This window comes from Loxodonta africana, chromosome 2 (genome assembly GCF_030014295.1).
Source record: "Loxodonta africana isolate mLoxAfr1 chromosome 2, mLoxAfr1.hap2, whole genome shotgun sequence".
NCBI classification, from domain to species: Eukaryota; Metazoa; Chordata; class Mammalia; order Proboscidea; family Elephantidae; genus Loxodonta; species Loxodonta africana.
Window position 1 is genome coordinate 167452571 of NC_087343.1, and position 72089 is coordinate 167524659.

Consider the following 72089-nt stretch of genomic DNA (forward strand, 5'->3'; position numbering starts at 1 on the left):
CATAATTGGGTTGCTATAGTTTTCCATTGACTTTAATCACAGTACATGGCAGTACTAAGAGACACCCTACGAGATCATCTGTATTCCAGACATACTGTTCTTTATCTCTTTTCAGTCCTGTAAAAGTTTGATTTATGTATTTTGGAGCTCTCTTGTTGGGTGCATAGATATTTATTAGGGTTATATCTTCTTGGTGGGTTATCCTTTTAATTATTATATAATGTCTTTCCTTGTCTCTTATGGAGCCCTGCTGGCACAGTGATTAAGAGCTCGGTTGCTAACCAAAAAGGTCAATAGTTCAAATCCACCAGCCATTCCTTAGAAGCCCTATGGGGCAGTTCTACCCTGTCCTATAGGGTTGCTATGAGTTGGAATCAACTTAACGACAATTTTTTTTTTTTTTTAGCACACAAATATTTTACCAATAAGCCCAGAGTCATTGATACTTCTTCCTTACTAGGTCTAATCAGCATAATGTCATCAATGTAATAGTGTGATGTCTTGTGGAAAGGAAAGGTGATCAAGGCTGCTGTGAACTAAATTATGACATAAGACTGGAGAGTTGATATATCTGTGAGGTAGGACAGTGAAGGTGTATTGTTGGCCTTGGCAGCTGAAGGCAAACTCCTTCTGGCAGTCCTTTGAAACAGGTGTGGAGAAAAAGGCATTACCCAGATCAACAGCTGCATACCAAGTACCAGGATATGTATTAATTTGCTCAAGCAATGAAACTGCATCTGGAACAGCAACTGCAATTGGAGTCACCACCTGATTAAGTTTTTGATAATCCAGTGTCACTATCCAAGATACATCTGTTTTTTGCACAGGCCAAATAGGTGAGTTAAATGGGGGTGTGGTGGAAATCACCACTTCTGCATCCTTCATGCCCTTGATGGTGGTAGTAATCTCTGTAATCTCTCCAGGAATGCAGTATTGCTTTTAGTTTACTATTTTTGTACGTAGAGACTATTCTAAAGGATTTTATTTGGCTTTTCCTACCATAATAACCCTTACTGGGAAATCACTACAGGATGGGTTTGGGGACCTACCGGACCCACTGTGGGCCTAAACTGAGCTAAGACTGTGTTAATAACATGACCTTCATTAGCCTCACCTCTGACTGGTGGGCCACAGTGACATTTAGGGTCTTCTGGAATTAGTGCCAGTTCAGATTCTGTATCCAGTAATCTCCCCAAAATCTGATTATTTCCTTTTTCCCAATGAAAAATCACTCTCGTAAAAGGTTGTAGGTTCCTTTAGGGAAGGCTGGGAGCAAGATTAACAGTAAAAATTTTTGGCAGTGCAGCGAGGTCCTTCCTCAAGGGAACCCTGACTCCCTTTCATTCAAGAGGTTGTGGGTCTGTAAACTAGCTCAAGTCTAGGATTGATTGAGGGGCTGTGACACTCTATTCTTGTGATTCAAGTTACAGTGCCATTCACATGACCTAGAATTCTTCTGCTTGTACAAAAAAAAAAAAAAAAAACCAAACCCACTGCCATTGAGTGGATTCCAACTCATAGCAACTCTACAGGATAGAGTAGAACTCCCCCGCAGAGTTCCCAAGGAGCACCTGGAGGATTCGAACTGCTGACCTTTTGGTTAGCAGCCATAGCACTTAACCACTACGCCACCAGGGTTTCCTCTGCTTGTACAGATCAAGTAAATATTTAATAGATTTCCCATCTAATTCACTTCTAGGGACACCATGACTAAATAGCCAATGCCATAACTCCACACAAGTCAGACTATTCTGATTACTGCTTTGCCTCCACTGTCCTTTACTGTAACAACACCTGTCTGGTCTTTGTCAGTTGAATGCCACCACTTGTCCCCTACCACCATGGTGTCCAATTGGCCCCATTATAGTTACGTATCTTAATTCAGCTAGGGCAGTTCTCAGTCTCACAGAAAGTAGTAGTCACAGCAGTTTTCAAGGATTCTGGAGCTCCCTTCACAAATTCATTCCTTACTGTTCTGGTAAAAGCTGTGTCCTCTGGGCACTCCATGTGTGGGTCTGTGAGTCTAACCTGCTTGGTCTGCTCTAACTTGGCAATTTCCCTAAGCCTTTTGGTTCCTTCTTCTACAGTATACCAAGGCAGGTCTTGCACTTCAGTTTGATTTAGCGTAGGCCACTGTATAATCCATGCTTCAGCAAACCAACCAAATAAATTTTTAGATTCTTTCCTAACCTCTATAGCTGAAACATTGAATGAAGAAACTGTGCTTAGTGGGCCCATGTCAGTAAACTCAGGCTGATCCAACTTTATGTTCCTTGCACCATTATTCCACACCCTTAATAGCCATTCCTACATATATTCCTCAGGTTTCTGTTTGTACACATTAGCAAAGTCAAGCAGTTCTTTTGGAGATAGCATACCTCCTCCTCAGTCACGTTTTGTACTTCACCTTTTGGGGCTAGCTGGGACAGTGTAGCTATTAGGTCTAGAAGCAAAATGGGTGATGAGGATGTGTTCTGAGAACATTCCACAACATCTTATAAGGCAACTGCCTCGGGCGGTTCCCCAGGCAATAACTCATGTATACCTCCCCAGGGGATGACCCCCAAAAAGGCTGTTTAGACACAGCTGGATTAATCTCATTAGATGTGGGGTGGAGGGGGTAATGGTTTTACTGGGGAAGATAACTCAGCAGACGAACATGGAGTAAGCTCTTCAGAGGGGAGTGAGAGGGCTGGTTCTTTTGGCAGGGGTGATTCAATGGAATTTAGGGACTCAGTGGCCCAGTTTCCTGATTATCTGCCCATATGTCCTCATACCAAGTTTCAGGATTCCTTTTCTTCACAATCCATGCCCTCACTTTAACTTCAGATACCTTTTGAGATTGGGGATTCAATTGGTGTTGTAATTCATCCACTCTTACAATAAGACTCTGGGTTTGGTTTTCAGCAATATTGGCTCTGTTACTACAAGGACTAAGGCATTCTTTGAGGGCACAAGTGGCAACTTCGAGGTCATTTATGCAGCACTTGGGCTGTGCTTCTGAAGCTCTGAGATCATCTCTTTCACCACTTTGTCTAGCAAAAGTAGAACCAATCAACAAGCTTCCTTATACTTCTCATTCTGACAAAATTGTAGAAAAGTATGAAACGTGATCATCCAGAGCCTTGCCTCTCACCAATACCAGATCTATGGGTGGTGATATTTTGCTTATTCCCATTGCCACCTCAAGCCATGGATTAGTAGTGCCCTCTTTATAACTGGAAGCAGAGTCATCAACATCTTTAAGACTAACCAGGCTTGAGAACCAATTTAGAAAACTCATCCTTATAGTTTCATTTCTCTATAACCACTCTCAGTACCAAATGTCTTAGGCTGGGCTCTCTAGAGAAGCAAAACTAGTGAATATATATATATATACACACACACACACACGTGGGTAGATAGATGATAGATAGATATATAGATCGATCGATCCATCGATCAATAGATAGATAGATGATAGCCCGACAGATGGAGAGAGGCAGATATTTATGTCAAGGAAATGGCTCATGTGGTTGTAGAGGCTGGAAAGTCCCAAATCTGCAAGCCAGGCTGGGGGCTTCCCCTGACTCACGTAGGTGCAGGGGCTGACAAACCCAAGTCAGCAGGTAAGACAGCAGGCCTCTGGCCCACAAGCTGGGGAGACTAACGAAACCCAAGATCAGCAAGTAAGGTGCTAGCGCAAGTCCCAAGAACCAGAGGTCAGATGATGATGAGCCAGATGCAGGATCCAGAGCAAGAGCCTGGCTGGAACATCCAATTACATATTACAGGCAGGTCACACTCCCAGGAAACTCCCTTTCAACTGATTAGCTGCTCATAGCAGGTCTTATCATGTAGTGGATCAGATCATTATGTCACCATCAAATCACATCATTACATATCTCCAAGCTACATCACATATCTCCAAGCTACATCATAACTGCCAAACCACAAAGAATCATGGCCCAGCCAAGTTGACACACAAACTTAACTATCACAGGGGGGGTAGACATTAAAGAGGCAGTTGTTAATTTAAATATGTTGGTGAAGGAAAGCTTTTCAGAGAGATGATACTGGAATGCTACTCTACATGAAGTGAAGATTCAAGCCATCAAAACACCTGGGAGGAATATGTCACAGGCAGTCCAGACAAGCACAAAGCCCATGAGACAGGAATGAGCTAAAAGGCTAGGGTAACTGTTGTGGGGTGTGGGTGGCATTAGGAGGATATCAGAGAGTCGGTAGGCCCACATTTTATCATGGGCCTTTGTAGGCAAAGTGGTTAGTTTGGGTTTTGTTCTAAGTGTGTTGACATGCCATTAGTGGTTTTGAACAGATTCAACATTTTTACGAAGCATCAAATCAACTATCACTCCGTTTCCTCTATGGAGAATAGCCTATTGGGGCAAAAGTGGAATCAAGAAAAGTAATTAAAGCTATTTGGTAGCAGAAGAGAGAGGGTTGTGGTAGGTCGAATTAGAGAGGTAGTGGCAGAAACATTTGAGAAGTGGTTAGAAGGTGAATGAACGTGAAGTAATTTTATGTGTCAACTTGACTAGGCTATAGTATCCAGTTGTTTAATCAAACACTAGTGTATAGGTTGCTGTGAAGGTATATTCCTATAATTAATATTTAAATTAGTTGACCTTAAGTAAAGCAGATTGCACTCAACAGTGTTGGCAGGCCTCATCCAATCAATGGAAAGGCTTAGGAGTAAAAACCAAGGTTTCCGAAGTGAGAAGAATTCTGGCTCAAGAGTATATCGTTGACAAGACTGCCAGAGTTTCCATCTTTCTGCCTGATCTATGACTTTTGAACTTTCCAGCCACCAGAATCGTGTAAGCCAATTCCTTAAAATCAATCACTCATTCATATATATTTATATGAATTTAATATATATACATATATTAACACATTTAATACATATACATATATATTAAAAACCAAAACCAAACTCATTGCCATTGAGTCAAGTACGACTCACAGCAACTCTATAGGACAGAGTAGAACTGCCCATAGGGTTTCCAAGGAGCTGCTGGTGGATTTCAACTGCTAACCTTTTGATTAGCAGCCAAGCTTTTAACCACTGTGCTATCAGTGCTCCACACACATATTATATACAGATAAGTTTACCTGTGTTTTATTGACTATGCAAAGGCATTTGACTGTGTGGATCATAACAAATTATGGATAACATTGTAAAGAATGGGAATTCCAGAACACTTAATTGTGCTCATGAGGGACCTTTACATAGATCAAGAGGCAGTTGTTTGGACAGAACAAGGGGATACTGATTGGTTTAAAGTCAGGAAAGGTGTGCGCCAGGGTTGTATTCTTTCACCATACCTATTCAATCTGTATGCTGAGCAAATAATCCGAGAAGCTGGACTATATGAAGAAGAATGGGGCATCAGGATTGGAGGAAGTCTCATTAACAACCTGTGTTATGCAGATGACACAACCTTGCTTGTTGAAAATGAAGAGGACTTGAAGCACTTACTGATGAAGATCAAAGACCGCAGTCTTCAGTATGGATTGCACCTCAACACGAAGAAAACAAAAATCCTCACAACTGGACCAATGAGCAACATCATGATAAATGGAGAAAAGATTGAAGTTGTCAAGGATTTCATTTTACTTGGATCCACAATCAACAGCCATGGAAGCAGCAGTCAGGAAATCAAAAGACGCGTTGCACTGGATAAATCTGCTGCAAAGGACCTCTTTAAAGGGTTGAAGAACAAAGATGTCACCTTGAAGACGAAGGTGCGCCTGACCCAAGCCATGGTATTTTCAATCCCATCATATGCATGTGAAAGCTGGACAATGAATAAGGAAGACTGAAGAAGAACTGACGCCTTTGAATTGTGGTGTTGGCGAAGAATATTGAATATACCATGGACTGCCAGAAGAACGAATAAATCTGTCTTGGAAGAAGTACAACCAGAATGCTCCTTAGAAGCAAGGATGGATGGCAAGACTGTGTCCTATATACTTTGGACATGTTATCAGGAGGGATCAGTCTCTGGAGAAGGACATCATCCTTGGCAAAGTACAGGATCAGCGGAAAAGAGGAAGACCCTCAACCAGGTGGATTGACACAGTGACTGCAACAGTGGGGTCAAGCATAACGAGGATCATAAGGATGGCACAGGACCAGGCAGTGTTTCATTCTGTTGTGCCTAGGGTCGCTGTGAGTCAGAACCGACTAGACGGCACCTAACAACAACAACTACAACATTTCATATATACATGCGTATATACATATACATGTCTGGAGCCCTGGTGGCACAGTGCTTAAGAGCTACGGCATACTATGGCTGCTAACCAAAAGGTCAGCAGTTTGAATATCCCAGCCTACAGAGCAGTTCTGCTCTGGGATATAGGGTCGCTATGAGTTGGAACTGACTCAATGGCAACAGATATATTTATATACATATGTATGTGCCGTTGAGTCGATTCCGACTCATAGCAGCCCTATAGGACAGAGTAGAACCGCCCCATAGAGTTTCCAAGAAGCGCCTGGTGGATTCGAACTGCCGACCTTTTGGTTAGCAGCCGTAGAACTTAACCACTATGCCACCAAGGTTTCCATGTATGTATATATTAAATGTATGTATATAAAATATATTATATATGTATGTATATATTTGTATATATGTATATATATTAAATGTATGTATTATATATGTGTGTGTGTATATATATATATATATATACATATACCACTTGTCTTCAAGTTGGCGCCAACTCATGGTGACCCCATGTATGTCAGAGAAGAACTGTGCTCCATAGGGTTTTCGATGGCTTGTTTTTTGGAAGCAGATCACCAGGTCTTTCTTCCAAGTCACCTCTGAGTGAATTCAAACACCCAGCCTTTCAGTTACAGCTGAGCTTGTTAACCATTTGCACCAATCAGGAACGGATATATATATATATATATATATGGAAACCCTGGTGGCTTAGTGGTTAAGAGCTATGGCTGTTAATCAAAAGGTTGTTGGAAGTTCAGATCCACCAGGTGCTCCTTGGAAACACTATGGGGCAGTTCTACTTTATCTTTAGGTCGCTATGAATTGGAATCGACTCAATGGTAATGGGTTTTTGGTTATACATATATATTCTGTTTTTTGGAGAACCTTGACTAATGCAGTGTGGTATCCAGGGAGTGAAATAAAGGGAGTGTTTCAATAAGAAGGAGCGTCACATAAATCAATGCTGCCGAGAGACTGAGCTAGAAGAGGATTTATAATTGACAACTGGAGGTTATTAGTGAGCTTGATAGGTATCATTTCCCTGGAGCAGTGGAGAGAAAAGCCTGGCAAGAGTGGTTCTAAGGGAAGGTAGAAGTTGAGGAAATAGAGTTAGAGAATATGTAGCTATAAAAAGACCCAGATAAATTATTATTGAATGGATCAGAATTTTCAAAAACAACACTCAGAAGGCAAGGTAAAAAGGAATGGACTTATTTAGGATTATAGACCACTCACTCTAATCCTACATGGAAGTTTGAGGCTGCCTTCTCTCTCTACTCCCTTAATTTTTCCCCACCTGTAGGGAGGAGAAAGTCCTTTTCTATGGATGAAGGGCAAAATGGACTCTGAGGACCAGCCAGGCGACTTCATGAAGGGTAAAAGGTTCTGGAGGGAAGCATAAAGAAAAAAAAGTAGAAATGCACTGTGGCAAAGGCCTCTTTTTCTTTGTAGAGTTTCTCCCTCTTGTTCCTGTCCTTTCTTGGCTATGGTAGGCTTTTCCCTCATTTTGGGTTTCGGCCCAGTACTTTCAATTTCTATTTCTAGAAAACCAATGTTTCTGCTCAGAACTCTTCATTGCAGGTGGAAAAAAAAAAAACAAAAAAACACTAAAAAGAAAAGCAGAAACTACCTCTAATGAGCTTAGATCAAAAAGAAGAATTTCTTCTCTCTGGTTTTTACCTCCAATATTTTTCTTCATCAAAGATATAAGACTTTGAAAAACAGGATCAAATTCTGGACCTAGGAGAGAAATACCAAGAAAATCACTTGACTGTTTGAAGTCTAGAAAACTCTAGCCTTCTCTTTATGTAAATTGTGTAACGTGATTGGAACACAGCCATGCTCATTTGTTCACATATTTTCTGTGGATTCTTTTGTGCTACAATGTGGACTGAGGAGTTGTGACAGAAACTATATGGCTGGAAAAGCCTAAAACACTTACTATCTGGACTTCAGTAGAAAAAGTTTGCTGACTTCTAGTCTATACTAACATTTCCCAAAACGTGACCTCAGTGACATTACTTCAGTGAGATAGTGTGAACATACAGGGTTGGAAAAGTCTAAATTAAATAAAGTTAAGCATAATTTTTCACTGCAGTACTTCACAGAACCTGTAATATACCACTGTGAAGTGCGAGTCTCTAAAAAGGGGACAAAATATGCTCTGACGTTTTAAGGATGAGATCTTAAGGGAATTAGGATGTGTTATGGTTTTGAATCCCAAATGGCCAAATCCTGGCCTGAAAGATTCTTCTGTACATTGCTTTCCCGGACAAGTAATACCTGTAAGAAAAATGGAGTGATAATCAAAATACCAGTTTCTTAATAGCTGCTCAAGTGTCTGATACCCCGGGGCATGTTTCTCGTGTAAAAGGCCATGCTGAAGCACACAATTTATGACTTAAGGCATACAAGGGGCTTTCTGTCCTCTCCCAGATTTAAATTTTGGAATATAACCATGTTGGACCAGAGTCATGAATAAAGGAAGTTGAAGGGAATGGATGGGAACCAATATGGCAGGTCTGCTGCGCAGGCCTCAGCCTAGAGGACATGCATAGAAGAGGCAGAAAAAAAAGAGAACCATCATGGCCACCCTTGCACAGAAAAAAACCCCCAAAAAACAAACAAAAAAAACTGTACCCATTGCTATTGAGTTGATTCCAACTCATTGTGACCCTATAGGACAGAGTAGAGCTGCCCCACAAGATTTCCAGGGAGCAGCTGGTGGATTCAAACTACTGACCTTCTGGTTAGCAGCCAAACTCTTAACCACTGCACCACCAGCACTCCTTGCACAAATAAGCAATCTCTAAATGGAAGTGTGGGAGAAGGAGTTGAGCTTGTTCTTGCTTTTAAGGCACAGTGATTGTACCAGGTCATCATTATAGCCCAAGCAATATTCCAGAACTCAGATAAATCCAGTATGTAATTCCTTCTGATATGGAACTTCTCCTTCTTTGCTGGAGGTGGGGACAATTAAAAATGGTGGGCAAAAATGGCCTGGCATGGTGAGAAGATGCTGTAGTGTATCTTTTCCCTTTACTTTGCTGATTTTCCGTAATTTTTCCAAGTTCAATATTCTTTGTTTTTCACAGAACTTATGATGAGACCGGTCTTCTGGGTAACACCTTTTGAAGAATATTGGCCTAAGCCAGTAGTTCTGAAACTTTAGTGGGCATAAGAATTGCCTGGAGAGTTGTTAATAATTCATATTCCTGCACTCCCCCTCAGGTTCATTTCGATAGGCCTGGGCTGGGACTTAAAATCCTGTATTTTTTAACAAACTCACCAGGTGGTTCCACAGCAGGTAGTCCACTGGTCATATTTTGAGAAACAATGATGTCTTAACATTAATTGAAGAAGTAAAAGGAGTCCTTAAGTTAACATGTTGTTGTTGTTGTTAGTTGCCAGCATGTCAACTCCGACTCATGAAAACCTTACGTATAACAGAAGGAAATATTGCCCAGTCCTGTGCCATCTTCATGACTGTTGGCATGTTTGAGTCCATTGCTGTGGCTATTGTGCCAATCCATCTCATTGAAGGTTTCCCTCATGTTCACTGACCCTCTACTTTACCAAACATGATGTCATTTTCTAGTGATTGATCTTTCCTGATGATGTCTGCTAAATAAACTAGCCAAAATTTTGTCATCCTCATCTCTAAGGACCATTCTGATTATATTTTTTAAAAGACTGATTTGTTTTTTGACAGTCCACGATATATTCTATATTCTTCACCAACACCACAAATTGAATGAATCGATTCTTTCTTTTTTATTGTCCAGCTTTCACATGCAAATGAGGTGATTGTAAAGACTGTGGGTTGGGTCAGGTGGGCTTTAAAATGCAAAGTGACATCTTTGCTTTCAACACTTTAAATAGGCCTTTTACAGTATAATTGTCCAATGCACTATATAATTTCATTTCTTGACCGCTGTTTCCATGCATACGGATTGTTAGTCCAGGTAGAATGTCCTGCTCAACTTAGTACAGAGGATTGGAGTAAAACTTCAGTTAATAGCTAATGTTGAGTTTTACTCCAAAATCATGTTGCGTCTCTTCTTGGGGAACCTATGACACAGATAGGCAAAGTGTCTAGGCTTTCAGTTTGAAATTTTGGCAAATCTGAACTTTCAAAGACATGACTTACAAACTGGACCTAGAAAAAACTGAAAGTCTCTAAGACTGAAAGAGTTCTTTGTATATCAGGATTGGCGGAGTCCTTTTCATCAGGGAAACAATACTTGGAGGGGTTTTTAGGGTTCAATTCCTGAAAGATTAGAATTCAGTTCACTGGGTTGATGAATATGCTTTCTGGAAAGTTGTGGCATCTCCTTTTCTGGAAATCAATAGGAACATTACGAATGACATAGATGACAAGGGAAGTCTTGCCTGGCTTGCAGACGGTTTTGCCAAGAGAAGTGGAGATTTACTAGAGCAACTCAAATGGAGTTGCCTGAAAAGAAAAAAAGCTGCCTTGGTAGGCAGCTAACTTACATAATTAGAAACATACAAGCATAAGATGGATTGTAGAGGAAATTCAACTACCTCACCGGTTCTAGGGCTAGCTAAATTTTAAAGTCCTTACTAGCTCTGAGGTCCTGAGTCTGATATATAATCATTGTGCACCATTTTTTTGGAAGACAGTGACAGTTTTACATTTTATTTCTGTAAAAAATAACTTATATGTCCACTTGGGGGTAGTAAAGTATTTTTTCAGTATCTCTAGGGAGTCTTCAGTATTTCCTCTACAAATACATTAAAAAAAAAAAATTAGCTATGAGTAAAAACTACCAACTAGATGTTGTGTGTTTCTTAAATTTTATAAGTGACAGCTTTTCCTAGTGCATAAATAAACATAATAGGAATTATGGGCAAACAAAATTTTATTTCCTTATTATTTCCTATAATGGCCAGAAAAATTAAAACTGTTTCAGCAGCAGCAAACAGCCCTAGGCTAAATAACATTTGAGTTAATTTTATGATCAAGCCAATAAGATAGTCCCCAGATGGTTTAAAAGTTCTGAGTTGTAAAGATATATAAGATTATTACATTTTGATTGTAATAGTTGTAACATACAAATTATCCCAAAACTTATTGGCTTAAAACAACACACATTTATTATTTCACAGTTTCTGTGGATCAGTAGACCAGGTGTGGCTTAACTGGGATTCCTTGGCTCAGAGTCTCCCAGACAGCTGCAATCAGAAATTGTAATCTGGCAGAAATTGTAATCCCCGTGGAATCTCTGGGTAGCACAAACTGTTACTGACCCAAGCTGTTGAGTTTTTAAATAATCTCCTATGCATATGAAAACTGGCAATGAATAAGGAAGACCAATGAAGAATCGATGCCTTTTAATTGTGGTGCTGATGAAGAATATTGAGTACACCATGCTCTGCCAAAAAAAATGAACAAATCTGTCTTGGAAGAAGTACTGCCAGAATGCTTCTTAGAAGCCAGGATGGTGACCCTTCGTTTCATGTACTTTGAACATGTTATCAGAAGGGACCAGCCCCTGGAGAAGGACATCATGCTTGTAAAGTAGAGGGTCAGTGAAAATGAGGAAGACCCTCAATGAGATGGACTGACACAGTGGCTGCAACAATGGGCTCAAGTATAGCAATGACTGTGAGGATGGCACAGGACTGGGCAGTCTTTCATTCTGTTGTATTTAGGGATGCTAGTCAGAACCGACCCAATGGCAGCTAACAACAGCAACAACTAGACTTTCTAGAGCCATAGAGGATGGGTGAACCCCTAAAACTACTGCCCTGAGGTAATCTTTAAACCTTAAAACAAAAATATCCCCTGGAAAAAAAAAAAAATGAAGTCATCTTAAAATCAAACAACAGTTTAACTTAACTAGTAAAAAAGTCTGCTTAGAGCATTAAGCTCTTTTAAAAACTATCTATATGGGATCATATGGGCTACAGCAACTCTGAAGATTAGATATAAACCTTAGAGGGTAGTAAGTTTATGTTAATGGGGGAGGACCAACTCAGAAAAGGAAGGTGAGAATGGTTGCACAACTCAAAGAATGTAATCAATGTCACTCAATTGTACATGTAGAAACTGTTGTATCGATGTATGTTTTGCTGTGTATATTCTCAAAAATAAATAAAATTTAGAAACAATTTAAAATAATCTAGTCATAATGTCTGTTTCTGTGTTAGGCAGCCTATAAAGTAGCCCTACTATCATGATTCCTGCCTCCAGGTATTCTTGTCCTTGTGTGATTCCTTTCCCTTGAGTGTGGGCTGGATTTAGTGACTGGCTTCTTCTAGCAAACAGAATATGGCAGAAATTACAGATTGTCACTTCTGAGATTGAGTTGCAAAAAGACTCTGGCTTCTCTTTGGGCATGCTCTCTGTCTCCCTCTCTCAGGCAGCTCCCTCTGGGGAAGCCAGTGAAGTTGGAAGCAAATCTTGGGAGCCAGTGATCATCCCCTAGTCAAGCCTTCACTTTCAGCAAGCAAGGTGGTGTCATCTGCATAAGGCAGGTTGCGAATGAGTCTTCCCTCCAATCCTGATGCAGCTTTTTTCTTCGTATAGTCCAGCTTCTTGGATTATTTGCTCAGCATACAGGACAACTAAGTATGCTGAAGGGATACAACCCTGATATATACCTTTCCTGACTTTAAATTATGCAGTATCCATTTGTTCTTTTCTAACGACTGCCTCTTGGTCTAAGTACACGTTCTTCATGAGCACAATTAAGTGTCCTGAAATTCCCATTCTGTGCAGTGTTATCCATAATTTGTTATGATCCACACAGTTGAATAACTTTGCATAGTCAATAAAACACAGATAAATATCTTTCTGGGATTTTCTGCTTTCAGACAGGATCCATCTGACATCAGCAGTGATATCCCTGGTTCTATGTTCTCTTCTAAACCTGCCTTGAATTTCTGACAGTTACCTGTCAATGTACTGCTGCAACCACTTTCGAATGATCTTCAGCAAATTTTACTTGCCTATGATACAAATGATATTGTTTGATAATTTCCACATTCTGTTGGATAACTTTTCTTTGGAATGGGTACGAAGATGGATCTCTTCCAGTCGGTGGACCAGATAGCTGTCTTCCAAAATTCTTAGCATAAATGAGTGAGCTTCCAATGCTGCATGCATTTGTTGAAACATCTCAATGGATATTCATCAATTCCTGGAGCCTTATTTTTTGCCAGTGCCTTCAGTGCAGCTTGGACCTCTTTCTTCAGTACCGTAGGTTCTTGATCATATGCTACCTCCTGAAATGGTTGAATGTTGACCAGTTCTTTTCGGTACAGTGACTCTGTGCATTTCTTCCATCTTCTTTAATGCTTCATGGTCATTTAATATTTTCCCATAGAATCTTTCAATACTGCAACTTGAGGCTTGAATTTTCTCTTCATTTCTTTCATCTTGAGAAATATCAAGCATGTTTTTCCCTTTTGGTTTTCTATCTCCTGGTCTTTACACACATCATTATAATACTTTACTGTATCTTCTCGAGCTCCCTTTAAAATCTTTTGTTCAGCTCTTTTACTTCATCATTTCTTCCATTCGCTTTGGCTACTCAGCAAGTTTCAGAGTCTCTTCTGACATTTATTTTGGTCTTTTCTTTCCTGTCTTTTTAACGACCTCTTGTTTTCTTCATGTTTGATGTCCTTGATGTCATTCCACAACTTACCTGGTCTTTGGTCATTAGTGTTCAACTTGTCGAATCTATTCTTGAGATGGTCTCTAAATTAATACTCAATTGTGCTTTGGCTCTTGTGGACTTGTTCTAATTTTCTTCAGTGTCAACTTGAACTTGCATATAAGCAATTGACTGTTCTGCAGCTGCCTGCTGGCCTGGTCCCGACTAATGATATCGAGCTTTTCCATCATCTTTTTCCACAGATGTCATTGATTTGACTTCTATGTATTACATCTGGTGAAGTCCATATGTAGAGTCACTGTTATGTTGTTGAAACAGGTATTTGCAATGAAGAAATAGTTGGTCTTGCAAAATTCTGTCATGCGATCTCCAGCATCGTTTCTATCACCAAGGCCATATTTTCCAACTACGAATCCTTCTTTGTTTCCAACTCTCACATTCCAATTGCCAGTAATTATCAATGGATCTTGATTGCCTGTTTGATCAATTTCAGACTGCAGAAGTTTGTAAAAATCTTCAATTTCTTCATCTTAGGCTTTAGTGGTTGGTACATAAATTTGAGTAGTAGTTGTATTAACTCGTCTTCCTTGTAGGTATATGGATATTATTCTGTAAGTGACAGCAATCTTGGAATGTTCTTTTTGACAACGAATGGGACGCTATTTCTTTTAAGTTCACTATTCCCTGCAGAGTAGGCCATGTGATTGTCTGATTCAAAATGGGCAATACCAGTCCATTTCAGCTCACTAATGCTTAGGATATTGATGTTTATGCATTCCATTTCATTTTTTGACAATATTCAATGTTCCTAGATTCATACTTCATATATTCCATGTTCTGATTATTAATGGATGTTTGCAGCTGTTTCTTCTCATTTTGAGTCATGCCACATCATCAGATGAAGGCCCTGAAAGCTTGAATCCATCCACGTCATTAAGGTCAACTCCACTTCGAGGAGGCAGCTGTTCCTCAGTCATCTTTTGAGTGCCTTCCAACCTGAGGGGCTCATCTTCCCACACTATTTCAAACAATGTTCTGCTGCTATTCATAAGGTTTTCACTGGTAATTCCTTCCAGAAGTAGACCACCAAGTCCTTCTTCCTACTCTCTCTTAGCCTGGAAGCTCAGCTAAAACCTGTCACTAAGGGTGACCCTGCTGGTATTTGAAATACCAGTGGCAAAGCATCCAGTGTCACAACAACACACAAGTCACCACAGAACAACAAACTGATAGACACATGGTGGAATGGATAAGGTTTCCAATTTCCCTACATATTCACTAACATTTTTTTTTTAATTTTAGCCATCTTAATAGAAGTAAAATGATATTTCATTGAGGTTTTGATTTTCACCTCTCTGATGGCTAATGACACTGAGTGTATTTTCGTGCATTTGGTGGCCATTTGATTGTCTTCTTTAGTGAAATGTCTATTGGTATCCTTTGCCCATTTATAATTGGGTTATCTGTCCTTTTGTTGTTAGGTTGTTGAAGTTTTATATATATTTTGTTTATTAGATTCTAGTAAGATATATGGTTTCCAAAGATATTCTTTCAGTCGGTAGTTTGTCTTTTCACTTTTTTGGTAGAGTTTTTTTTTTTTTTTCCTTTAAATTTCACTTATTTTGTTGTTGGAATATACATAGCAAAACACACCAATTCAACAGCTTCTACATGTACTATTTATTCACATTGATTACATTCTTCAAATTGTGCAACCATTCTTACCCTCCTTTTCTGAGTTTTTTTCCTCACTGACTTCTAAGGTTCCCATCCTTTCGAGTTGCTGTTGTCAGTTTGAACACAAATAGATAGTTCTCAAAAGAGCATAATGCTCAAGGCAGGCCCTTTTCACTAGTTAAGCTGAACTGTTGTTTGGTTTTAGGAAGACTTCGGGGATATTTTTGGCTCAAGGTTTGAAGATTATCTCAGGGAAATAGTTTCAGGGTTTCATTTACCCTCAATGATACCAGGAAGTCTAGAAGTCATGATAATTTGAAATTCTGTTCCACATTTTCCCCCTTTTGATCAGGATTCTTCTATGGAATTTTTAATCAAAATGTTCAGTATGGTAGCCAGGCAGCATCCAGTTCATTTGATCTCATGGCAAAGGAGGCAGTTTTTAATGGATGCAATTTGGTGCGCATTCCATATCCTCCTATTTCTGACTTTACTTCTTCCTCTGTTGCTCCAAGTGAATAGAGACTACCAGAACCTTTGGGACACAGCAAAAGCAGTGCTCAGAGGTTGATTTATACCAGTAAATGCATACATTCAAAAAGAAGAAAGGACCAAAATCAAAGAATTAACCCTACAACTTGAACAAATAGAAAGAGAACAATAAAATAAGCCATTGGGCACCAGAAGAAAGCAAATAAGAAAAAATTAGAGCAGAATTAAATGAAATAGAGGATAGAAAACAATTGGAAGACTTAACAATACCAAAAGCTATTTTTTTGAAAAGCTCAATAAAATCGATAAACCATTGGCCAAACTGATAAAAAGAAAAACAGGAGAGGATGCAGATAACCCGAAAAAAATGAGATGGGTCAAGTGAATAGAGACCAGTTAAGATGCCTTGGATTGCCACTTTCAAGCTTTTGAGACCTCAGCCACTACACAAACAACTAGGAGGTGGAACAGAAGCACTAAATATGTTATTAGGCCAATTACCTGGGATGTACCATGAAACCATGACTCTAAACTTCCAAATCAAGGGATCAAATCCCACGCATTGTTTGGTTGTACATAAGCAATCTCAGCCTCTTTTTTTTTTTTTTAAATTGTTGTTATAAATGTATCTATCACACAACTTTTGCCAATTCAACTTCTTACAGGTATACAACTTATTGATAAAAATTACAATAATCAGCTGTGCAAGCCAACCCTTAATGTGATTTTTCCATCATCATTAGCCACCCTTTTCCCTCTTTCTCCTGCCCCTGGTAACCACTAATAAACTTTGGTCTCTATGCATTTGTCTTTTCTTGTCTTTTTATGTAAGTGAGGTCATACAATATTTGTCCTTTTGTGATTGGGTTATTTCACTCAGCATAATGTCTTCCAGCTCCAGCCACACTGTATCATGTATCATTACTTCATTTCTCCTACTGGCTGAGTAGTATTCCATTGTATGCATGGACCACATTTGTATATCCATTCATCTATTGATGGGCATTTAGGTTGTTTCCACCTTTTGGCTACTGTGGATAGTGCTGCAATGAGCATTGGCATAAAATCTCTGCTTTCAAGTCTTTTGGGTATATACCTAGGGGTGAAATTGCTCAGTCATATGGTAGTTCTGTTTTTAAGTTTTTGAGGAACACACTGTTTTCCACAGTGGTTGTACCATTTTGCATTCCCACCAGCAATGGATAAGAGTTTCAATTTCCCTACATCTTCGCCAACAGTTGTTATTTTCTGTTTGTTTGTTTTTTTAATCTTAGTCATCCTAGTGAGCGTATAATTGTATCTCATTGTGGTTTTGATTTGCATCTCTCTGGTGGCTGACACTGAGCATCTTTTCATGTGTTTGGTGGCCATTTGAACATCATCTTTGTTGAAATGTGTATTCAAGTCCTTTGCCCATTTATGATCGGGTTATTTGTCTGTGTTGTTAAGTTATCAAAATTTTTTTATTTATTTTGGTTATTAGATTCTTTTCAGATATGTGATTTCTGAAGATATTTTCCCAGTTGGTAGCTTGCCTTTTCAGTTTTTTGGTAATGTCTTTTGATGAAGAAAAGTTTTTAATGAGGTCTAATTTATTTATTTTTTCTTTTGCTGTTTGTGCTTTTGTTATTATATTAGACAATCCGTTATTGAAAGCTAGGCCTGACAACCTTGCCCCTGCTTGTTCTTCTAAGAATTTTATGGTTTTAGCTTGCACATTTGATCCTTAATCCATTTTGAATTTGTTTTTGTGTACAATGTGAGGCAAGGATTCTGTTTCACTTTTCTGCATGTGGAAATCCAGTTTTCCCAGCACCATTTAATGAAGAGACTCTTCTTTCCTCATTGAATGGACTACCATCAAATGACCATAGATGGGTGGGTTGATTTCTGGACTCTCAGTTCTATTCCATTAGTCTATGTGTCTATTGTTATAGCAGTACCAAGCTGTTTGGTTAGTATTGCTATATAACCAGAAAAAAAGGAAAAAAAAAATGCCATCAAACCGATTCCAACTCAACTCATAGTCCACCAGTATTTATTTGTATAGTATGTTTTAAAATCAAGAGGTGTGGGTCCTCCTACTTCATTCTTCTCTTTCAGTGCTGTTTTAGTTATTCAAGGCCTCTTGCCATTCCATGTAAAGTTGAGGATTGGTTTTTCTATTCTGTAAAGAAGGTTGTTGGGATTTTGTTCAAGATTGCATTGAATCTATAGATAGCTTTGGGTAGTATTAACATCTTAACAACATTGAATCTTCCAATCCATGAATATGGAACATCTTTCCATTTATTTAAATCTTCTTTAATCTCTTTCAGCAATGTTTTATGGTTTTCATTGTATAAGTCCTTCATGTCCCTGGTTAGATTTATTCCAAGGTATTTTATTCTCTTAGATGATATTGTAAATGAAATTGTTTTGCTAATTTTCCTTTCAGATTTCTCGTTGCTGGTACATAGAAACCCAACCACTTTTTGTTTGTTGACCTTGAACCCTGAAATTTTGCTAAATTCCTTTATTAGCTGTAGAAGTTTTCTTGTGGACTCCTTGGGATCTTTTATATATAGGATCCATAATTACTTCTTTTCCAATCTAACCCCCCCCCTTTTTTTTTTTGCCTTATTACTCTGGCTAGGGCTTCTAATACAATATTGAATATAAGTGGTGAAAGCGGGCAGCCTTTTCTTGTTCTTGGTTTCAAGGGAAGAGCTCTTAGCCTTTCTCCTCTCCATTAAGCATGATATTGGTTTTTGGCTTTTCTTATATGCCCTGAATCATTTTGAGAAATTTCCCTTCTATTCCAATCTTCTTTAGGGTTTTCACCAAAAAAGGGTGTTAGATTTTATCAGATTTTTTTTTCTACATCCATAGAGATGATCATGTGGTTCTTTTTGTTTGTACTGTTGATGTGTGGTGTAGTACGCTGATTGATTTTCTAATGTTGAACCACCCCTGCATTCCTGGAATAAATCCCACTTGGTCATGGTGTACGACTCTTTAAGTGGTGGATTCCATTCACTAGTATTTTGTTGAGGATTTTTGCACTTATATTCATAAGAGATATTAGTCTATAGTTTTCTTGTGCTGTCATTGTCTGGTTTGGGTATCAGGATTATGCTTGCTTCATAGAATGAGTTAGGAAATATTCTTTCCTTCTCTATCTTTTGAAAGAGTTTAAACAGTATTAGTGTCAATTCTTCTCTAAATGTTTGGCAGAATTCCCCAGTGAAACCATCTGGTCCAGGACTTTTTTTTAGGGGGAAGATTTTGATCAGTGATTGATCTCCTCAGCTGTGATGGATCTGTTGAGACTTTCTGTTTCCTCTTGGAGTCGTTTGGGAAGGCTCTGTGCTTCTAAGAATTTTTTCATTTTATCTATGTTATCTAGTTTGTTGCCATATACTTGTTCATAATACTTGGTCATGATTCTATTTATTTCTATCTGGTCAGTTGTAATGTTCCTTCTTTCGTTTCTTATTTTGATTATTTGGACCTTTTCTCTTTTTTTTCTTTGTCAGTCTAGCTAGAGGTTTATCAATTTTATCGATCTTTTCAAAGAACCAACTTCTGGTTTTATTGAATCTATTGTTTTTCAGTTTTCTATTTATTTCTGATCTGATCTTTGTTATTTCTTTCTTCTGGCAAGTTTAGGCTTAGTTTGCTCTTCTCATTCATGTTTCTGGAGTTATTAAATTAGGCTGTTAATTTGAGATCTTTCTTCTTTTTTATGTAGACATTTATTGCTATAAGTTTTTCTCCGAGTACTCCCTTCATTGCATCCCATAAGTTTTGGTATATTGTGATTTCATTTTCATTTGACTCTAAGAAATTTGTGATTTTTCTTTTGGCTTATTCCTTAACCCATTGGTAGTTTAACAGTGTGGTGTTTAATTATTGTATGTTTGTGTATTTTCCAGGTTTTTTTTTTTTTTTCTGTTATTGATTTCTAGCTTCACTCTGTTGTGGTCAGAGAAAATACTTCATATGATTTCAATCTTTTTAAATTTATCCAGACTTGCTTTGTGATGTAAAATGTAGTCTCTCGTGCAGAATGATCCATGTGCACTGGAATAGAATGTATATTTTTCTGTTTTTGGGTAGAGTGTTCTATTATGTCAGTTAAGTCTAGTTAGTTTTAGTGTCATTCAGGTCCTCTGTTTCCTAGCTGATCTTCGTTCTAGATGATCTGTCCAATATTGAAAGTGGTGTATTGAAGTCTCCCACTATTGTTGTTGAACTATTTATTTCTCCCTTTAATTCTATCAGTGTTTGCTTTATATATTTAGGTCCCCAGTGTTGGTTGCACGGAGACCCTGGTGGCATAGTGGTTAAGTGCTATGGCCACTAACCAAAGGGTTGGCAGTTCGAATCTACCAGGTGCTCCTTGGAAACTCTATAGGTCAGTTCTACTCTGTCCTATAGGGTTGCTATGAGTCGGAATCGACTCGACAGCACTGGGTTTGGTTTTTGGTTTGATTGGTTGCATATATGTTTATGACTGTTAAATCTTCTTGATTAATTGATGCTTTTACCACTATATGTCTTAGTTATCTAATGCTGCTATAACAGAAATACCACAAGTGGGTGATTTATACAAACAGAAATTTATTTTCTCACAGATTAGTAGGTTAGAAGTTCAAGTTTAGAGTGCTAGCTCTAGGGGAAGGCTTTCTCTCTCTCGGCTCAGGAGGAAGATCCTTATCTCTTCAGCTTCTGCTTCTTGGTTCCTTGGAGATTTCCAAGTGTCTTGCCATCTATCTTACCCCATGTCTGCTTCTCTCCCTTGCTTGTTTAATCTCTTCTATAACTGAAAAGAGATTGATTCAAGACATACTCTAAATTAATCTTGCCTCATTAACATAACAAAGAGAAACCCATTACCCACTGGGATTATAACCACAAGCATAAACCAAAAACCAAACCCAGTGCCGTTGAGTCAATTCCAACTCATAGCAACCCTATAGGACAGAGTAGAACTGCCCCACAGAATTTCCAAGGAGCGCCTGGCGTATTTGAACTTCCAACCCTTTGGTTAGCGGCCGTAGCACTTAAACACTACGCCACCGAGGTTTCCTAACCACAAGCATAGAGGTTAGGAATTATAATACATATTTTTGGGGGACACAGTTCAATTCATAACAATACGTAATGTCCATCTTTATCTCTTCTGACAGATTTTGTCTAATAGTCTACTTTATCTAATATTAAGATTGCTACCCCAGCTCTCTTTTGGTTATTATTTGCATGGAATATTTTTTCCCATTCTTCCATGTTCAAACCTATTTGTATCCTTGGGTTTAAAGTGTGTCTCTTGTAAACAGCATGTAGTTGGATCCTGTTTTTTTTTATCCATTCTGCCACTCTCTGCCTTTTAATTGGGGGCAGTTAGTCCATTGAAATTTACTGTAATTACTGATAAGAAGTGACTTACTTCTGCTGTTTTGTTATTTGTTTTTTATATGCCTTAAGCCTTGTCTTTGTCCTTTAGTAATGCTTGCTTTTGTGTTTTGTTGGTTTATTGTAGTAAGTCCTTTGGTTTCCTTCTGCTTTTCTTTTGTGTATGTTTATGTATATATAGTCTTAGTGGTTACCATGAATATTACATGTAAGAGCTTGTATTTATAACATTCTAGAGTATGTTGGTACCAACTTAACTTCAGTAACATACAAGAAAGTCTATCTCTATATCATTCCTATCCCCTCCCATTTTGTTATCACTAGTTAAGTCTTTGTATTTCATATGCCCTACAACATAATTTTTTTCCTTGCCTTTTATATATTTGATATAAAAAAAAATGAAGGACAAAACATTTAGAATTATCAAGCATGAATTCCTTGTTACTAGCCCTTACTCTTCTCCAAGCATTTCTGTTTATTAATAATCTTTTTAATGTATAGCTTTGAATTACTTTCCTAGTGTCTTTTCCTTTCCATCTCTAGAACTCCTATTAGTATTTTTTGTAGGGCTGGTCTGGTGGATTTGAGCTCTCTCAGCTTCTGTTTGTCTGGAAATGTTTTAAGTTCACCCTCATTGAAGGATAATTTCTCTGGATATAGTATTCTTGGTTGAGAGTCTTTTCTTTTTTCCACCACTTTTTAAGCATGTCATTCCATTGCCTTCTGGCCTCCAGTGTTTCTGAAGAAAATCGGTACTTTGTTCCTCTTTCACTGCTTTCAGGATTCTCTCTTTATTTTTAATTTTTGAGAGTCTAACTGTGATATGTCTTATTGTAGATCTCTTTGGGTTCATCCTGCTTGGGGTCCTTTGAGCTTTGTGAGTTTGTAGATTCATGTCCTTCATTATTTTGGGGAAATTTTCTGTCATTATTTCTTCAAATGTACTTTCTGTCCGTTTTTCTCTCTCATCTCCTTCTGGAATTCCCATCATATGTACATTAGGTCTCTTGTTGTTTTCCCATAATTGCACTAGTCTGTGCTCAGCCTTTTTGAGCCTTGGTTCTTGTTGCTCTTCAGCATCTGTGATTTTAACTATCTTATTCTCTTATTTGGTGATTCCTTCTTCTGACTGATTGAACCTGTTGGTAAGTCCTTCTGTTGTGTTTCTCACGTCAATTATTGTTCTTTTCAGTTGCAATCTCTTTTTTTTAGATTCTCATTTTGTTCTTTCATTTCATTATTTCTTTTAGCTCTTTGCCTATGTTTTCCCGTAGTTTTTTAATTATGTTGTTGTATTACATTATTCCATTTTTTTCATTATTCAGTCATCCCTCGGTGCCCTTTCAGTCCTTTTGTCATGATCATTTGGATGGGCCCTTGTTTCTCTGTTCTTTGTTTGTCGTGTGCTTGTTTTTTTTATTGGGGCGTTGAAATTTTTGAGGGTGTTAACTTACTCAGTTTTGCCCAGTATTTGGTGTTTTTGCCTGCACTACTTTCTGTAAGAAACTCTAAGGTTGGCAGAGCCTTTGGCCTTTATTTATCGTTTCCTCTCCCTCTCTGAGATAGCTCCTTCTCCCTCCCTGGTTTAATTGGAATTTGAAAGTTCCAGATCTCGTTTTTTCAGCCTTCAATCTTTCCTAAACACACCAGAGAACATGCTATAGTCAGTCTGTCCACTTGCAGGCACCACTACTGGGGTGAGATATTGTGTACTAACCAATTTTTCCACCAGAGGGTGCAGTACTCTGGTTATTCTCTTCCCTACCCTGTTTCTGCAACTATGTTTTTAGTCGGAAAACCCACATCCAGCAAGCCCCTTTCAGGGCTGGGTGTTGCCCTCCAATTTTCCCCAAACTTTCCTTCCTTGTTCTGTGGGGGCTGCTTATGTCTGAGCTGGCAGAGGGGGAAGCATTGGCAGATTTTCCTCCATTTCAGGAGGAGGAGGGTCAGCATCCCCCAGAAGGACCTCTGAAAGATCTGTCTTGTTCATTTCAGAGCCCCCATAGCCCTGTGGTGATTAGGGGAACAGTCGCCGCTTAGGTGACCCATCTCCTGACTCCACTGTAGGGAACCTTTTATGGGAGTTTATATCAGTCCAGCAGCTGACAGTTACCAATTGGGGGAGGGGTAGTCACACCCTGAGTGGACCCCTAGGATGGTCTGCCTTATTGCTTTCAGAGCCCATCTCACAGTACATTGTCTGTGGGTATAGCCTTCACTCAATATGCTTGCTTCCTAGCCCACAGCAGCCTAAATCAGTACTTCTCAGTTCTGACTGTAAGGGGAAGCAGACAGACCTAAACTGATCCCCATGGAGGTCTGTCCTATTGGTTTCAGAGGCCTGAGCAATGGGGTACACATAGAGGCAAGTACAGTGCTGACTATGAGAGCAGACTCCACTGCATGGGCCTTCTTCAAAAATTCACAGTAGGCTTGCAACTGTCAATATCTGGATGGGGGAGGTGCTGGCACACTCCAACTGGACCCCCAGGGAGGTCTGCCTTGTTGATTTTAGGGCAGAAGCTTGGGGTCCTGTCTCTTTGTACAGGCAGGGGCTGTGATAGTTCCAGAAGCAGGCTCTTTTTCTGGAGCTGCTACTCTGGTTCACAGCAGCTCGTGGACTGTATGGGTGGGAGAGGGGCAGGGACAGAAGGAGAAGTGATTTTCATACCGTATATGACTCATTGATTTGTTGATTCTTGCCTCCTTACAGTTCCTCGCTGGTTTCCTCTGCTTCCCGATTCAGAGTCCCTCGAAGCTGAGCACTGTTTCCTTGTGGTATTTCTTATTGTGTTTGTCAGGGAGGGTTGGACTGAGGGTTTGTTTACGCCACCATCTTCCCAGAATTTCTCCTTTAAACTGTTTCTTATTTGAAAAATCATATTTTTGTTTTATGGATAAAGGAACTGGAACATGTCCCGAGTCTTGGTTTTAATGTCAACAAAAAGGCAGTTTGGTTATACTTTTTCAGATCCTTTGTAGTTTGGACATTCTTTCCAACAAACAAATTCTGTTCCAGGAGGGCCCAGCTATCTTTCTTCTAGACCAGGGCTTATTAACCTCAGTGCTATTGAAATTTTGGTCTGGGTAATTCTATGGGGGCTGTCCTGTACATATTAGGATGTTGAGCAGCATCCCCAGCTTCTGCTCACTAGATGACAGGAGCAGCCCCCAAGTCATAACAATCAAAAATGTCTCCAGATTAGGGACCACCGATCTAGGCAGATCTGTGCTTGATCTAACACACAAGAAATATTTCTTTTTCTGTGGTATCTTGATCTTTTCCATCAAGAAAAAAAATCTATAAATTAATTAATATACAGGTGTTAATATCTTACAAGTATTTGTACTTTAAAAGAGAAGTGATCTTTTGAGATAGAAATGTGAGGCCTAGAAGTGAGAGAGTGTTTCTAGTGACTGTGTGTGTGTGTTTGTGTGTGTGGGGGGGGGCACTATTCATACCAAGCGTGAATCATACTGGCCCTACAGATTAAATGAAACTACTAGAGAATGGTTTCCAGGAGCCACAGAAGTGATCCTGTGAAAGTATGCCTGAGTCCTAGGGGATGGGGATGGGAATTTAGAATAAGAGAAAAAGGGGTCAGAAAAGAAGTCTAGGAGGAATGAATTAAGAAGGGGAAGGAGAGAAGAATTTCAGACAAGTTACAGCTCATCTAAGGATCATTTTCCCGACACTTTGTAACACTTGGGGAGTTTCTCTCTGTCTGCCACAGATCCTCCTATTTGCCATCCTCAACTTCTAGTCTCGCCGTAATGAAATGACAGCTCCGGTAAGTAAAAATGACAGAGGTCAGATTTAGACTACATTCTTAGACATTCTTTCAATTTGAGTCAAAGTGTCAATTTAATAGCCATAGATTCAATAGATTAAGGATATTTATTTGTTATCCATTTTCTGTGTTTTTAGATCTAGCTCAGTGTCTGCCACTTGGTATATAGTCAGTATTTACTAAGTAGGTGGGGGGAGGGCATGTGTACAGAATGTATAACATTATAGCATGCAACAACACATACAACTGCTGAGAATAGGTTCCAGATCAGAGTTTCTGCCTTTGAATCTTGATCGTCTCATTTACGTGAGTGGCAACTCAGTTATCTCTCGAAGACTCAGTTTTCTTGTCTGTAAAATGGGGATTGTTATAAGGATTATATAATAAGGTTGTGAAACACATGGCCCAGTATCTGCCTCATAGTAAGTGCCATATGGGATGCACATTTGACATTGAGGTTGGGAGACGTGATGAAGCTAAATATCCATTTCTGCATGTACTAGAAATAGTGCTATGGTTAATGCCCCTGAAGCTTGTTTTCCCATTATTCATCTCTGAGCTTGGTGTCTACGCTAGAATGATCACATTAGTTGGATCCTTAGCCTTCTGCCTTCTAATTCTGAAAGCCAGATATCAGCCACTGAATTCCCCAGTCATAGACAGGTCGAAGGCCTTCAAACACAATTAATATGCTTAGCCATTCTTAACAGCCTGGGCTCCTTGTTGTTTTCCTGACTGCCCTATCAAAATATTGATTAATCTTTCATGTAACAGAGAAACAATCTTTAATACATATTCATGCCTTCATTATTAATGAAATCCTAGCTGTTGGTGATGGAATCTTGGGCAGCTCATTTTAGGTGGTGAAAATGACTACAAAAAAGCAGCTGGCAGATTTCCTGATGTGGAGCTCATTGAAATCATTTTGCATTTGAATGCTGCCAAAGAGAGGAATATTTGCTAAAAACTGTAAACAAAGTGAAATGGTATTAAAAATATATAACTTCCTGAAACAATAAATGCTCCCATTCTTATCATTTTCCCACAAACACTTTTTAGAACACTTTCTATGTGTCAGGCACTGTCCTAGGAGTTGTGCAAAAAGCACATTAACTTATTTAATCTCACATAGGCACTATCGTATAGGTACTATCTTTATCTCCATTTTATAGATAGAAAAACTGGACCACAGAGAGATTAAGAAACTTGCCCAAGGTCACACAGCTAATCACTGTCACAGTCAGGATTTGAACTCAGGTGCCTGACTCTAGTGTTCATACTCCTAACTATTGTGTTTGCTCTTTGGTCTGTATTAATGAGTAAATGAAGAGGCTATATCTAGGGATGACTTAAGTTGAAAGGCTTTCTCCGTGATGTCAATGAAGTAGAGTCCGTGTGGGATAATGAGAACACTCTGATATTGGAGTTAGATTGTCCTGGTTTCAAACTCTACCTCTGCCACTTACTAGCTGTGTGTCCGTACTTTTGATTCTTCACTCCCCTCTGGCAATATTAAACATCCCCACCTTTGATGTGGCCTCTTGATGAGCAGAATGTACTTCCAGGCCCCCTAACTTTGGGATTGGCCATACAACTTGCTTTTGCTGCTGAGATGTTAGCAGGCTTATCTCAAGCAGAGGCTTTACACTGACTTTTGCAGGTTGGCTAGCCTTTTAGGACTTCTGCCATTGCCATGAGAAACACAAACTCCAGGTGTCCTTTGTGCCTCATACCAGTGCCCCAGACTGTAGCTGTGGTGCAGTCCCCCCAGCTGACCTGCAGATTCATGCTCTGGTTGTTGCTGTTATCTGCTGTGCAGTTGGCCCCCAACTCATGGCGACCCCATACACAGCAGGATTGAACGGTTGTGTTCACTGGCTGATTTTCAGAAGCAGATTGCCTTTCTTCCTAATCTGTCCTAGTCTGGAAGCTCTGCTGAAACCCTTTCAACATCATGGCGACACACAAGCCTCCGCTGTAGGTGGGTGGGGGATGAGCATAAGATGCATTGGCTGAGAATGGAACCTGGGTCTCCTGCCTGGAAGGTGAGAACGCATCCATGAATCACCAAGGAGCTAGACATAATTACTTACTGTTATATTTCTCTGCGTTTTGTGTTTGCTTGTCTAAGTTTCCCAAATGTAAAGTAAGGATAATTCTTAGTTTCTCAACAGTTTCGAAGGGATAATAACAATGCCTTCCTCTCTGTGAAGCTGGATTTAGTGAGCTGATAACGCACATGAATGTTATAAAGTAAAACTTCATTCTGTTTCTATTGTTAAAGAATTGGCAACTTAGTCAGGATCTATACTAAAATCTCCAACATTTACAAAAGGCAGCATGAAATTATGGAAGATAGTCCCTCTGTTGGGACATTATCCAAATAAACACACGTTACTCAAGCATTGTTAAGATCTATTTTCAAAATATCGATTTACTCATGAATCATTCTTATCTACACGTTAAAGCAGGCTTCTTAATGAACAAATAATTTCATGCCTTTGAAAATAATGAATTGCTTTTCTTTTTAAGGGAAACGCTGGTGGCATAGTGGTTAAGAGCTACGGCTGCTAACCAAAAGGTCGGCAGTTTGAATCCACCACGCTCTCCTTGGAAACTCTATGGTGCAGTTGTACTCCGTCCTGTTGGGTCACTATGAGTTGGAATTGACTTGGTGGCAATGGGTTCGGGTTTTTTTGGTTTTTCTTTTTAAGTAGTCTTTTTTTTTTTTAACCAACCCAGTCTAACAATTCTAGCCTATAAAATTTACCACATGTATTTTGCACAGTGTATGTATTTCACTGGGAATGGTATAATTTAGGTACATGCAACAGTCTCTAGGCCATATTACGTATTTTAGCTAAAGCTTCCAAACACTGACATTACCTAGAAAATATTTCCGAAGTATAACATGTATGTGTATCTAAAGTAGAGTTCAAACGCAATTTAATGATTTAAAGGGGGTGAAAAAAATGTAGAAACTAGATTGTTTAGGTGAGCTGGACCTTGACGTTTGCTTGGCTTGCATAAGCTAGTATAACTTTAAGTTTCCTTACAATGTTTTAAAAGTACTTTTCTATATATTTAAGGAAGTGAGGTCTCCAGCCAAGTGAAGGAGAACATAAAAAATTTGCATCTTTTTACAGTGAACCCTGTGGGATATTTAAAAACAGATGTATAGAGAAGTTAACAAGTATATGTGTTGCTACTTTCTGTAATAATATTAATGGAAAACATCCAAGGGTAATTATTTCTACTCTAGGTTAATTATAAAATGCTGATGAGGCTTTCATATCATAATTAGCATGTTTTAGCTTATTTATCTGGTACCTCTGGGACAAAAATTTGATCCATTGGCTGTTTTTATTAAGTGAGTTAACCACAACTTTAAGGAGTTTGTTATTATAACAGTTATTGGACATTTATTCTACAAACAAATCACATATGTTATAATGAGATATCAGATTGCCAGCATCTTTATAGCCAGTGGTATGCCGATATACTGGCTTGGGGGTGGGGGGAAAAGGGAGGCTGGTTTGGAGTGTTTGCCAATTTCTGTAATATAAATATTCTCACTGTGACAAATTTCAGGTTACCAGTCTTTGACATTGAGCTCACAAAATCTCTAAACATTTAATAGTAAGTTTTTGCAAGCCAATCCAAGATGGCACCAGCACACCGCTGTAAAGGCTAATTCTTATACGTACTGAATTCTTGTGATGGAATGGAACTTTTAAATTTTTCCGCAACGCCTTTATTTGATTTCAGTTTATTAAGAGAATATTTTTAAGTAAGACTGTTAAGGACACTTCACAATAGTGGTTATAATAATTTGAATTACAGCCTACTTTGAGGAGCTAATCAAAGCTATAAACCCTTTTGCTAAGGCGTGGGAGTGGGCAAGTGCACACAAAGAACTCTGAATACAATTTCAGGGGATCTTGAACCTCCTGACATTGGTCTAAGCTCTCAGATTGAGAATCTCTTCCATCTGTTTGAACTGGACAAATTAATTTGGCAAGGAACATTCTGGATGTCACTACTTCACTTTACTACTTTTGTGAATTACTGGAAAGCTCAAAAGCCACTCTTCATTGAAGAAGAGTTAAATTACAAATATTTTACTAAACAAACATTTACTTTTTGCCTCTTATATCATTATTCTGGAAACCCTGGTGGCATAGTGGTTAAGAGCTACAGCTGCTTACCAGAAGCTTGGCAGTTCGAATTCACCAGGCTCTCCTTGGAAACTCTATGGGGCAGTTCTGCTCTGTCCTATAGGGTCACTGTAAGTAGGAATCAACTCGATGACAATGGTTTATCATTACTCTAAAGTTCAAAAATCACAAGGACTGCATAAAGAGTTGGTGCGGTGTCTTAGTCATTTAGTTCTGCTATAGAGTCGGAATCGACTCGTTGGCAGTGGGTTTTTTTTTTTTAAATAACAGATATACCACAAGTAGATGGCTTTAACAAAGAGAAATTTATTTTTTCACTATAAAGTAGGCTAAAAGTCCAAATTCAGGGTGTCAGTTCTAGAGGAAGGCTCTCTGTCTCTGTCAGCCTTCTTGTTAATCTTCCCCCATACGAGGAGCTTCTCCATGCAGGGACCACGCACTCTACTCTCGGCACTGCTTTCTTGGTGGTATGAGGTCCCCCTGTCTCTCTGCTCGCTTCTTTCTTTTATTATCTCAAGAGATTGCCTCAAGGCACAATCCAATCCTGTAGGCTGAGTCTTGCCTCACGACTGCCTCCAATCCTTCTGTATTAACATCATAGAGGCAAGATTTACAACATAGAGAAAAATCACACAATACCAGGAATCATGGCCCAGCCCAACTGATACACACAGTTTTGAGGGGCATAATTCAATCCATGACATGAGCTGTCAACCATTGAGGAGCATTTAATAATTTAGTTTTCCCCTTTGTTCTGCTTGTTTTGTGTGAACTAACTCTAGGACTTGTTACATTTAAATTTTTATCTTAAAATATATGCTGCCTGTATTAAATATGGTGTGTGAGGGGGCAAAAACTCAATTAACAATCACTTTTTTTCTTCTAAGTTAAGCCCCTTTTTATATATCCTCATAGTACTTGTATTTGTATTTTATAGCACACTTCATAATTGGATTTATTTTATTCTTTTTTAAAACTTTGTGCTTTAGGTGAAAGTGTACAGCATAAATTACTCACTCAAAAATTTATACATGAATTGTTTTGTGACATTGGTTGCAGTTCCCACAATGTGTCAGCACCCCCTGCCTTTCCACCCCAGATTCCCTATGTCCATTCGTCTGGTTTTCCTGTCTCTTCTTGCCTTCTCATCTTGCCTTTGGGCAGGAGTTGCCCATTTGGTCTTGTATACTCAATTGAACTTAGAAGCGTGTTCCTCACATGTGTTACCATTTATTTTATAGGGCTTGTCTAATCTTTGGCTGGAAAGTGGGCTTCGGGAGTGGCTTCAGTTCTGAGTTAGCAGGGTGACTGGGGGCTATAGTCTTGGGGGTTCCTCCAATCTCTGTCAGACCAGCAAGTCTGGTCTTTTTTTGTGAATTTGAATTTTGTTCTACATTTTTTCTCCCACTCTGCCTGGGACCCTCTACTGTGATATTGTCAGAGTTGTTGGTGGTGGTAGCTGGGCACCGTCTAGTTGTTCTGGGTTCAGGCTGGTGGTGGCTGTGCCCCTTTAGTAGTTTGGGCTGATATTTTCCTTGTGCCTTTGGTTTTCTTCATTCTCCATTGCTCCAGATGGGATGTATCTTAGATAGCTGCTTGCAAGCTTTTAAGACCCCAGATGCTACTTACCAAAGAAGGATGTAGAACATTTTCTTTATGAACTATATGCCAATTGACCTAGATGTCTCCCAAGACCATGGTCCCTAGCCCTCAGCCCCAGCTGCTTGGTCCCTCAAGGTGTTTGGATGTGTCTAGGAAGTTTCTATGACTTTGCCTTTGTCAAATTGTGCTGACTTCCTCTACGTTGTTTGTTGTCATTTGATTTCCCAAAGTCGACACTATTTAGTTAGTGACTTCCTCTCCCCATCCCTCCCCCACCTTGTAACCATCAAAGTTTTTTTCCTGTGTGTAGATCTTTTCTTGAGTTTTTATAATAGTGGTTTCATACAATATTTGTCTTCTTGTGATGGAGTTATTTCACTCAGTGTAATGCCTTCCAGGCTCATCCATGTTGTGAGATGTTAAGCTGATTCAACATTGTTCTTTATCCTTGCGTGGTATTCCATTTGGTGTATGTACCATAATTTGTTTATCCATTCATCTGTTGATAGGCACCTAGGTTTTTTCCATCTTTTTGCTATTGTTAATAATGCTGCAATGGGCACTAGTGTGAATATGTCTATTCCTGTGACAGGATTCCTGGATTGTATCTTATTTCTAGCTTTTTAAGGAGGTGCCATATCATTTTCCATAGTGGTTGTACCATTTTACATTCCCACTAGCAGTACATAAGAGTTCCTTCCAATCTCCCCACAACGTCTCCAACATTTGTTATTTTGTGCTTTTTGTGTTAGTGCTGGCCTTAGTGAGATAGTATCTCACTGTAGTTTTCCTTTGCCTTTCTCTAACGGCTAATGATTGCAAGCATTTCCTTACGTATGTTAGCCACCTGAATGTCGTCTTTAGCCAAGTGTCTCTTCATATTCTTTGCCCATTTTTTAATTGGATTATTTGTCTTTTTATTGCTGAGTTACTGAAGTATTTTGTATATTTTAGAGATTAGACCCTTGTTGGATATGTTGTAGCGAAAAAAATTTTTTCCCAGTCTATAAGTTCTTTTTTTACTCTTTTGATGAAGTCTTTTGATGAGCTTAAGTCTTTAATTTTTAGGAACTCCCAGTTATCAAGTTTATCTTCTAGTGTTTGTGCATTGTTAGTTATGGTTTGTATTGTATTTATGCCATATATTAGAGCCCCTAGTGTTATAGCTATTTTTTCTTCCATGATCATTATTGTTTTAGGTTTTATATTCAGGTCTTTGATCCATTTTGAGTTAGAGTCTGTGTATAGTGTGATGTATGGGTCCTGTTTCTGTTTTTTTTACAGATGGACATCCAGTTATGCCAGCACCATTTGTTAAAGAGACTATCTTTTCCCCATCTAATGAACTTTAGCCCTTTGTCAAATATCAGCTCCCTGGTGGTGCAGTGGTTAAGCGCTACAGCGAGCTATAGCTGCTAACCAAAATTCTGGCTGTTCTAATCCACCAGCTGCTCCTTGGAAACCCTATGGGGCAGTTCTACTCTGTCTTATAGGGTTGCTATGAGTTGGAATCAGCTTGATGGCAATGGGTTTTGGTTTGTAGGTGGATTACAACTGGATTTAAATAATTTCTTGGCTGATGGTTTTAAAAAATAATTTTCTCCTCCACTAGATGTAAACTTTCAGGGACAGGAAATTTCTCTCTGATTCACCTCTTTGTCCCCTACCCTGGCACAATGCTTAGCATCTAATGGGCACTAAATGAAGATTTGCTGGATGAAAGAATGAGTCAATGGTAATTTTGAATATAAATTTTCAGGAGAAAAAGACAAATGAAAAGAAAACAAAGTTTTAGTCAAGTAACCAAATTACTGGCTTTAGTTCTAATGTTGCTTGTTTTTCTGTCCATCATTTATACCCAAAGCAGCATCATTTTTGTCCTGGTCATTGAAAATTGATGTTAAGGATAGTGACCCTCTTAGATCCTCATTTAGGAATGTCTTTACTTTCAAAGGCAAGAAAGAAATTTATTTCTTCTCCATTTCTGAGGTTTTGCCTGGCTCGGTCGGTGTTTTCGACTTAATCCTCAAATGCCCAGAAAATTCTGTTTAACAATATAAATCATGACTGTAGAATTCTGATTCATTAAAGTTGAGTTGTAATTATCAATTTTTTTTTATACTGAATCACTTTGAAGATGAATGTTATGAGAGACCAGTGCCATCATTTATCAATAGGATAACTCATTCAATTTAAGAAAAATTCAGAGATTAAAAGCTGGGACTTTCACGTTTCAGCATCAATAATCCCTGGGGTTCGGAAGGGCCTTCTTATATCATAGGCACAGCAGGCATGCCATTGTAATCACTAATCCTGACTGATTAAATGGGCAACTAAAGATCAGGTATCCTCATCACAAACATAATCTTAGCCTCTGTGGTTCTTAACATGGCTCCATTTGGCTCAATGCATTGGAACATGATGCCAACTGACTTTACCACATATTTACTGAGCTCCTACCATTGTGATAGATATGCTGACAGGGTTCCAGGGACAGCAAAATGAACACAAGATATGTAGTGCCTTTGACAAATTTGCATTCTGGCAAAGCAAGAATATTAAATGCTGAAATACAAAGCAGAATAGAAAAAAAGCTTGAGACATATGCTGATAGAAAAGTCAAATAGCACGTCTATTTGAATAAATCAAGCCAGGCTTCAGTGGAGGAGGTACTGTGTTGAGATGGATGTTGAAGGGTGGGCATGATAGCAACAAATGAAGACTGGAGATAAAGAAGGTATTCCATGAGCAAAGATATGTGGCTGGGGAAAACTATGGGGTGTATTTTCATAAGAAGAGCAAGTAATCGAGTATGAATAGACTGTACATTACCTGTGATGATATGATGGGAGAAGAATGTGGAATAGGTTTTGTCCATATTACGTGTGAAGAGTATTATATTGGTAATGAAGAATTAAGGAGGTGAAAGTCATAGGTTTGAGACCATTAGTTACCATTTGGCTTATCTTTGTTCTAAGATAGTAGACCACATCTCTATTTATAAAGACATAAGATATACAGATTTAGACCAAATTATGAAAATGACTGTTTGTATTTAGAATTAAGCCTAGAAAACCCTATAGGGCAGTTGTACTCTGTCACATGGGGTTGCTTTGAGTTGAAAATCAGCTCAAAGGCACATAACAACAACAAAACAACATCTTTCTTGGACTTCCACCACTGCCTCTTCTCTCTTTTTCCCATTCCGTTCTAAGTTGAACTTATACCTGATTCCATTCCTGGTGAGGAATAACTGATCACAGCTTGGAGGCTGGAATGTTGGGATAGATGATAATTCTACGGAAAATTCCCAGGTTATCAGGGGTACTCTTAAAGCAAAAGCTTCAGGACTCAGGAAACATGTTGTAATGGCAGTCTGTGAGGCAGTGGGTAGGGTCAATAGTTTGCTGTGTAAGACTTGTATCCTCAAATCTTACAAAATAGAACAACACCTCCATGTCTCCCTTCTGTGGCTCACAGTGGTCATTGGCTGTAAGAGTGACAGCCTGACTAAGAGTATGGATGATTCAGGAAAAATCATTCCCAACAGTGGACATCACTCAAAGTATAGGCACTACACATGCTTTGCCAGTCATGTCTTCTTCATGAACTAGAGAAGGGACACTAGGCAGGAAGGATAGCAGAAAGATAACTAAAGATCAGGAGGCCTGAGTTCCAGGCTCAGCCATAAGCCTCAGTTTTCACATTTGTTAAAAATAACAACAATAGCTAGGGATGGATACGTGAGTTCTAAGAACCGTTTCACCCCCTTAACATCATATAAGAAGGCATATATTATGGATTGTACCTCCCTGCAGTGCCGAGACAGAGAAATGTCAATTCTGAAAGAATCCAGGCCTTCGGAACATGGCCCCCTTAATCGCTCCTTTCTGCGTCCCTGTCCAGTTCAGAGGGCTGTAGAAAGGTGGGAGCTTCGGAAGGATGACTGACAAGGCCACTGGGGAGCCGAATCTTCCATCAGCTCCATAAGGTGGAATTCTGTCACCAAAGTGTTCCGCTGGGCAGGTGGGCCTGGTGGGGGATCCTGGAAATGGTACTGTTTGCATGAAGAAGAGATCACATTCTGGAAGGCTGCGCGGAAGCGGCGAGACAGCAGGTTATAGATAATGGGGTTGACAGCTGAGCTCAGGTAGAAGAAGACACCTGGGAGGCAGGGGATCAAAAGGGACATGCTAAGGAGACATTGAGTGGGAGACATGACAGGGAGAAGCATAAATATTTAACAAAGACCTAGAATCCCTGTGATTACCTCTTTTGGAAGTGATAATATACACGAGGCTCTAACTGAGAATACAAAATGCACTGAACAGATCTACCACCTGTGCACTTAGGAATCAAACACAGAAAGATTAAAGAGTCTTGGAAAATTTTAGGCAGACATGGGATCTCATTGAGATGTTCAGCAACTTCCTTTGATCCCCACTTGTTTAATTAAAGAACATGTTTCCATGGCATTAACGAGCGATGCTTAAGTATCAAAAGAAGGCGAGATGTTTTTATCTCATCAGAATTTTACTTAAATCTGTAATTTGAAGCTGCAAGTAATGAAGGAACAGTAAGTCAAGGCTTAGTGCCTGCTCAGATTCCTTGCTATGCTATCTCTTCATAGAAATAGTCCCAATGTCCTTTTTCTAACTAGCTCTTCTCCTCAACAGCTGCTCCTGCCTAATTTTTTACCTTATTGAATAATTGTATTTTGCTATTTATTTTCCTCACCAAATGCCTTGCATATTGCCATTTACCTGCTTAGTATATACTCTCCCTTTATTACCATATACTATTTTATTTCTTCAAAGTCTAAGATGAGCCTAAGGTTGAGAATCAGAGGACCTAGCGTCTTGTCTTGGCTTTACTTGTTCTGTGATCTTAGAAAACACTGGCACTTCAGTTTCCTTCTCTGAAAAATGGGAATGATGATATCAGCCTAACATACCCTTTGGATTATTTTGAGGATAAAAAGTTGAGATAGCATACATAAAAGGGTGGAAAAAATACTGTTTTTAATATGTATATCCTCATTTAGATAGTTCAGGACAGAGTAGCATATGCCCTGGGCAAGGAGTTGGGCAGGGAGAAATACAGAGGAGAACATTGCTATGGACTGTTCTTTCAATAAATAAATACAGTAAAACCTGCAAAAGTGGAGCCTGTGGAAGGCAAAAACCTGTCAGAGAAGGAAAATGCAAATATTTTCCACTAATAGAAAGTGATAGAAAAGTGGTAAGACCACACCCTGTCAATGATGAAAAACTTTCAAGACCCAGAAAAACAAGGCAGTCCTGTTGAGTTCTGGCTCTCAGGTTTCACTGTATTGACTCAACTTCTATTATGTGCCAAGAACTTCTAGGTGCATTGGAAGGTAGTGGATTTAGACTTTGTTCTCCAAGGGCTTGGACTACTATCGTAGAGACAAAATTTATCCCTAAATTTAATTAATTAATAATACAAAAATATGAAACAGTATCTTATGAGAACAAAATATGATACCAACATTCAGGCTATAGAAATTCACATAAGGACTGTGATGGCCAGGAAAGATTTAGTGGAGGTGATGAAACACCAGCCAGAGCCTCAAATGGGTAGGAGACAGTTGAGAAAAAGAGGAGAATTCATTGTGGGTTGTCATTGGATTGAATTGTGTCCCCCAAGAAATATGTGTCAACTTGGTTAAGCCATGATTTCCAGTAATGTGTGGTTGTCCTCCATTTTGTGATTTTCCTTTGAGTTATAAATCATAATCTCTGCCTGTGGTTAAAGAGGATTAGGGTGGGATGTAACACTCTCGCTCAGGTCACATCCCTGATCCAAGGTAAAGGGAGTTTCCCTGGGGTGTGGCCTGCATCACCTTTTATAAGAGATAAAAGGAGAAGGACGCAAGCAGAGAGTTGGAGACCTCATACCACCAAGAAAGAAGCACCGAGAGCAGAGCACATCCTTTGGACCCAGGGTTCCTGTGCAGAGAAGCTTCTAGTCCAGAAAAAGACTGTTGAGAAGGACCTTCTTCTAGAGCCAACCAAGAGAGAAAGCCTTCCCCTGGAGCTGACACCCTGAATTTAGACTCGTAGCCTACTAGACTGTGAGAAAATCAGTTTATCTTTGTTAAAGCCATCCACTTGTGGTATTTCTGTTGTAGCAGCACTAGATAACCAAGACATGGGTAGAAGAGATAGGATGCACAGTTGTGCAGAGGTGCAGAGATGGTTATTGTGCAAGATAATTGTAGAATGTGGAAGAATCTCTGATTATCCAGTTAGACAAGCACTGGGTCTATGAATGGAAATAGTGTAACTTAAAGATCAAAAGGCAAGTTGGGGCATTTTCTGTAGGGTTTAAGAGGTTTGTACTTAATGTGGTTGACAGTGAGGAGTGAGGATATCTTAATGGGATAATGTCATTATGAAAGCCAAAAGTTTGAAATCTTATCCTGGCAGTCTTGATGTACCTGCAGAGGTGTAATCAACGAGTCAAGTGTCACTCATAGTGACTTCTAATTTCCTTATAACACTCACATTTTTCTCAAATTAACCACAAGGTTAAATTAAAGGCTATAAATATTTTTAAGTCTAGGTTTTATCCCACAGTGATAAATGTTTGGACATGAAATAAAGGGCTAATGTCTAGATAGAAGATATACCAAGTCCTACTGAGTACTGAGTACAAAAAAGAGGGTGACTGAAAATAGATAATGCACAAAATGTACAATACACATATATATGCAGTTGTTTTTGCTTTGTTCACAACATCTGGACCTTAAATTACACAAATCTATCTTCTCTTTCCCCAAATTGCCCATAGAATCAGCCAATGACTAGCAGAAGGGAAGGAAAAAAAGTGTTCAGAACCTAAGGCTGACAGTCATACCAACTGAGAAAGGGGAACCTGGGTAACCACTCTCTGTTCTGTTTTAGTAAGAAGTTAGATGACTTGGACATGAACCCTGTTTCTACTCTTTGCTGGCTGAGTGCCTTTGAGTAAGTCACTCCTTTTTGGACCTGTTTCTTTGACTAAAAAATGTTGATGATAATTTCCACTTAACAACTTTGCCGTGATGATTATAGAAAAGATATATAGTATTTTGCAGCTTATAAAGCTCTTGAATACCCATTATTTTATTTGCTTCTTAGTATAAGTCCATGATTTACATAGAGCAGATATTATTGCCATTTTACTCTTGAGAAAACTTTGGTATGAAAGAACCAATGTGCTCCAGATAGCTCAGAATGTTAATGATAGAATTAGAGTACAAATCCAGGTCCTCTGAATTTGTGACCTTTCTACCACTTGATACACATTCTATGCTATGTTCTATGAGCAGGTAAAGAAGCCTAAAAGCAGGTCTTAATGCCCTTTGAATGCCCTTTGGTTGGCTTTTAAAGGAATCTAACATTTGCTGAAGGCAATAAGGGGTTTCAGGGGCATAGATGTTTAATAAATAAGAACCAATTCAATCACGTGTCCCCTGGAAGGAAAGCCAAGGAATCATTCCTTAGACCATTCCCTACTCTAATCGTCATGCGTGGAGTTGAGGTTTTCGTGGAATTGAGGTTTTCCATGAAGTAGCCTCTAAAATCGTGATCTGGCATATCTTTAGGATTTATAACATATCTAATCAGTCTTTGAACCAAATGAAAATCAAGTATCTTCATTATAGTATAGTGGGTCCCTAAGATAAACTGATATACCCAGGTAGAACTTATTGCTTTAAGCAAGATTAAGAAACCATTCACCTGGACACTTGTTATGCCACCAAGCCAGTGAAGCTTTTACCTGACACCACATGAATGAGATTGAATACCGCAGCCAGGGATTCAGTCCACTCCTCCACAAAGCTGAAGAAGAGCCGATCAAGGTGGAAGGGAGTCCAACAGATAGCAAACACTAAGACCAAGACAACTGGAAAAGATAATGAATGGGAGAGCAAAAGGCAGGTCAAAGCAAGGATAGGTATACAATGCTCACTCTAAGTCCATTCATTCCTTCTAGCATTTTGCCCTCACTTTTGCTTACATCTTTGTTAAAGGCTCTAATTGTTGCAGGCAAGCTCAATCTTAAAGAGCCTAAGTATACAGTATTTAAATGTAAGAAATATTTTTATAGGATTTTGGAGCAGTTTTCCATATGATTGTACAAGATTTCTTGTATAATTTAAGCTTCCTTTAGAACGTTTGAAATTATATTGATTTGTTTGTTGTGGAAAATAAAGTATGTTGCATGTAGACTGTTGAAAACACAAACTAGTCGTATAAATAAAATGATTGGCTTCAAGTAGTTGGTATTCTCTGAAGTCATAGATTAACAACAAACTGTTAAGTGTATGCATGGATTCAATTTGTTACTCTAGAAGTAATTAGAAATATATTTGAATTTAATCATTTAAAATTCTGTACAGGATGTGGGAGGAGAGAAAGAGTGAGCAATCACTAGCATAATATTGCTTGACAAGTGCCTTTTGATTGGGATGGAAATGGGCCTATTATGTTATAAATTGCTAGAGCACAGAATTCCTTGCAGTTTCTTTTTCTCAGTTCCCAGTATAGATGTTGGTACTACTAGAGCTACTTTTTGGGGCATTTAATCTCCATAAATATAAATATGCATTTTTTTAATCTTCTGAAGTTATAGAATGTTTTTCTTTGCAGTGATATAAAGTCTGGGATTGCCTGAAAAAAATCTATTAGGGGGTGGGGTAAACGGTATAAAAGAAACAAGATTAGCTGTGAGTTGATAAATTTTGAAGCTGAGTGATAGGCACATGGGGGTTCTTTTTATAGTTTGATCTACTTGTGTACATGTTTGAGGTTTGCTATATTAAAAAGTACACATATTTCTGGTTTACAAAAAAAAAAAAAAAATTTTTTTTTTTTTTTTTACATTAAATATATTGAGAGTAAGATGTCTGCCCTTGTGGTGTAGTTTCAGGGATATCTGGAATGTTCTTCTGAGCTTAAGCCTAAAGAAAAAGTCCCTCTTCTGCTCGCTACTGCCTGTAGTTCCCTTCAGGTAAAATTTAATTCCTCTGAAAATTGTAGCCCCTTTTTGAAGGGCAAATATCTTACATTATGTTTTATCACTGTGACTTAAATGCCAATGAGCTCCAAGTCTTTTTGTAAGAGTAGATTATAATCCAGGGGAAAGGAGGCGAGACAATGAGGACACTAGGTTTCTTAATAGGGAGCGGCAGGTGCTATCCTGTGTTAAAATAATCCTAAGAAGATGACTATTAGAGTTGAAAAGATAAACTTAAGTGATTTCCCAGTTTTATTGCTCATCAATACCACATAGTTATAGTGAGCATTCCTATGCATATTAGCCTGGAGAATTCTTTCCTTACAAACCACAGGTTTTAAATTGGAATATATATTATAAACCTCCTTTCCCTCATCAGCATCTTTTGTAGAACCGTGCTGGATCATGTATTGTGTGGATCAGTGCCTGGATATTTTTTTAAATATCTTTATCTACACAGAAGTTGTACTGTTTTATACGCCATCATACAATGTCAGAGATTGAAGCACTACTTAAAGGAACTCCTCTCCAGATGTTCTTAACCTTGAATTAAAGACGTTGGGGAGCTCATGAATGGACTTCAGGGGATCATAATTCCCTGAAATGAATATAAAATGTTTGCGTATGTGCATTCGTACATTTTTGGGGGGAGTATCCACAGCTTTCATCAGATTTTTCAAAGGAACCCCTAATGAAGCCAACAACTAGTAGGTTCTTGTCCAGCAGACTAGCGAATTGAAGTCAGCCAGATGCAGGGTTGGAAGAACAGAAAGGTTTATTCACAGTTTGCAAACTGGGAGGCAGACAGGGTTTCACAACCTAAGGCTGCCAGAGCCCTGAACTAAGGCAGATTTGCTCCTTATATAGGGAATGACATACATATTCATGAACAGTTAGGGAAGGATCTTCAGTCCTGCCATGTGTGTGCAGTCCGCATAATTTTGTGAATGAGTTTTTGTGCAGGGCTCTAAAAATAGTGCGCACAGCCCTAAAAAAATGGCGACAGCTCTCTACTGCCCCCCCCACCCCCCGGAAGGTCACATAGCGGGTAAATTTGGAGTTGGTGTGCCTGCGCCTCAGCCTCCTGCCAGGAGAAGAGAGGAAACCTGGGGACTCAATTAATCATGGTGAGGTGTTGTAAAAGTTGTAAAAAAAAAAAAAATGTAACAAAAGTAGACTTTTCTGAAAAACAACTATTATGGGATGGTCTATAACCCTCTGCCCATTTCCCTAACACACACACACAAAAAAAAGACAAGATAGGTTAAAAACAACCTGCTCATTTAACAGAGGGAAAAGTGATGCTCAAAGACTTAGAGAGTGGAGCGATGTACCAAACCCCACACAAAGTGTATTATAACGGATGCAACTTAGTGTATTGTTTTGAAGGTTAAAAAAGCAAACAAACAAACAAAAAACCCCAGACAGTTTTAGAAGCTTGAGTAAGCCAAGGGAGACCAGGCCATGGTATTATATTTCAGGGGCATTCTGATGCTGACCCCTAGCAGCACTTCTCTCAGTATCAAAAGTGAAGGCAACTTCTTCGCTTTTACTAACAAAACAAAACAAGACAAGACAAATTAGAGGACTTACACAGCATCTTGGTGATTGCCTTTCTGGAAGGTCTCTGGATATTTGCAGTCATTTCATCTACCTCAAGGGACTGGTCTCTTTTCAGCTGACAGGTAAGTGGAAAGAGGAGGTAAGAAAGGTAAGCACTTTTTTTTTCTTCTGTTACCCAAGAAGTATAACTTGAACACTCACTTTGCAGATGGAAAACTAGGACTTAGAGAAATGTTAAGAATCTGTCAAAAGTTTAACAGTAAGTTGGAGGTGAAGTCGGCTCTGGAACCCAAGTCACCTAACTCAACTGGACACATGCCTGTGGCCAAGTCACAGTGCCACTGTTTTTCATATGCAATTCTATAGCACACTAGTTATGCAGTATTGTAATAGGTGTTCTATGAAAAATGTGAAATACTGAAGTAAAAAAAGTTAGATGTAAACATTCATTCATTCGTTCAAAAAATTTTGAAGATGTGTTGTATGGCAATCCCTCTGCTATGTGGTGGGTAATCAGTGGAAGGCAAAAGCAGATGGGATGTCATTCCTGCCTCATGAAGGTTACAGTCTTTGTTGTGGGTCTTCTAGGATCTTTTAATATGCTACTGAGCATTGTAAGGAGCCTGGGAGGCTCAGTGTTTAAGTGGTCAGCTGCTAATTGAAAGGTGGGCAGTTTGAACCCACCAGCCACTGAGAGAGAGAAAGATGTGGCAGTCTGCTTCCATAAAGATTTAAAAAAAAAAAAAAATGATTACAGCCTTGGAAATCCTATGGGAAGTTCTACTCTGTCGTATAGGGTCGCTATGAGTCAGAATCAACTCAATGGCATACAACAACAGCAACGACGATGAGCATTATAAATGTCCAAGAAGGATTGTGCTCCTCTGACTAAACAATATCCTTCTTTAGCTCTTAGTACTACTATGTTACGAAGCACAATTTGGGAAATGCTGCTTTTATTAATATTATTAGTCAGAGTGCATGTGTTTCTGAGCTTAGAGATTAAAATATATTTTGGGAGACGTGGTGATTCTGGATGTAACATCTGAAAATTTCGAATAATAACACACTTGTACTACTGACTTTTTTTTTGGTAAAAGTATACAGAGCCAAAAATACACAATTTCGTTCACTTCTATATGTACATTTCATTGATATTGATAATATTCTTCAAGTTGTTTTACCAATCTTGCTATCATTTCCTAAATTATTCTACTACCATTATCTTAAACTCACTGTCCTTAAACTTCCCATCCAAATTTTTGAGTTGCCATTGTCAATTTGATTTCACATAGATAGTTCTTTAACAGAGTACAATGCCCGAAACAGATGTACTTTACTAATTAAGGTAAGCTTTTTTTTTTTTTCAGTTCAAAAAAGACTTCAGGGGATAGCTTGGTTTAAGGTTTAAAGTTTAAAGATGATATCAGGGCAATGGTTTCAGAGGCTCATCAAAACTCAGTCACTCCAGAAAGTCTGGATTCCATTCAGAATTTGAAATTTTGTTCCATATTTCCCCCATTTTGATCAGGAATCTTCTGTAGAATTTTAGATCAAAACATTCAGTAATGGTAGCTGAGCAGCGTCCAGTTCTTCTGGTTTTATGGCAAAAGAGGCATTTGTTCATGGAAGCAATCAGACACATTTGATTCTTTCCTCAGATTCCTGACTCTCCTTTTTCCTCTGTTGGCTTCAGGTGACTGGAGACCAACTGTACCTTGGGTGGCTGCTTGCTAGCTTTTAAGACCCCAGTCACTACGCAATGAACTAGGAGGTAGAATAAAAGCACTGAGAAGCAAACAATATTAGACCAATTGATTGGGATGTCCCTTGAAACTATGACCCTATACCTCCAAACCAGGAAAACAAATCCCACGAGGTGTGTGGTTGTGTATAATCAATCTCAACATCTGTTTTTATTTTTTTATTTGTAAAAAACATAACACAGCATTTGCCATTTCAACATTTTTCGGGTGCTCTACGTTAAATATTTCTTGCCCATTTCTAGTCCCACCTACTCCTGGAATTCTTTGGTGGCCACTTTAGCCCACTGGCTTTGCCTTCATCTGAACTCCTATAGCACTGGACATCTGCACCACTCATGTAGTAGAAGAATTATTTCCTTTTAATTTATGTATTTTTAGTTTGTGGGGATGTGCAGCCAGATAAAAGAAACTTTAGGGACTCATGATAAAAGTGCCACCAAAGAGCTGGAAGAAAGCATATACTTGCCATTTGTTTCTCTAGCATTTATTCTCCTCTCCTCTTACCAGCTATGCCGTGATTTTCCCTTAAGGCATTCATTTACTCCATTCCTATTCTTAGTCATTAATTTGAATAGGAACGAACCCAAATCCATCTCCTTGAATAATTTAAGCCCATCAATGCATCAAACTATCAACCTTACTAAGTCATCTCCCATGAAGTGTCCTAAAGCTTCTAATTACTTTGTGCCATTTTTGAAAGTTTGAAGTTATTGCAAGGTACAGTTATTTCATTATTTGATTTCAGTCCATAATTAAGAAGAGTGAAAGAATATTGAGATCTCTTAGTCACATCTTTGGGTGATTTACCAGCTCTCAATGGTAATTTCTTCTCCCAACGGAATGATTTTCTTAAACATCAAGCAAACAGTTCACACAATGATTTTATGATCAGGCTTCCTGTACAGATATGCTTTGTGCTGAAAAGAAAATCATGTGTCTATTAATCACTGTAAACTTCTTAGCTTCCTTAGGTTATAATTACCCAACTAGCTAGCTAGAGAAAGAGTAAAAAACAGAATATTTATGCAATTTTACATTGTTTCACCAAAATTTGAAGTGGTTGACATAGTAAAATAGAATCCAAACAACTTGCCCAGCCAATATTAAATGCTGTTGTGTTTGTTGTTGAATAACTTGATCTTCCTTCCCATATTTAGAAAAATAGATATTCAAACATTAATTATCCCCACTCACCCCAAAACATAAATTTTAAAACTTATTACAAAAGGAGGAGTAAAAATTTGTGATCATTATGTAGGAAGTTTAGGAGCCTTGCTAACCCAACCCTCTTATCTATGTGAGATCAAAGGCGAAGAAAAGGGTTATGGGTTATTTATTATTCGGATTGATATATTAACCTAATCACTTGTTTAATATTGAGTAAAATCATTCCACCAGCTGTTTTTTACACAGTTTGTGGAGACTTGGATTCAGGTTACCAAGACATAATCACAGCTTTTGTGTAAATATCTCTACAACATGAACAAAAGCCATAAATAAATAAATTAGTCTGATGAATTTCAATTATGGTGTTGGTAAAGAATATTAAATATACCATGGACTGCCAGAAGAATGAACAAATCCGTCTTGGAAGAAATACAGCCAGAATGCTCCTTAGAAGTGAGGATGGTGAGACTTCGTCTCATGTACTTTGGACATGTTATCAGGAAGGACCAGTCCCTGGATAAGAACATCATGCTTGGTAAAGTAGAAGATGAGTGAAAGAGAGGAAGACCCTCAATGAGATGGATTGACACAGTGGTTGCAACTGTGGGCTCAAACACAGAAACGATGTGAGGATGGCGCAGGACCAGGCAGCATTTCATTCTGTTGTACATAGGGTCGCTATGTGTCAGAACCAACTCGAAGGCACCTAACAACAACAGTGTCTGAGATGTCTGAATTCTGCTGCTTTTCTTATATTCACCCACAAAAACTCAAGCGTTAATGCCATATTCGGGAGATTCAAGGACCAGGTCAAAGCTTCTCCAGGACATCCTCCCAGATGGGGAGGAACTTGCCCTGAGATTGTCTCTTCTACATTTCCATGATATTCAAACCCTGTTAAGTAGCTCATTGGAGACTGGTGTGCTAGAATGAGGAAGCAGTGCCAAATGCATAGCTTTGACCATATAAATGGGCTCCTCCTTCTTCCCTGGTCCTGTGATTTCATGGGTTTCGTGTTTGATGCCTTCTCAAGGGAGTAGATCACAGCGTCAACTGTACCTTTAGACTTGCCAAGAGAGTCAGTAACTTGAACAATTGTTAGAGTTGCTTTAAAATCTCTTAGATCTAAAATGCCCTTTGAGGCAATGTTTCCAAGTCTCTTGTTTTAAAGATAGACTAGCTCAAGCCCAGCAATGTGGGAAGTAATTTAACCTCATTCACTCATTCACTGAACTTACAGTCTAATTGAGGAGAAAGAAAATAATTAAGGAATCCACAGGTATAGAATTATATAATGTGATAAATGCAATAAGGGAAAATCACTGGGAGCCATAAGTACCTACACCAGTGACTAGATGTAGCTCGGAAATCAGGGAGGGCTTCCCTGAGGAAGTGATGATTGAATTCTGATTTAAAGATAAGAGTTAAAAAGGCAAACGTGATGGTGGTGGCAGTGACAGCAGAAACATTCCAGGCAATGAGTACAACATGTGCAAAGGCCCTGAGGCCTACTGCAGAATAGGACCTACAGCTCTTGACTCTCAGTCTAGGGATCTTCAAATTCTTCTAGGACTGACACTCTAAGCATATGGTTCCTATCCTGGTGTCTTCTAGTGCCCTGGGTAATGCCTCATCTTTCCTGAGACCAGGATGTTATAAGTTGCATTACACACACAAGTCAAACCAGAGTGGTTTCTAAGCTGCTATCTGAGCTGTCACTTAGCTATGGATTTATGACAACAAAACAAAGTGAAGCTCAAAGAAATCGTTTTGGGTGCGATATGTATTTTCTATTCAAAATCAAATGTTCCCCACAAATTGACCCAGTATTAGTAATTATTTAGTGTTGGACGAGATGGTATTAATAAATTTTGGGTGGGGATTTCTCCTAGGTCTCGTAATATTCTGGAGTCATGCAGAAGTCTTACCCCTCAGTAAGATGGGCAGGGCTGTGATGAGAAAGATACGGCTGTGAGCTAGCTTGGGGTGACATATGTCTCTGGGAATGCAGAGGCTGGCCAGTCCTCCAGGAGGAGACTGACACAGCTCCCTGCCTGATTAGATTTACTCCTGTATCCAGACATCTGTGTTTCTTAGAATCCATTCTTCCTACCTAGATCTTGTCATTCCCCTCAGGGACAATAGGTATTCAAAGGGCCACCTGTGGGGGACTTACTTCTGGTATTCACCTTTCTGAAAGGTGGACTGAGATGGGAGTATATTAATTTCGAGATAATGCCTGGAATCAGCACCAACTTGGAGCATTTGATGTGAGTGCTTGTTCGCATTTCATTTATAACTCACACCACCACTGCTCCTCCCTCTCATGGTATTTCTTCCTTTTTTTTTTCTTGTTTTAAAGGAATCATAGACTATTAGAACTGGAAGGAAACTCAGATATGATCTGATGTGACCTTTTCATTTTATAATTGGGAAAACTCCGGTCAGGAGAAAGTATGTGGCTGGTATAATGGCATATTACATGTCAGCGACAGACCTGGGAATCTAAACCTTTGCATGGCTGTTTACTACACAAGCTGCCTCCTTAAATGACTAGAAGATCATCCCAGTCAAGACTTGCATTTCTGTGAATTTGGATGCAGAATATGCCAGGAGAGAAATTATATACACTCACTCCCACCCTTATCTAAAAGCTTCCCTTAGCTAATTTAAACCCAGAAAAAGAAAAAAGAGAGAAATCAGTTTACCACCATAAGCATAGGAAAGGAACCTCTAAGTATAGGATATTTTGCAAACTGAGTGATGATTTTCCATTAATCTCAAGAAATCTCATTCATATACCTTCTACTCTGTACATGGGATCTGCTTCAGCTCCCTACCGCTCAATCTCCATCTGCTTAGGGAGGAGTTGGAGCTGATTTCAGTCAGTTGTATTTAAACTGATATTTCAGCAAAAGAAGTTAAAGTAGCCACAAAGAAGTGTCTGACTTTAAAACTATGTATCTGTCTTGGACTACAAAACAGGCAGGAATAGTCGTTATATTCTGATGGAGTTGGAGTGGAGGAAAATGTCAGTGCAGACATTATATGGGGGCAAGAAAGAGACCTCAGCATGTGGAACAGTTTTTCAAGGTGTGGTTACCTGCCCCACATCACCTGATGTGCTTATTTAAAATGTAGATGCTCCACACCACCTCACACTTATTGAATCAGATTCTGTGGGAGGTGGGGCTTGCACATTGGTACTCATAAGTAAGTTTTTCAGGTGATTCTTAGGGACACTTATTTTTGAGAACCACAGACATACAGGGCAGAGTAATGGAAGAAGAGTTAAAAGAAATGACTTAGAGTTGCAGTAACTATAGTCCTTTAACTTCTCAACTCCCCCACCTGAACTCATTAGCTTTTCTCTATGCTCCCTTCCAACTCTGAATTTCCCCAATTCTAAGTTTTGCTCTGATTTTGGAGCCAGTATAAAGAGAAGGGGGAGGCTCGACATGCTAGCCAGCTTGAATACTCACTCTGAGCCCCATGAGGTAGTAGAGGACGCTGATGACAGTCATTGGGAGTATGTAGAAGAGAAAGGAGGTGACCTGGATGATGAAGTTGTAGATCCACATGGGCTTGATGACTGTGCATGTGGCAGAGCCTGGGACCAAGGACCCGTTGGGAAAGTATTGGAGCTTGATGCCATGGATGCTGGTGTTGGGCAGAGAGAAGAGGATGGAGAAGCCCCAGACCACAGCGAGGATCCTGAGTGCCCGCCGCCGGGTGCTCTCCAACTTGGCACGGAATGGGTGGAGGATGGCCACGTAGCGCTCCACGCTGACCGTGGTGACACTGAGGATGGAAGCGAAGCACACGGTCTCAAAGAGCGCCGTCTTGAAGTAGCAGCCCACCGACCCAAACAGGAAGGGATAGTTGTACCACATCTCATAGACTTCCAGAGGCATTCCGAGGAGCAGGACCAGGAGATCTGAGACAGCCAAGCTGAAGAGGTAATAGTTGGTGGGTGTCTTCATAGACTGGTGCCGCAGAATCACTAGACACACCAGGAGATTGCCAATGACCCCAACCACAAAAATCAGCGTATACACTGCAGTCATGGGGAGGAAGAGGGGGCTGCGCGGAGGCCCATAGAGGAAGGTCAGGTAGTCCTCAGTGCTGTTCAGGTATATTTTGAGTGAATCTTCCAGCTCCATCAGGTGGATCCAGGAAGAATTCTCACCTTTTTCCATCACTGTAACTCAAATCTGGAGACTTGAGCCTCCCCTAGTATGAGGCTTTGCTTCAAGCCCAGCCAGAAAGAAAAGAAAAAGCATTCAGGAAAGCACAGACTTGGTGAATGAGGGCAGGAGAGACTGAGACTGAGCCTTCAGCCTCAAGGTTGGGCTGCTCAAACGCTAATCCCTTTTGAAGAGCCCCCGAGACAGAAGCCCCTCCCCTCCAGAGCTATGGGCCAATGAATGTGTGTCATACCGCACAGCACACAACTGTGGGTGTGTTGGCTTTGTGAGCAGGGAGCAGGGGAGGAGAAGGAGACATTTCTCTGAAGGAGATGGTAAAACAGCTGACACAGACAGTGACAGTCTGTAACTTAAATAAGGTGTCCTAACTCTGAGCAGTGCATTTTGCAACCTTGTGGGAATCTGGGTGGAAATGCAAATTAAAGTTGCAGATTCATGGGTAGAAGAGTATGAATCTCCATTGATTCTTGTCACTTGCACAGCATGACAAAAATGGTACATCAATGGATTTCTCCAGTTATCTTGTTCCCTTGGAAATTCAGGTCCCTCTGGGGAAAGCACAGGCAATATGACTTTTTGGTTTTGATTTCATCAGTGATAGGCTCTAAAGCCTGGAGGAGCACTGGCATATCTTCTAGTCCTGCCTGTAGTCTGACACTTCAGTCTCTTGGCAGTGGCTGGCTGTAGCAAAAGCAAAGTACGGTTCAGAATCAAGCATGCTCAGAGAAATCCTGTAAGAGCTTGGGAGAGTTACTCAGCCTCTCGGAGCCTCATTTCATTGTCTGTAAACTGGGGACTCAGTGCTGTATTTTTATACAGATGATGCACGTGTTATACGTTTTTTGCCAACTGTGGAACCCTAACCTCCTTCACTATTTTGTAAGCAGGTTATGCTGTGTTTTATATGTATAGGTGCCAAGGGCGGATTACCCAGTAAACAAGGTAAGCACAGGCTTACTTACTACCCTGTAGTACACAATTTCCCATGGGTTTCACTACATGTGAGACATCCAAGTGAGACATGCATGAAGCCCATGTGAAATTGTTTCCTACAGATTAGCAAGTAAGCACGAGTAAACCCACGTTTACCTTATTTACTGGGTAATCCGCCCCTGTCAGGGATTGTAAATTTGAAGAGTCTTTGCTTCTATAGGAGGGTGCTATGGGTTGGTAGAGAGACAGATGCCAGGCATACCTAGAAGCTGAATCTTTGACGTGGGGAAAAATATGAAATTGTTCACTACAGATGATCTGGTAAGCAAGGTAAGCACCATGCTTACCTTGCCTATTGGATAATCCACCCCTAGTGGATGCGTTATTTACGTGGGTTATTTGCAAAAAAAATACAGTAAGTCCTTTTTATTCAACAAATATTTTTTGAGGATTCACTATATGCCAAGCACTGTTCTAGACTTTGGGGGAAATATCAGTGAACAAGCAGGAAAAGATTCCTGCTCTCACAGAGCTTTTCTTACAGTAGGGAATTCCAAAAATATACTAGTAAATTAGTAATATGATTTCAGATAATTGGTATTGTGAAGAAAAATAAAGACTGCCAAGGGGCTCTACAAAGACAAGGCTGGAGGTGTTCTTCTATCAAGGATAGTCAAAGAGAGCTTATTATGGATTAAATTGTGTCCCCCCAAATTATGTGTTATAAATCATAACCTCTGTACTTGTTGAAAGGAGCCCTGGTGGAGCAGTGGTTAAGCACTCAGCTGCTTACTGAAAGGTTGGTGGTTCGAACCTAACAGTTGTTTTGGGAGAAAGATGTGGCAGTCTTCTATAAAATTACAGCCTTGGGAACCTCATGGGGCAGTTCTACTTTGTCCTATAGGGTTGTTATGAGTTGGAATTAAACTCCCCCACAATGAGTCTTTTTTTTATATTTGTTGATGTAATCCCATTTGGCAATAGGGTTTTCTTTGTTATGTTAATGAGACAGCATCAGTGTAGGGTGTGTCTTAAGCCAATCACTTTTGAAACATAATAAGAGCAGAGCAGGCACAAAAGCAAGGAAGCAGGAATGGGGAAAGATTGATGCCATGTGAAGATCACCAAAGAGCTGAGGAAGAGAAGCTGAAAAGGACAAGGACTTTCCCCCAGAGCTGACAGAGGCAGCTATCCCTTAGAGCAGGTACCCTGAATTTGGACATTTGCCTTAAAACTGTAAGAAAATAAATTTCTGCTCATTAAAGCCACCCACTTGTGGCATTTTTGTTATAGCGGCAGTAAGAAACTAAGGCAGGACTTAACTCAGAAAATGTCATTTAGGCTGAAATATGAATGACAAAAAATCAGTCATGGAAGATCCAAGATAAAAGTATTCACAGCAAAAGGAATGATAAGTTCAAAGGCCCTGAGGTAGAAATAAGCTTGATGTATTTCAGAAACATTGAGAATACCACTGTGTTAGACTGGGTTATCTAGACAAGCAAAACCAGTGAAGCATAAAAATAAATATATTGAGAGAGACTTATCTCATTGAAATGGCTTATGTGGCTATGGAAGCTGGCAAGTCTCAAATTTATGGGTCAGGCATCAGACTGGAGGTTCCTCCTGATTCATGTGGTCACAGGGGCTGATGAACCCAAGACTGACAGGTCAGATGACGTGCTGCTGGCTCACAGGACTGCAGAAGCTGATGAATCCCACAATCAGCAGTTCAGATGACAGGTTGCCAGCTCAAGCCCCAAGAACCGGAGGTCAGATGATGACAAGCTGGATGCAGAATTTAGAGTGACCAAGCTTTTCTAGAACGTCCACATATATTGGATGCAGGCCACAACCCCAAGGAAACTCCCCTTACAACCAATTGGCTGGTCACCTCAGATCATATCATGGAGGATGGTTACATCAGATCACAAAAATAGAGGATAACTACATTATTACATAACTTCCAAATTACATTGTTATATAACTACCAAACCACTGAGAATCATGGCCCAGCCAAGTTGACACACAACCTTAAACATCACAACCAGTGATGGCTGGAACATAGTGAATGGGCAGGAAAGAATGGGTGGTTAGACTGAAGTGGCTAACAGGAACCAGATCATGTCGAGTCTTGTTGTTAGGTGCTGTCGAGTTGGTCCTGACTCATAGCTACCATGTCCACAACAGAACAAAACACTGCCCTGTCCTGAGCCATCTTTACAAACATTGCTATGCTTGAGCTCATTGATACAGCCACTGTGTCAATCCACCTCATTGAGGGTCTTCCTCTTTTCCACTGATCCTGTACTCTGCCAAGCATGATGTCCTTCTCCAGGGACTAATCCCTCCCGACAATATGTCCAAAGTATATAAGACGCAGTCTCGCCATCCTTGCCTCTAAGGAGCATTCTGGCTATACTTCTAAGACAGATTTGTTTGTTCTTTTGGCATTCCATGGTGTATTCAATATTCTTTGCCAACACCACAACTCAAAGGCATCAATTCTTTTGTCTTCCTTATTCATTGTCCAGCTTTCGCATGCATGTGATGCAATTGAAAATGCCATGGCTTGGGTCAGGCGCACCTTAGTCTTCAAGGTGACATCTTTGTTCTTCAACACTTTAAAGAGGTCCTTTGCAGCAGATTTACCCAATGCAACGCGTCTTTTGATTTCTTGACTGCTGCTTCCATGGCTGTTGATTGTGGATCCAAGTAAAACGAAATCCTTGACAACTTCAATCTTTTCTCCATTTATCATGATGTTGCTCATTTGTCCATTTGTGAGGATTTTTGTTTTCTTTATGTTGAGGTCCAGTCCATACCAAAGGCTGTGGTCTTTGATCTTCATTAGTAAGTGCTTCAAGTCCTCTTCATTTCCAGCAAGGAAGGTTGTGTCATCTGCATAAGGCAGGTTGTTAATGAGTCTTCCTCCGATCCTGATGCCCTGTTCTTTTTTATATAGTCCAGCTTCTCGTATTATGTGCTCAGCATACAGATTGAATAGGTATGGTGAAAGAATACAACCCTGATGCACACTTTTCCTGACTTTAAACCAATTAGTGTTCCCTTGTTCTGTCTGAACAACTGCCTCTTGATCTATGTAAACGTTCCTCGTGAGCACAATTAAGTGTTCTGGAATTCCCATTCTTCACAATGTTATCCATAATTTGTTATGATCCACACAGTCGAATGCCTTTGCATAGTCAATAAAACACAGGTAAACATCCTTCTGGTATTCTCTGCTTTCAGCCAGGACCCATCTGACATCAGCAATGATATCCCTGGTTCCATGTCCTCTTCTGAAACCGGCCTGAATTTCTGGCAGTTCCCTGTTGATATACTGCTGCAGCCGTTTTGGAATGATCTTCAGCAAAATTTTGTTTGCATGTGATGTTAATGATATTGTTCTATAGTTTCCACATTTGGTTGGATCACCTATCTTGGGAATAGGCATAAATATGGATCTCTTCCAGTCAGTTGGACAGGAAGCTGTCTTCCATATTTCTTGGCATAGATGAGTGAGCACCTCCAGCACTGCATCTGTTTGTTGAAACATCTCAGTTGATATTCCATCAATTCCTGGAGCCTTGTTTTTCACCAGTGCCTTCAGAGCAGCTTGGACTTCTTCCTTCAGTACCATTGGTTCCTGATCATATGCCACCTCTTGAAACGGTTGAATATCGACTAATTATTTTTGGTATAATGACTCTGTGTATTCCTTCCATCTTCTTTTGATGCTTCCTGAGTCATTTAATATTTTTCCCATGGAATCCTTCACTATTGCAACTCGAGCATTGAATTTTTTCTTCAGTTCTTTCAGCTTGAGAAATGCCGAGTGTGTTCTTCCCTTTTGGTTTTCCCTCTCCAGCTCTTTGCCCATGTCATTATAATACTTCACTTTGTCTTCTCAAGATGCCCTTTGAAATCTTCTGTTCAGTTCTTTTACTTCATCAATTCTTCCTTTTGCTTTAGCTGCTCAACGTTCGAGAGGAAGTTTCAGTCTCCTCTGACATCCGTCTTGGTTTTTTCTTTCTTTCCTGTCTTTTCAATGACCTCTAGCTTTCTTCATGTATGATGTTCTTGATGTCATTCCACAACTCGTCTGGTCTTCGGTCACTAGTGTTCAGTGCATCAGATCTATTCTTCAGATGGTCTCTAAATTCAGGTGGGATATACTCAAGGTCATATTTTGGCTCTCGTGGACTTGCTCTGATTTTGTTCAGTTTCAGCTTGAACTTGCATATGAGTAATTGACGGTCTGTTCCACAGTTGGCCCCTGGCCTTGTTCTGACTGATAATATTGAGCTTTTCCATCATCTCTTTCCACAGATGTAGTCAATTTGATCTCTGTGTGTTCCATCTGGCGAGGTCCATGTGTATAGTCACCTTTTATTTTGGTGAAAGTATTTCCAGTGAAGAAGTTGTTGGTCTTGCAAAATTCTATCATTCGATCTCCAGCATTGTTTCTTTCACCAAGGCCATATTTTCCAACTACCAATCCTTCTTCTTTGTTTCCAACTTTCCCATTCCAATCGCCAGTAATTATCAATGCATCTTGATTGCATGTTCAAGCAATTTCAGACTGCAGCAGCTGATAAAAATCTTCCATTCATCTTTGGCCCTAGCGATTGGTGCATAAATTTGAATAAAAGTCGTGTTAACTGGTCTTCCTTGTAGGCGTATGGATATTATCCTATCACTGAGAGCACTATACTTCAGGATAGATCTTGAAACATTCTTTTTGACGATGAATGCAACACCATTCCTCTTCAAGTTATCATCCCCAGCATAGTAGACTATATGATTGTCCGATTCAAAATGGCCAATACCAGTCCATTTCAGCTCACTAATGCCTAGGATATCGATGTTTATGTGTTCCATTTCATTTTTGACAATTTTCAATTTTCCTAGATTTATACTTCATACATTCCAGGTTTCGATTATTAATGGATGTTTGCAGCTGTTTCTTCTCATTTTGAGTCATGCTACATCAGTAAATGAAGGTCTCGAAAGCTTTACTGCATCCACGTCATTAAGGTCGACTCTACTTTGAGGAGGCAGCTCTTCCCCAGCCATCTTTTGAGTGCCTTCCAACCTGGCCGGCTCATCTTCCAGCACTATATCAGACAGTGTTCTGCTGCTATTCATAAGGTTTTCACTGGTTAATGTTTTCCAGAAGTAGCCTGCCGGGTCCTTCTTCCTAGTCTGTCTTAGTCTGGAAGCTCAGCTGAAACCTGTCGTCCATGGGTGACCCTGCTGGTACCTGAATACTGGTGGGATAGCTTCCAGCATCATAGCAACACACAAACCCCCACAGTACGACAAACTGACAGACATGTGGGGGTCAAGTCTTGTAGGCTGTGATAAAAAGTTTGGATTTAACTCAAACTGCAGGAAAAAATTCTCTGTAGGATTTTGATCAGGAGCCTGAAGGGTGGTGAAGTTTTAACTAGAGTTGGATAGGAGGCCAGCACAATATTCCAGGCAAGGGATGGTAATGGCTTGGGTTACTATGGATTTGGGAATAATTTTGAAAGAGGGTAGTGCCTACCTTATACAGTTGTTGAGAAGATTAGATTATGTATATGAAATGTAGGTACTCATCAGGTGTTAATTGTGTCTCTATTGTCAAATAGAATGAAGAAATTGAAGACCAGAGAAGTAAAGTGACTTGTCTAAGAGTAATCTGTCAGTCAGTATGAGGTAGTTTATGCTGCTGTAACAAATGACCTCTTATATCTCAGTTGTTTAAAACATTAAAGGTTTATTTCTCATTGACGCTACATTGGTCAGCTGGAGGGCCTGTCCCACATTGCCCTCACTCTGGAGCCCAGGCTTATGGAGAGGCTACTATCTGAAACTTTGCTGGTAATTGTGATAGAGGAAGAGAGCTCTGGAAGACCTCAATAGGTAATACTTGTTTTAGCCCTTAAGTAGGTAACATATGCCACTTTTGCTCACAGCTCATTGGCCAGGAGTAGGTACACATATCCACCCAACCATAGATGGGTAGGAAGTATTATCCTACCATGTTCACGGCAGATGGAGGACAAGGAAAATATGGTGAACGGTATTAATGATGACTGCAGACACATAGGAAGTCATGGCAGATCCAGGTCTAGAGCCCTGTCGTTACCATTACCAATGAGGTTTGGTGTTGAAATCACTATTACCAAATTTTAATATATATATTTTTGATGAAATAGGAAAAAAAAAGTACAATCATGGGTATGACATATCTCATTGAGATAGAAGGGCCTTGAATATTAGAAGAGTGGGCAGTCACAGATAGTAGACTTGAAGTTTGGGAAAAGTACTTATTAACACACAGAGTACCAGATTAAAGATTCAAAGACATCTCAGTATTGTGATGGAGTAGGCTTGATCAAATGAAATGATGTCTATTGTTCTATTGAGTGAAAAAACACCAGGTGCTGTGAAAAGAGACAACATAGGAGTAATAAATAACGTGGGTGTAGTGTACACTTAGGGTTCAAATCCTGGTTCTGTCTTCTACTAGCTGTGTAACATTAAGAAAATTATTTAATGTCTGTGCACATCAGTCACCCCATCTGAAAAATGTGTAATATGAAAGTACTATTTTGTAGGATTTCTATAAATGTTAAATGGTTCCTGACAAAATGTCCAATATATATTATTATAATACATTATTTAAGTATTTTTTGAGCTATGTAATAAAATAATAATAATTTAATTATGAGAATTTTGTTAGTTTTATTGGGGTCAAAAAGACTATTGCATGATTTAAAAGCTGGGAGATGTGCACTGGAGCTGTTAATATGAAAAGGGTTTCTCATTTTGACTCAACTGTCAGTGCAGGAGAGCAAGCCAAAGCGTAATTTTTTTTTTAAAAAAGAAAGACTACAAATTTGATTGCAGATAATTTACTTTGGGGTCATCCTAAGATGCAGGAATGCAAAGAAGGGAGAGTTGGAGAAAACGGAAAAGCCAAGAAAAGGGTACATCACTGAGGTTGCTGTTCTGGCAAGTAGGAACTCAACTCCACTTGGATTTCTTGGTAATTGAACAGAAAACCTTTCAGAATTGTTCATCTGAAAGACAAGAAGCTGGAGTATTTACCCACCAATTCCTGTCCTCTACTGAGTTGTCCCTGGGGGCAAGAACACCCCTGCATTTCTGGCCTGTGCTCTGCTCAGCGGCTGAGCAGGCTTCTGTGATATCAGAGAATGTCATGGGGTAGAAAAATAGAAATGCAGCATGAACTTGCAGTGAAACACTATCAGGACCAATGGCATGGCATTGATAGTACCAGTAGAGGATAATGGAGTGTTCCAGTAGCATCTACTAAAATCTGTAAGAATAAGAAATAATAGTACCTAAAATTTGTTGATAGGAATCCTGGTGGCACAGTGGTTAAAGTGATTGACTACTGAATGAAAGGCTGGTGGTTCAAAACCACCAGCAGTTCCGTGGGATAAAGAGGTGGCAGACTCCTTCCGCAGAGATTTGCAGTCTTGGAAACCTTTTGGGGTCTCTATGAGTCAGAAACGACTCCATAGCAGTGGGTTTGGTTTGGTATTTAATATTTCTTGAGCACTTAGTCTTCTCAGGCAGTATTGTAAACATTTTGCAAGCATTAGAATATTTATTTCTTAGAATAACTTTATGATGTAGGTTCATTTTTCATTACTATATTGCAGGAAAGGAAGACTTCTGGGACTTGTTGAAGCTCACATAACATATCAGTCACTTGGATTAGGTTATATTTTAGTAGGAGTCCATGGGTGGGGCAAATGGCTAAGCGCTTGACTGCTCACCAGAAGTTTGGAGGTTTGAGCCCACCCAGAGGGACTTTGGAAGAAAGGCCTGGAGGTCTAGTTCTAAAAAATCAACCATTGAAAACTATGCAGCACGGTTCCTCTCTGACACACATGGGGTTGCTGTGAGTCGGAGTCAACTTGATGGCAACTGCTTACTGGTTATTTTTCAGTAATAAAAAATCACCAATTTTAGCAGATTAAAATAAACAAAGGCTTATTTCATGCTGGTGCTACATATTCACAGGGTTGCCTGGTAGCCTCTGCTCTATGTTGTTTTCACATTGGAATGCAGGTTCCAATCCATGCTTTCACAATTCCAAAGGACTAGGAAGGGGACCCTGGTTCTTAAAGTTTCTGCCTGGAAGTGACAAGTGTCATTTCCACTTATATTTCATAGCCAAATAAAGTTACATAGCCACTGCTAAGGGGGCAAGAAGTACAAGCTTACCATGTGCTTAGGAGGAGAAAGCCAAAATTGGTTGACAGAAGTAATGATTATACATTCTACATTCTGGACACCAAGTATTTAGCTTATATTTTCTCTTGTAGGCAACATACCCTTCTCCCTGCCTATGAGAGATACCCCAGCATTCCTATCCAGTCACAGCCTCAAGTTAAAAGTCCAGGATCCTTGTGTGGTGCGTATATTCCCTATAAGAGAGAACCATATTGTCTCCATAAGATCCAGATGGGGCTGCTGTTGTTCCAGACAACTATAAACTAAAAGGACAAGTTATCTGCACTCCACATGCTCACTATACAATAGTGGGACACATAAGACTCTTCAACTCAGGCAAGAAGGACCTCTTTCTTGGGCTTCATATTTCCAGGACACCTTTATGGCCCTACTGTGGCTACTACTCCCTTGGATCAAAGAGTCTATGGGGCCATGTCCATCAAAAGTCCCCATAATTACATCTAGACCATTCTTGGTACTCAGGACCCTGTAATTCTTTGTGCAAATGGTCCCAGACTTGCAGGTAGTACCTACGTGGACCTTTTGCTAGGTCTGTCATCTAGAGAACATGCCGTATGACAGTAATCAAACACTTAGGCCTGAGGTGTGGCCAAGGGTTGACTGCTTGCATGGGTTGTTGATAAAGCTTGGACATCTGGTGGTTGAGTGTCTTTGTGCATGTGTGTATGAGTCTCCATATGTGGCAGGATGGAACCAGGGATGGGAAGAGAAGAGGGTGGACTGAAGGCTGGGGGCTGGAGGTTGGCTTTCCTCATACCACCATGATCTGGGGTGGAACCAATGGAGTCCATTTATTCTCTTTTCCTAGGTATGTCAGGGAACTTCAGAGAAACAGAACTAGTAGGAGATATGTATACACATATTCACATATACACATGTGTATACACACACACACATTCGTATATACTCATTAAAAAAAAAATCTGTTGCCATCAAATTATATGTATATTAAAGGATTTATTTCAATCAATTGGCTTATATGATTGTGGTGCTGGCAAGTCCAAAATCCATAGGGCATGCTGGCCGGCTGGAAACTCTCAGGCATGAATTACTGCTGCAGTCCAGAGGTGGAATTACTTTTTTTTCAGGGAGGCCTGTTTTATTCTTAAGGCCTTTCAACTGACTGGATGAGGCCTACTCATATTATAGTGCATAGTCTTCTTTACTTAAAGTCAGCTTATTGTTGATGTTGACCACATCTATACAATATTTTCAGAGTAACACCTAGATTAGTGTTTAAGTGAATAACTGAGTACCATAGCCTAGCCAAACTGGCACACGAAACTAGCTATCACAGTTGGTATTGCAAATATTGGGACCAAGCTTGATGTAATGGGGGAAATAATAGCTGCAGTAAACATCCCCATTTGGAAAGAGACAAAATGAGTGACATAGGACAGTCATAGATCTGTAGTAATTCTGACATCCTGATAGCCATACATTGCAATTGCCCCTTATTCTTAAGACAGGGAGTGCTCCTTTGATGTTGCTTCCTTGACTTTGCTCCCTAGTGGAGGCTTCTCAGTCCATTGTTCTCAAGAGTCCTGTTTCTACCCTTTGTGAGTTCCTTCCTTTTCCTTTATTCCTTGGGCACATTTGAAATGGGAATCGGAGAATATGCTTTTCTTGGGGGGCTGGGCAAATTTCTCAGCCTGATTCCTGCTTGTAGAAGGCCTTAGAGGTGCTTCGAATCCTGCTCAGTTATTGTTTTCCATTTGTGTCATTTTAGTGTTTGGCAGTACAATTCTCGTAATAACTTAACTGATTCCTTATCTATTTGATTCTAGCCAGCATCCTGTGCAAACAGCTATACCCGAAGGTTTTTCTTCAGCCAGGTTCTTAGATTTGTTATATTTTGTCACTTTCTCACCCTGTGACAATCTCTTTCAGACTTAACTGCAGTACTTTGGGCGTAAGTGGATTCAGTGGGCAGTCACAGACTTAATCTCCTTTCCTTGGGTCATTTTGTCCAATTGAGATTTACCACCTTCTAAGATGAAAAAAAATTTTTTTTCTAAGATGGGCCCTCATTCTGAGACACATTAATCCACTTATAGATTTTAGCAATTTTTTTAATATGACATCCACATCCTTGATTTTATCCTTGCTACAAGACTGAAATGTAATCTACCTTTACTGTGCAAAGTGTTTTTCTTTTTTAGTTTGCTCTATAGAGTTGAGAAGTGGTTGCCTCTTCTAAACCTATGAGTCCTTGAATCTGAGTAATCTCTCTAGTCTCTTTCATTTCTGCTTGCAAACTGGCTAATTTTTTTTCTTGATTATCTTATAAAATCTTTACAATCATAGTCAACAGCTATTATAACTCGGTTTTATAACCTACCTCCCTACAGTTTACTAAGCTCATGACCTGAAGGCAACGATTTTACCAGACGTTCTGTCACTGTGTAACATGGATCCTTCCACCCTTTAGTAACCATTTCTCATTGCCCGCTCTCTGGCCCCTAGACCAGTGCCATGTCTTTTAGAGTCTTTGTTATAGTCTTACCCAACTCCATATCCAGTTTTAAATCAGTAAATTGGACTAAATTATGCTAAAGTAGCAAACAATTTCAAACTCTCAGTAAATTTAAACAACAAAAGCTTATGTATATATTTATTTATTTTCATGTTATGTGTAGAATGTGGTTTTCCTGGGAGTATTGGGGAGGTGGAGCTTTGTACTATACTGTGTTCATTCAGGATAATATGGGGAATTTTATCACCTGAAATACAGTGATAAAATTTTTGTGACTACATGACTGTGGGGTTGTTGGCTTCTCAGTCCCATCCTTCTCAGGAAGTTCTCCCATCCTTTCAACATCTAACACTCTTCTGGTCAATGAGGATGTACTTAGTAGATTAATCATAAATAATGAGAAATTGTAGCAACCAGGTGGGCTAAAAAAATCACCGTTGTTGAACTAGTTCTTAGAAAAATCTTTACTATTTTATAAGAAAGTATATATTTTATAGACACTAAAAATTTCGAATGTATTTCCTTGAGAACTCTTGTTAGTGGGGACAGAACCTTGGTTCAGAGGCATCACATTCCTTATTCTCAACTTTGGCATCCTAGGAGGTTTGCAAATGCTCATGTGACCTTGAAGAAAATCAATGAAAGTATGGTGTCTAGAACAGGGAAGGTTGTCTTCAGTTCTGTTTTGCCCTAGTTAGGTCAGAGTAAGAGTATTAGCTCCAGTTTTGAGTCCTACACTCAAAAGAGAGACTCGAAAAAAGTTTACATAGTCTACTGAGAGCAACTGGAATGGTAGAGCTAATTGGGTTATTTACCCTAGTAAAGAGAAAACTTGGATTAGACATAATCGCTGCCTTTAGCTATTTAAAAAGCATAACGTCTTTAATGCGAGAACAATTGAATTTATCCTGATTAACTTCCCAGGACAAAATCAAGAACAATGGGTGGTCAATATATGGAGGGAGATTTTGAGCATTTGCTGCAGACTGAAATAGTAATGGACCACCCATGTCACTGAAGACACTCAACTAAGGCTGATTCACCACCTGCCAATGATATTTTATCAGGTTACGGAGATTCAGATTAGCTGGCATTTGAGGTTCCGTCTAACAGTATTTTTTATTTTTGCATATATCCTTCTGTTTACTTACGATCTCTTCTTCAGTGTCTCTTGGGCATCTCAAACTTATCCTGTATAAAACTGAGTTCATGTATCGTCTCTTCCCACAAGCTGCTCTTCTATGTTCCCTGTTTAGTGAGTGGAATCGCCATGTGTTTGCTTAGTTATCCAAGCTAGAAAGCTATGCATCGTTTTGACTCCTCCCTTTCCTTTATCCCCTATCAACTAATACATATCCAAATCCTGTCCATTATCTCCAAAATGTTTGTTAATCCATTCAATATACTCCATTCCCACCACCACATTCCTATATCAGGCCACTACTATCTCAAAACTGGACTTCTAACTGGTTCCCGACTTCTACTTTGTTCCTTCCCCAATCCTAGTTTATCTTCTACCTAGAGTAATCTTTCTAAAATGCAAATATGGTCACATCTCCCTTCTACTTCAAGTCCTTTTTGTCTCAGGATAAAGTCCAAATTCCTTATTCTGACTTATGAGGTCTTTATGAGTTGTCTCCTTCTCTGCAGCCTCAGTTCTCACCAAGTCTTCTTTATATATAATGTTCCTGCCAGCATATACTGCTAGTAGCTCCCCCAAAGATCTGGGTTGCTCCCTCTGCCTGGAATAATCTTCTCTCCTTCAACTCCTTTCACCATCCCACCTCCTGTTAGTCACTCAGAGCTCAATTTATCCAACACATTTTATGAGAAGACATCTCTTACATCCCTAAGCTAGCTTAGTTGTACCTTCTGTGTGTTCCTGTTGTACCTTTTACTTGCTGTCATCCTAACATTTTATAGTAGTATTGATGAACAATAGCCTATGATCTAATTCCAGTCCACCACCTGTTTTGGTAAATAAAGTTTTATTGGATTACAACAAGACTTATTTGTTTATAGCTTTCTCTCTGACTGTTTTCATGCTACAAAGGCAGATTTGAGTTGTTGCAACAGAGACCACGTGGCTGTAAAGCCTAAAATATTTACTATTTGGCCCTTTACAGAAAAAGTTTACCAATCCCTGGTTTAAAGTATTATAGTTGCCCATGTACCTCTGAGGGCAAGATCCAGATCTTGTTCATGGTAGTATCTCCAATATATATTATGATGCTTTGAACAGAAAAAGGCATTTAATAAATACTTGTTTAATTAATAAATGGTGTTCAGATATCACCAGTACCTTGATATCTTATTTAGTTGTCATGTCTATTTTGCCTTACATGATTGTTGTAAAACTGTGTCTTGATCACATCTAGATGTCTGAACTCTTCCACTGTGGTCAAGTTATTAAATTTCTCTAAGTGTGAGTTGCCTCTTCAGTAAAATGAGAGGATTACATGTGTTGGTCAAGATCCTTTAAAACATTAATATTCCATAATATTGAAAGCATTTAGCTAATCACATTTTCTACTGTGATTCATGATACTTCTTTCATCCTTGATGACCAGCCGTGTCCTTTAGTTACAAAGCCCAGTGGGTATGCACTCTGGCAGATTTATAGGAGAGGAAGCATTTGATTTAGATCAATTTTTCTCAGATTTACAATTCTCAGAAAGCCATTGAAGGCTTCTGTGGCAGGAAATGTCACATAACCAGGAACAGAATCATGGGTGGCTGTTGATTTCTTTCTCTAATGGAAATACAGTTTCGAGGACTTTTATTGAGCAGAAATAGTAAATGACTAAGGGTGCTTAAACCACCAACAGATTAAAGATTCAGTAATTATACCTTTATACAGGGGGATAAGGAGCCCTGGTGGTGCAGTAGTTAAGCACTTGGTTGCTAACTGAAAGGTTGAAGGTTCGAACTCACCAGCCTTTCCATAGTAGAAAGATGTGACAGTCTGCTTCTGTAAAGATTACAGCCTTAGAAACCCTATGGGGAAGTCCTACTCTGTCCTATAGGGTTGCTATGAATCTGAACCAACTCGATGGCAGTTGGTAAAGGGGGATACCTGAGCTTCATTCAGATATGTAGAGTTTTCTCTGCAGATTGGAACATGACTCAGTTAAAGTCAGCATCTCACTATGTTGCATGATTTAAAAGGAAGTAAAAGCCCTCATTGGCTAAATGTCCTCTCCCAATACTGCTTAAAATCATGCCATTCCTTTAAGCTTCTCTTCTCCCTGAGAGAAAATTAATAGCATTAGCAGCAGCAGCAGCAGCAAGGTGAGCCTCTTGATGGAGTGCTAACTCTGTGCCAGGCACTGAGCTGAGTACTTTGCCCAACTTCTTTCATTTAATCCTGAGACAATCCAATGAGGAAATATTTTTATTACCCCATTTTTGGAGGAGAAAAAGGCCGGTTTAGAGGAGTTTTTAAATGACTCACTAAGTTACTTAGTTAAATGTTGTTGGTGCCAGGATCTGAACATACACTACATTGCAAGACTTCGTACAGAATTATGAAAAATGCTATTATTTTTTCATATGAATTACTGAACCATGCATTTTAGAGGCATCTACCTTTGAACAGAATGTTCCTGCAGACACAACATACTCACCTAAGGGCCAGTCCATGGCTGACTTCTGTTCAATTCTGGGGTTCACATTTTTTAGGTATGTCTTGGTTTAAGTTAAAAAATAAAATGTTTTAAGAACACAATAAGCATCACACTTATCTTACACAGAAGCATACCTCAATTGTTCTAGCATAAATTATTACATAGAATAATGTAAGTGGAAATTTTCCATATGAGTGTGACTTCTATACCAAGGTTATCATTCATTTTCATTGAGGGTCTACTGTGTAGAAGATACTTCAAGTAAAAATAGTCAGGGGGCTTTTACAGTCTGGTTGAAGAGATAATCAACTTGTTGTGTAAATAAATGTAAAATTGTAATAGTGTTAAACAAGAGAGGTACTTTACTGAGAGTGTGATGACATGATCGAGAGCTGAGACCTGAGAGATCAGTAGGGACTGACAATACGAGGAAGTGGGGTGGGATCTGAGGGAAAATCAAGCATTCCAGGTAAGGCAAACAGCATGTGCAAATGCCCTGTGGTGAGAGGGAGTCTGGTATCCACGAGGAGGAATTGTAGAAGCCACCGAGCCAGGGGAGCATGTTGTGATAATGGGACCATGCAGGGACTTGTAGGCCACTCTAAGGGTTTTGTTTGGTTTTGCTTTAGTTTGCTATTAAAGAAGCCACTCACTCAACAGCAACAACAAATTAAAAAGAAGAAAAAAGAAGCTACTGAAATATTTTAAGCAGGAGAATCACATGATCACATTTGTATTTGAGAAAGATCCCTTCTGGCTGCAGTGAGGAAAATGGAAGGAGCTAAGAAAAATGAGGGGATGCAAGGCTAACGCAGTGAGAGATGATGGTCACTTGGATTTAGATGGTGGCAGTGAGAATGGTGGGAGGAGATAGAGATAGAAAATGAGGTTGACAGCACTGCTAAGTGTCCTGGTCCACGACTTTCTAGCTGTGTGACCTTCAGAGGATGCTTAACCTCTCTGAGACACTGTTTTCATCCTACCTTTTACAAAAGATGCCCCTGGCTCATCTTCTTGATAATAATGAGGTCTCCCCTCAACCTCTGTGGGATTGGTCCTTTTGAGCCTAGTAGGATTACAAACCTGACCAATCCCTTTGACAGGCCGCAGGCACTTTATTTGCATATTTTTTTTTTTCATGGTCACTGTCAAATCCCTGAAAGAGTTTTCCACACCTTATTTGCATTGTCCCAGCCAATTATTTTGTAGAAGTTAAGAGACAATGGGTACAAAGGCAATTCACTCCACCGCAGGCTACCCCGTAGCTCTTCTAGCCATGGGTTATTTCGTGCTTGGAGAATAACTTTCCCTTCCCAATCATTTTACCAGTCTTAATCAGTCACTAACAATTAGCCCTTCAGTAAGGCATAGCATCCTCAGGGTGAGGTTACTCAGGTACCAGGCACTCAGGTCCGCTGCAGGTGTCCGTCCATCTGATCTGGTCAGATTCCAAAATCATGTCGGCTTTACCCTGTCTGGCCTCTGATAAAATTTGACTGAAAGAATATTATTCCTTTGCTCTGACCCTCTCAAGTGTATCAGCAAAACTTTTAAGGGATGTTAGATTTGGCCGCTGTACTGCAGTCTAGCTCTGCCTCTCCTTACTTGACATCACCAGACTTTCCTTTTTGGGGTATAATAGCGTTGTTTTAATTTGGTTTAAGGTTGAGTGTCTTTTAATGGGTACTGATTAATTTCTGTTTTTTCTCTTTTCACATAATTTGTCCTGAGTAAGTAGAAAATGGAAAACTAGACTTTTGAAAACACCATAGAAACAGAGATTAAAAGACAATATGCTCCCCAGCCCTGGGGTGGAGACTAGAAGGTAGGAGGGAACAGGAAAGTGGGTAGTAGGGAACCCAAGGTTGAGAAGGGACAGAGTTGACATGTCATGGGATTGTTAACCAATGTTATACAACAATGTGTACTAACTGTTTGATGAGAAACCAGCTTGTTCTGTAAACTTTCATCTGAAGTTCAATTAAAAAAAAATACAGTATTCTAATAAATAGTTGGAACTCTGAACAAAGTCTGATGAGGGCAACCAGGAAGGTAAGGATATGAAAATTCATATCATAAAAGAGATAGTACAAAGTTCTGGGAAGGGTTTAGCTTGGAGGAAAAAAGATTTGATGGGATGCAGTTATGAGAATGGTCTGCACATCTCTTAAAAGATCATCATATGGAAGGTGAGTTAGACTCTGTGTTACTTCTTTGCTTTAAATAGGGAAACTATAAAGAGGTGAATATTGGGTTAAAATAAGGAAGTCTTTTTTTTTTTTTAAGTTTTGTTGTGCTTTAAGTGGATGTTTACGAATCAAGTCAGTCTCTCATACAAAAATTTATATACACTTTGCTATATACTCCTAGTCGTTCTCCGCCTAATGAGACAGCACACTCCTCTCTGCCCTGTATTTCCATGTCCATTCAGCCAGATTCTGTTGCCCTCTGCCTTCTCATCTCCCCTCCAGACAGGAGCTGCCCACGTAGTCTCATGTGTCTACTTGATTCAAGAAGCTCGCTCCTCACCAGTATCATTTTCTGTCTTATAGTCCGGTCCAATCCCTATCTGAAGAGTTGGCTTTGGGAATGGTTCCTGTCTTGGGCTAACAGAAGGTCTGGGGACCATGACCTCTGGGGTCCTTTTAGTCTCAGTCAGACCATTAAGCCTGTTATTTATTTATTTTTATGAGAATTTGAGGTCTGCATCCCACTGCTCTCCTGCTCCCTCAGGGGTTCTCTGTTGTGTTCCCTGTCGTGGCAGTCATTGGGTGTAGCCAGGCATCATCTAGTTCTTCTGGTCTCAGGCTGATGTAGTCCGTGAATAATGTGGCTGTTTCTGTCTCATGGACTCATAATTACCTTGTGTCTTTGGTGTTCTTCATTCTCCTTTGCTCCAGGTGGGTTGAGACCAATTGATGCATCTTAGATGACTGCTTGCTAGCATTTAAGACCCCAGACGCCACTCTCCAAAGTGGGATATAGAATGTTTTCTTAATAGATTTTATTATGCCAGCTGACTTAGATGTCCCCTGAAACCATGATCCTCAAACCCCTGTCCCTGCTAGGCTGGCCTTTGAAGCATTCAGTTTATTTAGGAAACTGCTTTGCTTTTGGTTTAGTCCGGTTGTGCTGACCACTCCTGTATTGTGTGTTGTCTTTCCCTTCACCTAAAATAGTTCTTGTCTACTATCTAATTAGTGAATACCCTTCTCCCTCTCTCCCTCACCACTGTCATAACCATCAAAGAATATTTTCTTCTCTGTTTAAACTATTTCATGAGTTCTTATAATAGTGATCTCATGCAATATTTGTCCTTTTGCAACTGACTGATTTCACTCAGCATAATGCCTTCCAGATTCTTCCATGTCATGAAATGTTTCACGGATTCATCATTGTTCTTTATTGATGCGTAGTATTCCATTGTGTGAATATACCATAATTTATTTATCCATTCATCTGTTGATGGACACCTTGGTTGCTTCCATCTTTTTGCTATTGTAAACAGTGCTGCAGTGAACATGGATGTGCATATATCTACACGTGTAGAGGCTCTTATTTCTCTAGGATATAGTCCAAGGAGTGGGATTGCTGGATCATATGGTAGTTCTATTTTAGCTTTTTAAGGAAGTGCCAAATCAATTTCCAAAGTGGTTTTACCATTTGACATTCCCACCAGCAGTTTATAAGTGTTCCAGTCTTCCCACAACCTCTCCAGCGTTGATTATTTTGTGTTTTTTGGATTAATGCCAGCCTTGTTGGAGTGAGATGGAATCTCATTGTACTTTTGATTTGTATTTCTCTAATGGCTAATGATCGTGAGCATTTTCTCATGTATCTGTTAGCTACCTGAATGTCATTTTGGTGAAGTATCTGTTCATATCCTTTGCCCATTTTTTAATTGGGTTATTTTTTTTTTTGTAGCTAAGTTTTTGCAGTACATGTAGATTTTAGAGATCAGACGCTGATCAGAAATGTCATAGCTAAAAACTTCTTCCCAGTCTGTACGTAATCTTTTACTCTTTTGGGGAAGTCTTTGGATGATCATAGGTGTTTGATTTTTAGGGGCTCCCAGTTATCTAGTTTCTCTTCTGGTGTTTGTGCATTGCAGTAATATTTTGTATACTGTTTATGCCATGTATTAGGGCCCCTAGTGTTGTCCCTATATTTTCTTCCATGAGGCTTATCGTTTTACATTTTATATTTAGGTCTTTGATCCATTTTGAGTTAGTTTTTGTGCATGGTGTGACATATGGGTCTTGTTTCATTATTTTGCAGATGGATATCCAGTTATGCCAGCACCATTTGTTAAAGAGACTGTCTTTTCTCCATTTAACTGACTTTTGGCCTTTGTCAAATATCAGCTGCTCATACGTGGATGGATTTATGTCTGGATTCTCAATTCTGTTTCATTGGTCTATGTACCTGTTGTTGTACCAGAACCAGGCTCTTTTGACTACTGTCATGGTAGAATAGGTTCTAAAATCCGGTAGTGTGAGGTCTCCCACTTTGTTCTTCTTTTTCAGTAATGCCTTACTTATCCAGGGCCTCTTTCCTTTCTATGTGAAGTTGGTGACCTGTTTCTCCAACTCATTAAAAAATGTTGTTGGAATTTGGATCAAAATTGCATTGTATGTATGGATCGCTTTTGGTATAATAGACATTTTTACAATATTGAATCAAGGAAGGCATTTTTAATGATTTTCTGAAAAAAAGTAAATGAAGGAGGCACCATGAGAAACAGATACTATCCTAGCAGGAAAGATATTTAAGGGAGACTGGAGTTTTTATGGAGCCCTGATGGCTCAGTGGTTAAGAGCTCGGCTGCTAACCAAAGACTGGCAATTTGAATCTACCAGCCACTCCTTGGGAACCCTATGGGGCAGTTCTACTGTCCTATAGTGTCGCTGTGAGTGAGGGTTAACTTGACAGCAATGGGTCGGGAGACTGTACAGAGTCCCTGGGTAGTGCAAATGGTTAATATGCTTGGCTGCTAACTAGAAGTTGGAAGTTTAAGTCCACCATGAGGTGCCCTGGTAGCAAGATCTGGCAATATACTTTAAAAAAATCAGTCATTGAAAACCCCATGGGAGCGTTGTTCTACTCTGACTCACACAGGTTTGCCATGAGTTGGAGTTGACTCCGTGGCAATTGGAGTTTTTTTTTTTGTTTTTTTGTTTTTGAGGCCATCCAGGGCTGCTTGAAAGAGCATTATACATGAGACAAGGATGAACTAGTTTCTCACTACCCATATACATCAGACAAGGATGAACTAGTTTCTCACTACCCAAAGCATTTGCTGTGGGTCAGAGGCATGGATGTCCTGTGGGAGCTTGTTTGGAATGCAGAATCTTAGGCCTACCCAGAACTTCCGAAACAGCATGCATTTCAACAGGATCCCTGGGAGACTTGTTTGTACATTAAAATGTGAAGAGTTCTATGGTTCTTTCTGAATCTAGGCATGATCTCACATAAAGGGAACTTGGGGCATGGTGTGAGGATGGTGGAGGAGATCCTGTTGAGCTGGTGAGGCTTTTAGAGTTTTTCAAACTATTCTAGTTCATTCCTGCATCAAGTTCTTGGCAGCACCTGGGTGGTTAGAGTAAGTAGGTATTGTTTCCTACCAAATCAGTTTGAAGTTGTTGACTCTCAGAACTGGAAGAAATCTAGGGAATCATGTGGTTTACAGTTTTATTGTACCCAAGAGGAAAGTGAAGGTCAGAGAGGGGCAGTGACTTGTCCCAGGTTAAACTGAAAATTGGTGGTTTCTTCATGTGTTAATTTCTGTCCAGTTTTGTTCAGCTCTGTCAATACCGTGTTTATGTTCTCTCCTGTATCTCGTAGAGAGTGATTGCAGGAGTCTCTCTTTCTGTATCTCTTTGCATTCCTCCCTCTCTCTTTCCTCTACTTCTTAAGTTAAACAACCTGCTTTTTAAACTGATCTGGTGGCTGTCCTCAAGGCCAAACAGCAAAAGCAAGAAGAGGGGGAGATGTAATACCCCAGGGGGAGTTTTTTTTCAGGTGGAGAAAAGCAAGATGTGAGGAGCGACATAAATATGATTTGAAGTCAAAAGGCATGTAATCTAAGGGTACCAACACTGGGACTTTCTGGAGTGGTGTATGCTCTTCACACAATGAGTTGAAATGGTGACTGTTTTTGTTTTTAATATGCTTTTCTTTAGTTCTCCCTCAGACTCTCCAGCTGAGGTTTTTCATAGATTATTTAATAAGAGTCTAGGGTGATGATTTAGGCCAGAAAAGAAAACGGGAAGAGAAGAGTAGCAGTAGGCGGAAGTCCTAATCTTAACAGCCAGAAAACAGAGAACCTGTATATAAATCCCAATTCCACCATCTAAGGGCACTATGTTTGGCATAATGGATCCTTGGGCAAGTGATTTTATATGTATGTGCTTCAGTGAACTTATGTATAAAAGTGTAGATTATTATTTCACCAACTCACAGGGTTGTTGTGAGTTCCAATAATATAATGGCTGGGAAAATACTTTTTAACTTCTAAGAGATTTTTGCAGGATCTTGCTTAATTGCCTCTCTTGCTAATAAGGACATCGATACTCATTAATGCAGGGCACTGTCTAATATGTTCACTGCTCTACTCCCAGGACTAGCAAAATACCAACATACGGGGAACATAAAGAATACTCAAACATTTTTTGTTGAATCGATGGATATATGAATGGAGGATAAAGGAATGTAAGAGGGAGGAAAGGTGGAAAGACAGCAAGTTGGCTCCCTCTGCAGCATTAGGCTCTTGTTTGTGATAATCAGGTTCCTTTTAGTCTCTTCCTTATCTTCTAGTTCAATGCTTGTTTCATACGCTCTACTTTTAAGGGATGACATTTACCTGGTTAACTATTTACCACAAAGTACTTGGGCACTATGAACAGGTAGACCTAAGTTTAAATTTACTGCCTGAAACTGTATGGCCTTGGGCATCCTGATGGTTAAGGTAGTGTGTCCATTTGGCTGGGCCGTGATTCTCAGTGGTTTAGCAGTTATGATGTATTTTGGCAGTTATGTAATAATTTGATCACCTCCATGATGAGATCTGATATAAGGTAATCACCTCCATGATGAGATTTGCTCAGAGCTGCCAATCAGTTGAATGGGAATTTCCTTGGGGGTGTGCCCTGCACCAATAAATATGGACTTTCTGGCAAAGCTTGCTAGCTTTTGCTTGATTTGGATCCTGTATCTGGATCACCATCATGTGGCCTCTGGTTGTTGTGCTTGAGCCAGCAGCCTACTGTGCTACTTGTTGATCTTAGATTCCTCAGCCTCCATGCCCATGAGCCAGCAGCCTGCAGTCTGACCTGCTGATCTTGGGTTTGTCAGCCCCTGTAGCTACATTTCCAGCCCTATATCCATTTGTTGAAACATCTCAATTGGTATTCTGTTAATTCCTGAAGGCTTGCTTTTTGCCAATGTCTTCAGTGCAGCTTGAACTTCTTCCTTCAGTACCATCAGTTTTTAATCATATACTACCTACTGAAATGGTTGAACATCGATCGAATCGTTTTGGTACAGTGACTATATTCCTTCTCTCTGCCTTTTGAGAATTGCTGCATTGTTCAATATTCTGACCATAGGATCCTTCAGTATGCCAACTCAAGGCTTAACTTTTTTCTTCAGTTCTTTTAGCTTGAGAAATGTTAAATACGTTCTTCCCTTTTTGTTTTCTAACTCCAGTACTTTGTACATTTTGTCATAATACTTTGCCTTCTAGAGCTACCCTTTGAAATCTTTTGTTCAGCTCTTTTACTTCCTCATTTCTTCCATTCACTTTAGCTACTCTACGTTCAAGAGCAAGATTCATAGTCTCTTCTGACATCTATTTGGGTCTTTTCTTTCTTTTCTGCTTTTAATGACCTTTTGCCTTCTTCGTGTATGATGTCCTTGATGTTATCCCACAACTCATCTAATCTTTTTCCATTAGTGTTCAATGCATCAAATCTATTCTTGAGATAGTCTCTAAATTCAGGTGGGGTATACTCCAGGTCATA

General features: G+C 39.5%; 1 protein-coding gene across 1 annotated transcript; it reads right to left on the reverse strand.

Moving 5' to 3' along the window:
- Nucleotides 1-34926: 34926 nt before the first annotated feature.
- NMUR2 (neuromedin U receptor 2) lies at nucleotides 34927-48744 on the reverse strand. The gene is made up of 4 exons (XM_010592026.3): nucleotides 48025-48744; nucleotides 41640-41724; nucleotides 38808-38933; nucleotides 34927-35183 (listed from the first exon to the last, which is right to left on the reverse strand). The coding sequence occupies exons 1-4, from the start codon at nucleotides 48739-48741 to the stop codon at nucleotides 34927-34929; spliced, it is 1185 nt and encodes a 394-aa protein (XP_010590328.1). The 5' UTR covers nucleotides 48742-48744.
- Nucleotides 48745-72089: the final 23345 nt, after the last annotated feature.

Excerpts from the sequence above, each read along its gene's own strand:
- NMUR2 (XM_010592026.3), bottom strand. The coding sequence starts at position 48,741 with ATGGAAAAAGGTGAGAATTCTTCCTGGATCCACCTGATGGAGCTGGAA. Across the intron at positions 38,934-41,639 it reads GGCAATCACCAAGATGCTGT|TTGTCTTGGTCTTAGTGTTT; the intron begins GTAAGTCCTCTA and ends TATCTTTTCCAG. Across the intron at positions 35,184-38,807 it reads TCTCATTCATGTGGTGTCAG|GTGTCTTCTTCTACCTGAGC; the intron begins GTAAAAGCTTCA and ends CCTGCCTCCCAG.